General features: G+C 45.5%; 3 protein-coding genes across 7 annotated transcripts in view; 2 read left to right on the top strand and 1 right to left on the bottom strand.

Moving 5' to 3' along the window:
* Nucleotides 1–1,414, top strand: part of Cpa5 (carboxypeptidase A5) — a 20,140-nt gene extending 18,726 nt beyond the window's left edge. For 2 of the 4 annotated variants that reach the window (XM_050141591.1, XM_050141589.1), the window contains 3 exons: nucleotides 158–357; nucleotides 655–739; nucleotides 1,086–1,414. In XM_050141591.1, coding sequence (XP_049997548.1) covers nucleotides 158–357; nucleotides 655–739; nucleotides 1,086–1,273 — 473 coding nt within the window. In that variant the 3' untranslated portion in view covers nucleotides 1,274–1,414. The remainder of the gene's footprint in view (nucleotides 1–157; nucleotides 358–654; nucleotides 740–1,085) is intronic. The other 2 variants (XM_050141590.1, XM_050141592.1) reach the window with 2 other exon arrangements.
* Nucleotides 1,415–9,404: 7,990 nt separating this feature from the next.
* Nucleotides 9,405–15,351, top strand: Cpa1 (carboxypeptidase A1). Its single transcript, XM_050141594.1, has 10 exons — nucleotides 9,405–9,538; nucleotides 9,944–10,025; nucleotides 10,443–10,676; nucleotides 10,905–11,006; nucleotides 11,538–11,639; nucleotides 11,801–11,911; nucleotides 12,333–12,423; nucleotides 12,899–13,098; nucleotides 13,548–13,632; nucleotides 15,087–15,351. The coding sequence occupies exons 1-10, from the start codon at nucleotides 9,474–9,476 to the stop codon at nucleotides 15,272–15,274; spliced, it is 1,260 nt and encodes a 419-aa protein (XP_049997551.1). The 5' UTR covers nucleotides 9,405–9,473; the 3' UTR covers nucleotides 15,275–15,351.
* A 3,849-nt stretch (nucleotides 15,352–19,200) lies between these two features.
* Cep41 (centrosomal protein 41) lies at nucleotides 19,201–63,212 on the bottom strand. Of its 2 annotated transcripts, XM_050141698.1 has the most exons (12): nucleotides 63,097–63,187; nucleotides 57,979–58,246; nucleotides 50,079–50,142; nucleotides 40,377–40,424; nucleotides 36,187–36,248; nucleotides 35,096–35,165; nucleotides 29,957–30,101; nucleotides 27,778–27,929; nucleotides 27,334–27,401; nucleotides 26,420–26,534; nucleotides 25,397–25,612; nucleotides 19,201–24,743 (listed from the first exon to the last, which is right to left on the bottom strand). In XM_050141698.1, the coding sequence occupies exons 2-12, from the start codon at nucleotides 58,126–58,128 to the stop codon at nucleotides 24,595–24,597; spliced, it is 1,239 nt and encodes a 412-aa protein (XP_049997655.1). In that variant the 5' UTR covers nucleotides 58,129–58,246; nucleotides 63,097–63,187; the 3' UTR covers nucleotides 19,201–24,594. The 2 variants fall into 2 exon arrangements, with proteins under 2 accessions (XP_049997655.1, XP_049997656.1); XM_050141699.1 differs by lacking the exon at nucleotides 57,979–58,246 and having other exon boundaries at nucleotides 63,097–63,212.
* Between the last annotated feature and the right edge of the window lie 7,830 nt (nucleotides 63,213–71,042).

Genomic DNA, 71,042 nt, shown 5'->3' with positions numbered 1-71,042 from the left:
AAACAACGGACACATCATTTCTACTCATATTTTCATTGGCCAGAAGCTGTCACATGACCTCAACCAAATTGCAAGAGGCACTTGCAAGCCATAATGGTGTTTGGTGAACACTGTTTTGCCACATCTGACCATTGGGGTGGCTTTACTTTACTTTCAGGAAATGGTTCTAACAAAAATCCCTGCTCAGAGACGTACCGAGGGCCGGCACCTCAGTCGGAGCCAGAGGTATCTGCAATTGTGGAGTTCATCACAGGCCACGGGAACTTCAAAGCGCTGGTCTCCATTCACAGCTACTCTCAGATGGTCATGTATCCTTATGGCCACTCTCTGGAGCCTGTGCCAAACCACGAGGAGCTGGTAAGACTGGCTGTTTAGAGCGTGGGAAAGCAGAAAGCCTCTCTCTAGGAAAGTCCATCCCTGGTGCATGCCCAGGGGATTGAGATTTTGACTCCCAGTATGAAGGACCAGTGATAGGGAGACCCCATAATAGAACGAATCGGTAGAGTTGTTCTCATGTGTGATAAAACTCAAAGATGGAGGTATGGCACTGTCTACATGGTCAACTTCCAGGGCTCCCATTTCTCACCAGCTGCCGAGCACGCAGGGGTTGGGTTGGGGAGCCCCGGCCTCTTACCCTCTGTCTGTCATTTGCAGTTCAATCTTGCCAAGGATACAGTGAAAGCTCTGCATAAGGTGCACGGGACGGAGTACACTTTCGGTAGTATCAGTACCACCCTCTGTGAGTGAATCCATATGTACCTGGGGCAGGGCAGGTGCAGCAGCACCCCTGACCTAGCCGGGCTGGGTGGATGCTGGTATCCAGGCAGTCCTTTATCTACCCTGGTAGCTGGCCTATTTCAAAGTCCCCCAAGGGGAAAGGTTCTCAGTCTGTTGGCCTATTTCTGCAAGGGGGAAGATTGGTTGTGGGTGGGTGGGGTAGGGCCCAGGATGAGGTCTGAGTCAGGAAGTCTGATGTGATCAGGTCCAGGTAGGCGGCAGCACCCCACTTTCAACTCAGGATTCCCCTGTATCCTGTGGTCACACCTTCGTCTTCCCCGGGCACATTTTTGCCCTTTTCCTTTTAGATACAGCCAGTGGGATCACGGTGGACTGGGCCTATGACAGCGGCATCAAGTATGCCTTCAGCTTCGAGCTCCGGGACACTGGACAATACGGTTTCCTGCTGCCGGCCTCACAGATCGTTCCCACAGCCCAGGAGACATGGATGGCCATTCGGACCATCATGAAACATGTCCTGAGACACCCCTATTAGCCACCTTACTCAGACCAGAGCAGGTCTGGGATGCCTCCTGAACCCCAAGTTAAGCATCTCTTCCACACCCTTGTTGGATCCTTAGAAAATAGAAGTAAGTTTGAAACAGCCTGTTGCCTCTAGTGTTGGCTGCCACCTCTTTGTGCTCAGTGTCCAGAAGGGACAGTCTGCTTAGACATCCCTCAGGGCAATTTGACGTGTCCGGGACATTCCTACACACACACACACACACACACACACACACACACACACACACACACACACACACACTGTCTTCAGGAAAATATGGGGCCTGAGCTCTGCTGTTTCTTCTCTTTGCTCCCCAACACTAGGGATAATCAAAATATACATTTGTCCCAGCAGTTTTTGACATTTTAATGAAATCCAGAGGGGGACCAGGCTTGATTTAAACAGGAAGAAGAAGGTCCTTGTCCTTTCTCCCACCTTCCTCTTACACCGGGGATGGGGTGGGGGACATTTGAGGTGCTTCCCCAAAGGGTTGCACTGGCCCCGTGTCTGAACGTGAACAAGTTCTTGGTTTGTGGCTATCAAGCAGTTACTGCAGGTTAGGGGTGTGCTGAGCAGGACTTTCTCAGGGAGAGGAGGAGGTGGGGTCCCATCACCTACTATTGGGCAGCAAGGAAGAGAGCCTCCTGGTATGTTCTAGAAGCAAGAAATCAAATGGAGGCTGGCAATATTTGTGGAAGTCTGAGGCGGAAACGTTAGTTTGAGAGCAAGACTTTTGGTTGCAAAAGTCAGGCCCCATGCAAGTGTGTGTGTGTGTGTGTGTGTGTGTGTTTATGTTAAAGATTCTAGATGCCCCATAAGCTAGTTCCTGAGTGACACAGAAAAGGATGAAAGCAGAAATATATAGGAAGAAGCCCCTCTACAGCCTGCAAAAAGAGAAACCATTCATGAAAGGAGGTGATTTTAGACGATCAAACTACAGTCACTATTTTGAACCTAGACAAGGCCCATATTCACTGTGATGCCTAAGCAGCAAATTACTAAGGGGACTGGGCTGGTATTAGAGGCAGCTATATGAGCTGTGGCTATTAAGAATTCTGACCAAAAGGGAAAAAAGTTCGTGTGTGTGCATGTGTGTGTGTGTGTGTGTGTGTGTGTGTGTGTGTGTGTGTGTGTAGATTCTGCAGGTGAGAGACAAGGCCAAGGCCAATGACTGGCCAGCCTGTAACACGATGGCATATTGTCATTAGATGGACATGCAGAGGACCAGCTGGAACGTCCCAGGGAAGTCAGGGCATTTAACTCCTCAAGAAGCTGGATTACCTAAAGGGGAAGAACCAGCAGTGGAGGAGGACAGAACATTCTAGCTAAAATTTTCACAAGAAACTGAGGTGTTTTTAAAGCCGGAAGTGATTTAATCAAGTTGGAATTTCCAACCCAAAGTTTTCTGTTAGTGGAAATACAGGGTAACAGGCTACATTCATATGAGCTGGAGATAAATAAAACGGGTTCTACTTCTGCACACTCAAGTGTGGTTATACCCCTACACAAATATTTTCATTTTATCTTCATGGGAGGGTACATTACTGGTATTAATAAACTCATTTTTAAATTACAAAATTATTTTTGAAGCAGAATCTCACACTGTAGTTCAAGCTGGTCCTGGAACTCATGACAATCCTCCTGTCTCAGCACCTTGTGAACTATTTATCCCTGACTCAATAAGCTCATTTTTAAGATAAGGGAAGCTGTTTCAGAGCATTTAAAAAGCATTACAAAGTCATCCAGAACCTGGTTTGTGTAAATCTGAAACTTCTGTCATTATTTGTCCAATCGTGGAGGCTTGCACATCCTGAAGGTATTAGGATTTCATCTTGACAGGTAACCTGCGTTTCCGGGGTGGGGCAGGAGGAGCTGGAGCAGGGTTGTCCTGGAGGCAGGAGCTCTGGCTGGTAGGTTTTTAGTAATGTGGTGTTAAGTTCTTTCCGAGCACCTACTATCGGCCAAGCACAGCTCCAGGGCATTATGGGATTCAATGCACGGCTTCCTCTTAGCTGTCTTAGGTGGAACTGCTAAGGACCTCATTCTTGGGAGAAGGTTCAGACTCAGAGATAACAGCAGTTAAAGGGCACACACTACAGCGAAGCAGGGTGCAGCTGGCCCTGAAGATGTCTCACTCTCAAGCTCCCTGAAGATGCTAGGAGCCTGTTGTCAAGACATCCTGTGTGATGTTAATGGCTAGAGGTGATCTTTTATTATGTTTTGTTTGTTTGTTTGTTTTTTGAGACATTATGTAGACCAGGTTGGTCTAGAACTTACAGAGATCCTCCTGCTTCTGTCTCTGGGCTTGTATGGATGTGGCCTATAATGGCCTCATTCTCAAAACCAAACCAAACCAATCAACCAAAACAACAATGACAACAACAACCAAACCAAACCACAACAACCAAAAATGATGATTTCAAAACCCCACCCAGGTCAGACAACCGGTTTTTATCCATCTCAGCCCCTTCCGGGTCTCCCACTAGAGATCCTTCCGTGTGCTGCTTCTCCTCTCTGGAACGTTCTTTTGCCCACTCTTCCCCTTTAACATTTCCTTATAAACCTTAGCCCTAGGACCATCCATTGCCCATAGATCATTGTCTCCCATAATCTTCCTTTCCAAGGCCTCATTTATCTCCTTTGAAGCACTGATCGTTAGCAACTAATTGATTTTGTTTCCCTGTTCATCTTGGCTGGTCTCTGAGACCGTAAGGCAGGCCCTGCATCTGGGTTGTTTGCTCTCCCTTAGCTCTTGGCAGCACCAGGCGTATGAAAGGCTCTGAGATTTGTGGAGGCGTCTCTCCTCCTCAGCTTCACCTCCATCCACGTTGCTATATGTGACCGTGTGGCAGAATTTACCTCACTATGGCTGAAACAGGTGGGGTTCATCCAACAGAGGCAGTCCAGGGCTGTCTCAGGGACTGTTTTTGTTTGTTTGAGACAGGGTTTCTCTCTATGTAACTATATATAACTGTCCTGAAACTCCCTTTGTAGACCAGGCTGGCCTTGAACTCACAGAGATCCACCTGCCTCTGAGTGCTTGGATTAAAGGTGTGTGGATTAAACCACCTGATCAGTGATTTATTTTGATGCACTGGAAACCCAAACCCTTCTAATCTGTCTTGTTATTGGAGACACAGTAACGTAACAGTGGGGACATAGCCACCAGCGGTTTCATCATTGAGCAAGCATCATAGTGTGTTTACATAGCTGTAGATGCTTTAGCCCACTGCACACCCAGGTTTCATGGTATGTGCATACGGCAGGGCCTATCCTCTCTATCCACAATGGAGAAAAAATGAGATTAAGTACATCATCAAGAGACGTGGCAAGCAAGAGATGTTAACTTAGAATGTTGGTTCAGTGATGGAGTTTGCTTGGTGTGTTTAAGGCCCCAGGTTCGATCTCCAGCGCTTTCAGAAATAATATCCCCCAAACCACAAGGCTGTCTCTGGAGTAACCTGTCTGCTATACTCTAGTTTTTTTTTTTTTTTTTTTTTTTGATTAAGAAACAGGACTGTATGAGCTCCCTTTGTTGCCGGGATAAAATATCACGACTAAAGCCAATTTACAGAAGAGTATCTGAGCTCATGGTTCCAGAGGGAGAGTCCAGAATGGAGGGAAGGCCTGGCAGCAGGAGGCTGGAGCAGGAAGCTGACCGCTCATATTGTCAACTGCAACACAAACCAGAGAGAAAGAACCGGAAGTGGGGAGAGGTTCTTCAAGTCCACCCCCAGCAATGTAGGTCCCCCAGCAAGGCTCCATCTCCCAAAGACCCCACAGCCTTCCTAAACTGCCACCAACGAGGTGACCACATGTTCACATATATGAGCCTGTGGAGGACATTTCTCGTTCAACCCACCACAAGTACATTCTAAAACGACAATAAAAACCATAGGTGGGTACACATAGAACCCAGGACACAGGTGTTTCCTCAAGGGACATGTGGCATGTGTAGCAGTCTGCATGACATTTTGGTACGCCTGGAAGCAGAAGAGGCTTGAGTATGCCGCCGTCCCCACAAACGCCAGAGCGACATGCTTGCATTCCAGTCTTTATGGTGGCTACAGTGATATTAGATGACTGGAAATTTTCAGCCCCATTAGCGTTTTGTGAGACCACTGTCAGTGGTTTTACGGGGAGCATGGTTGGATTTTGATGTCTGTTTTCTAGACGGTGCTATTTACCCCTAACCTAGATCTGAATTTCAGGCCGGAAGAGCAGGGGGTAAAAGTGTGAGCTACTGCATCGGCTTGTCTGTGGGCTCAAATTCCTATCTCACGACTTGGAGCAGCGCCATGTGGCGCCGCCCAGCTTACAACGGAGGCTGGGAACTTGCTCCGCAGCTGGTCACATCACTGCTTCAAATAAAAGCAGAGTTCCGATAAGGAGGAAGGAAGGACAGATATTGGAAAGACACCCAATAGAATCTGTGACAGCATCTATGGGGGAAGAGAGCGTGGGAAGGGCCTCAGAACCAACTTCTTGTTCTAGTTAACTGAAAAGCCCTACAAGTTCCCAGATGTTCTAACCCATCCCCTTCATCCTGGGGCTTCATAAAGACTTCATGAAGACGGAAGCTTCTGCATCATGAGGTTTGCACAAGGGTCGCATGACCCTCACGGCTGAGAGACTACTAACTCCAGGAGGTGGTGTGGTCTCAGCTGGTGGTTGCTTTGCCTAGGACTGAGGTCCCACCAGGTCCCAGCAAGATCAGGGAGGTAATGGCCAGGGCTTCAGTGCGTTGACCAAGAGCTTAAGACTCAGACGCTATGGGGCTAGAAAAATTCTCTTAAGATTTCTCTTAAACCTGAAATGTTCCCCTCCCGTTTTCTTGACTATGTAAAGCTAAACAGAACCTTGGGTTTTCTACATCTTTCCCTCCCTTTCTTCCTTTTTCCAACAAGCTGTTCCTTTTAGGTATGTTTTTTCGTCCTTTTCACCCATAAAATTTATGAGCATTTATTTGAAAGTGAAAAAAAAATTGAAAAAACTGAAGGAGAAAGAGCGATTATATTTATGGAAAACCATAAGAACCACAGTGAATGTGCACAGTTATTGCTTTCTTAAGAAAACAAACCCGCCCTCCAGTTTGGAATGTGCGCGGCTCGTGTGAGGCCGGCCAGCGGCAGAGGCCCAGGGTGAAGGGCCAATGCCCCTATTCAGGAGGACTGCCAGGTGCTGTTTCCATTCCCAGCCTCTTCCTCTCCCCTCTGACCATTCCAGAGAGACAGGAATGCAGAGAAACCGACTACAGAAAAAAAAAAAAAAAGCTAAGATTTCAAATACTCCTTTAGAAAAGCAGGAAGACTGGGGCCATCAGAAGGGGCAGGCGTGAGAGAGTCCAGGGAACACTGGGCCTTGAAGTGCATCTGAGCCGGCCTGGAGGGGCCATCGAGAAAAACCAGGGGCTCTGTGCAGAATAGGAAGAGAGGCACGCCACAGGCAGGCCAGACCGCATGGAGCCATGAAACATGTTACCATTGTCTGAAAACTGTCCCAAAGACTCTGAGTCTGAGAACCAGAGAGACAGACAACTGTATAGATCTGTACACCACTGTCCGTTCCCCATTTTCCCAGTAGAACTTTCTCTGCCGTCTGATCCCAGCGTGGTCCCAGGACTGTTGGAACAAGGGTTGAGGTGGTGCCTATAAAATGTTCCCAGGCGACATCCTTTTCCTAGGCGACCGCCATGATGAGTTCTGCCACCGACTGTCCCGTTTCCCAAGGGTCCCTGGTTAGTGCTACACTGCCAGCCTCTTTTTTCCTTGCCTTCCCACACCCATAAACTGACTGAATTGGGCCAGGCCTGTCCCATCTTCAGCACGAGAGACAGGCTAATAGTGAACAACGCAAACCTACTTAGCCTTCCAAAGTGAGTATTAGCCACAGCCCTTAGAAATAATGGCATAGCCTCAAAACCCTTGGGCTGGGCCAGCATCTTGCTAGCTTTTTGCCCTGGTCTGCAATTGGCCTTCTGTTTTACCAAGCATAGCTAGGCTCTGTGGTTCTCATCCTTTTCCCCATCTCCTAGCCCACCTCCCTCGACTTCCTGAAGCAGAGGGAAGACCACAGGGGAAATGTTCATAAAACTGGACTTGGGATGCAAACGGGAAATACACTATAGAAAACAGGAAAGCCGGATGTGGTGTTGACGTTCGAGTCCTTCACGAGGAAACAGATCACATCTGCTCTCTCTGAGCTTTTGATGCTGGGGACAAGAGTCCCTGACCCTCCTTTAGGCTCAGTAGACGCACTCTGTCGCCCCAACTTTTCATGGGAGTGCATCCCTACCTATTTCTTTGTCACAAGCAAAAATTTGGGCTTTGATGTGACATTCCCTAAAGACCCTAGACACTGGAATGTCTCTCTTCAGAGGGCCCTTACTCCAGACGTAAGGTCTGTCCTCACTTATGGAAATACATGCCACTAGCCATTGTACAGGGACAGCTTGGTAACACGTGGGCTTCACAGAGCAGTTTAAGGCAAAACTGAAGCAGGGTGTGGATGGGACCTTATCCCAAACTCCCACACAAGCTCAAGCCACACCAAAGCCTTAGGAAAATGTGTGGCCCCAACCTACACTGCCCTGGCCACCCTTAGTGACTTCTGACCGCCCCATGGTCCTGATAGAGTTCTCTTCACCATTCCTAAGCATGTTTCCATGGCTTGATTTTAAAGTGAAAAGGAAATCCAAGAGTCCTGTTTTTACCTGTCCCATCTGGAGAGCCCACAGAGGTCATCATGGTCACCCACTCAGTGGGCACACCCTCCCACGTCATTTTTTTTCTCTTCTGAAGTTAGAGAACTTCTTTGAAGTATCTTTTATTTTGGTCACAGGTAGCAGAAAAGGAACTTAAATCTCGAATGGGGGAAAAAATGGAATTAGTTGGCCCTCCTTGGAACTAGGCCCAGCTGAGCTGCAACTTTTGAGGGAGGAAAAAGAATATAAACAGATTAAAAATAACGAGCAAAGGTGTGCACCTGAGATGATACTTGGGCCTCCGCAGGCACAAACATACAACCAACACAAACCCAGCAAGGTGCCATTATGAGTGCGGGGGTTGAGGCAGGATGCGTTTGCATTTTGTTCGTGTCTGTACGTGACATTCACCTGTCTGTCACAAGCCATAAGACACGGGCTGAAAAAATAACTTATTTACACAAAATATTACCACCTAGAAACTTTACCAACTTAAATCAGGAACAGCTGGCCTCATGGGTATTTCAAAGCTATCAGAAAAAAAAAAACAACCCAAAAACAAACCAACAAAAACGGGATTATTAACTTATCAAACACAACAATGAACGACACAACCCCTTCACCTGGGTCATACATAAAGACGGACACCAAATACTGGGTGGGGTGTGGTGGTACTCACGGCCATCACCTGATCATCATGGACATGCGTTGTGGTAGGGGCAGGAAACAAACTATTGAGTCTCTTTCTGGACTTCCTGTTCAACATGATCTCCGTGCTTGACATGGCCAACCTCCCTTTCATTATTTGGACTCCGAAAGCTTAGAGCTAGCTCAGGACCTTGATGCGGCTCAGCGCTTGGCAGCCCTTTGCCTGAACAGCTCTGTAACAGTGTTAGCGACATCAATATCTAATCTCACCACCTGCATCCGATCCTGCCTTTACTAAGGCCCCTCTGGACGCAGAAGCCCTTTAACTCTTTGGGGGCATCTCCCTAGTATCGTGTGAAATGTAATGTGTGGTCACAGAGCTAATATCAGCAACCAGGAAGACTCTGTGTTTGCCAATGGCCATGAATATCAAGTGAAATCCATAGTTGGTGAATTGAAGCCAATGATGCAACCTGGGCATTTATTGCTATCCAATAAATCCTGTGGAAAAATGCAAATATGTCTGTTCTTGGTTTAGATGGAGTGTGCTAACAATAAGGTACCTGGGGCTGTGGGAAGCCCGACGAGTAGTCCCAGCTGGGAGACTTCAGGCCCAGCTGACCCTCGCGGTCAAGGGTGAAAGGCGAGCTTATCACTCCACCTGCCTCGTTCCCTGCCACGTTATCAGGAAGAGCGAGTGGGCGGCACGGTTTGGAACTCCCACTTCTCCCTCCCCGTGGGACTGGGTCCAGGTGTGAGGGACAGTCTGCAGGGACCTCTGTCAGCATTTAAAAGGCCTCTGACCTCAGGCTGGGCCTCAGCCCGCCCGACCTTCTCAACATGCGGAGGCTACTGATTTTGAGTGTGCTGCTGGAGGCAGTTTTTGGCACTGAGATCTTTGTGGGGTAGGGATGTGGGGAGGAAGGCGGTGTCCTGGAGGGTGATGAAAGGGCTCCCCAAGTCGGTGTCTGGAAGGGGCAGACAGACACACAGCCAGAGAAGACAGTCTGACAGCACCCTGAGTCTGAGACCTGATGGGGAGGGCAGGGCTCGGAAGAGCCCAACTTCTTCTGGGTCCTGAAAGAAGTTGAGCCCTGAGAAGGAATTTTTAGGTGGAAGAGGTCTGGTTGGGAAGCCAGTCTAAATCATGATGGGGCCAGCACAGACGTCTAGCAGCTTTCAAAGACAGGGAGAAAAGACGTGAAGAAGTTCAGGTCTCCCATTGCTCAGACCCCCCTTTGTCTCTACGAGCGCAGCCTGGGAAGTGTTGGGGTACCTTCAGTTTTCAGGGCCCCTTCTGCTCTACCCAGGCACCAGGTTCTCCGGATCTCTGCTGCTGATGAAGCCCAGGTGCAGAAAGTGAAGGAGCTGGAGAGCTTGGAGCATTTGCAGGTTAGAGATACAGTGCGGGGCTCCCTGGGGACCTACAGGAGCACCTCGGGTCCCCACTGCTTCCCATGTCCGTCTAGCCTCCCAGTAAAGAGCCATGAGACAGGTCTGTTGAGAAATGACTTCAGAGCCCAGATCCGGATCTTGGTGCCCTTGAGAATCTGATGACATTCCAAGACCCCTTTCCCACTTCCTCTGTCTGCCTTGTTCCCTCAGAGCCTCTCCCTTCTGACCATTTCCTGACCACAAGCTTGTCCACTTCCCAAGCTTCCCCATTCTTTTTCTGCTCCCAATGCCCATGCGTCACCCCCAGCTACGTGGAGCTCCTAGTGACAACGTTCCTTCTCCAGCTCTCCCGCTCTAAGGCCCTGGTTGGTGCCTCTAGCCCACTCTAACAGTGCTGGCTCCTGTCCTTCCTAGTTGGACTTCTGGCGGGACCCTGTCCGGCCTGGACTCCCCATCGATGTCCGAGTGCCCTTCCCCAGCGTCCAGTCTGTCAAAGTCTTCTTGGAGTCTCATGATATTAGCTATGAAATCATGATTGAAGATGTTCAGTCACTGCTGGATGAGGAACAGGAGCAGATGTCTGCCTTCCGGGCCAGGGCCCTGACTACCGATACCTTCAACTACGCCACCTACCACACACTGGATGAGGTGAAGAGGGCCTGGACGATTCTATCCATAGCTCCACACTTTTCTTCATGGTTGGCAGAACGCAGGCCAGGGTCAAGGCTGATCTGCTGTGGGTAACCCCTAGTGTTTCTGTGTGGCCACTGTGGTCAGTTGTGACGACACAGCGTGACGGGGCTGCGGAGGGAGGCGTCTGGATTCCCAGAAGCCATTAAGTCTCTCCGTCTCTCCTTTTCTCCTTTCCCATCTCAGATCTATGAATTCATAGACCAGCTGGTGACAGAGAACCCACAGCTTGTAAGCAAGATCCAGATTGGCAACACTTATGAGGGCCGCCCCATTTATGTCCTGAAGGTAAGAGAAGCCCCCATGTAGACAAGGGCACACATGTAAAAATGACCCCCACCCCACCCCGTGAACCTCCATATAAGGGTGTAGATCAAGTCTCCTAGACGCGTAATGGAATGTTGCTCTACACGATCCCTGTGCAGACACTTGGGAAGGTCTGAGCGTCCATGCCGGCCTAGGTGGTCATGCACATAGACAAAGTTTGAGGTCACCCGAGTGTTACCAATCAAGTGTTGCCATATGAGAAGTATTGTGGCATCTGGGCTGATAAAGTGTTTCCCTGGTGACCTTCCACAGTGGACTGTCGGAGCATCGGGATAGGGTCAGGGCTTGGAAGTCAGGAACCCAAGCTCTGTAGGGTCGCTGTCTGGCCCCTGACCCCATAAATCCGTAACGGATGGTCCCCAAGACAGCCTCCCTCAACGTTAGGTATACAGAGAGCTGGTGGCTTCGGGGCCAGGCGAGTTCCTTTGCAGGGGATGAACTGAGGCCTGGATGGAAAGTTGCCCTTTGCCCATTTCCTTGCCTCCTCTCCAGTTCAGCACTGGAGGAACCGGTCGCCCAGCCGCCTGGATCGACACCGGCATCCACTCCCGGGAATGGGTCACCCAGGCTAGTGGGGTCTGGTTCGCCAAAAAGGTAAGTCTGGGGGGGGGGGGATGAGGCTCTTGCTTGCTGGGGAACTGGTGTTCACAGACCATAGGAGACTGCACTTCAGAAGCAATGACCACAAAGGGAGGCCAGGGAATGTGTCCATTGTACCAACATGGCCGACCTCTACCTTCTCCTCCTCCCACCAGATCACTACAGACTATGAAAAGGACGCAACCCTCAAGGCCATTCTTGACAAAATGGACATCTTCCTGGAGATTGTCACCAACCCTGATGGTTTTGTATATACCCACAAAACGGTACAGACTACCGCTTGTTCCCTAGGACAGTAGGATGTACCTTTGAACCCCATGAGTAGACACCCCCCACCCCCAGTGGAGGAAGGGCAATCAGGCTTGCCCTCATGGAACTGGAACTGTCAGTCTAGGGCACGATTGTCATCTTAGATTGAAGATTCTTTGTTGTTGGGACTATGTGTGTGGCAGGTATTGAATAGCCTCTTCACTTACCCAATAGATTTCACTACAACTCTCCTTCATTCGTAACAACACAGTACACCTCTCGACACTGTAGAATGTATGTGGAAGCCAATGCTGTCCTCGGTTGAGACCCTTGCCCCAGCCCTGATCCCGATTTCCACAGCAGCTTTTATTCTGTGGCAGATGTCACAGCTAGCGTCGAAACAGTGCTGACCCCGGCTCATCCTCTTTCCTTCCTCAGAACCGCATGTGGCGCAAGACTCGATCACGCACACAGGGCTCCCTCTGCGTTGGGGCGGACCCCAACAGGAACTGGGATGCTGGCTTTGGGTGTAAGATTTCTGTGGGGCAGGGGATGGGACGGACATGCCTTCTTGCTCTTCTTTTTCTGGTTGGTTCCCTACCTCTTCCTTGACCCAGCAGTGAAGAAGCGTGTGGGTTCTTAGCTCTGCTGAGGGTTCTCCGGGTTGGAGGTGGCACTCAGGGACTTGGGCCCTTGTTTGTAGGAAGAAAGTTCCTTCTAGATGGAATTTGGGTCTGAGAGCTTCTCTTGGAGAAAAGAACTTAGTATCAACTCTTGCTCTCCTTGGCCATGCCCCTGTATAAACTGGTTTCTGCTTTACCCAAACCTGGGTAGTAAAGGAGGTGGGGCCCCAGATGACATGAAGGAAGGCTGGTCGTTCCTCAAGCCAGGGGGGCCTCCCTGCACCCCACTTGAACATAACTCCATGAAATGTACCGGAAGCCATGGATGTAGCAGAAGCCTCGCCACTTGGTTCTGAAGCTGTGTCCTCTGCCTTCCCACAGTGTCCGGAGCTAGTAGCAACCCCTGCTCAGACACTTACCACGGCAAGTCCGCCAACTCTGAAGTAGAGGTCAAGTCCATCGTGGACTTTGTGAAAAGCCATGGAAAAATCAAGGCCTTCATCTCCATCCACAGCTACTCCCAGCTCCTTCTCTATCCTTATGGCTACAAATCGGAAGCAGTACCTAACAAGGACGAGCTGGTGGGTGATAACCCCGATTGCCTTTTGTCCGGGCTCCTTCTGTGCCCCCACTTTTAGGAACCTGGGTTTCACCCCTCAGAGTGATGAAGGGATAAGGGCCTACCAAGGTACCCGGTGCTCCCCTTTCCCCAGTCTCCTGATGATTTGGGACGTCTGGATGATTTGTGTTGACGGGCAAGGTAGATCTGCTCTATTTGCTGGGAAACAGAAGCACGGTGTGGTTGTCACTTCTGTCACATGACAGAGCAAGAGGCAAAGCTAGGCCCTGAATCTGTGGACTCCACTGGAGTGGAGACAGAGGGAACACGCGGCTGTCATAGTCTAGGGCTGACCTGAAGGGCAGGCTCCATGTCCTCCGTCAGGGGCCCGATTATGCTGGTGCCCTGGGTCACCCTGACAGTACTTGGGCTAGCCCGGCCCTGACTGGCACTGCTGGATCTGTTTTCCAGGATGAGCTAGCTAAGTCTGCTGTGACGGCCTTGACATCTCTGTATGGGACCAAGTACAAGTACGGCAGCATCATTGATACAATCTGTAAGTCACTGGTGGCCCAGGAACCAACAGGAGCTGGCTCCTCTTGCCTAGGGTGCTCAGATCTCGGAGTTGCTGGCTGAACCCTTCCGGAGGGTGGGCAGTGCTGTCTCTTGCTATGAACCCCGTCTTTCCTGACACTGTTTAGGAGGCTCCTCTGAGCACATTGTCCTCTTATCTCGAGGCTACATCTGGATCCCTGCACGGATGAGGTGGAACTCTGATGGGCTTTATAGGCCACCATAAAAGTCTGTTTAAGAAACGCCTTTCCACCCCTTCCTTCCATGATACATGAGATGCCCCTGGGAGGGTTTTTGCTACACGCACTGGGAATACAGTTAGTGTGTTTACTCGGCACCTGCTCTGCCCCAGGCCTTGTCTGCGTGCTTGGAGTATGGCTTCGAATAAGAGGAGCAAACACGTTCTAGGCAGGGAGACTGGCCCTGTGCTTAGAAGCCACAGTGGATTTGGTGAGAGAAGCAGGAAGACGGTGCGAGCAGCCCTGAGGCATCAGGGGTACTAGGGTGGAGGCCGAATACCAGGGTAGGAGGCAGACTTGTAGACAGAGAGGAATTTGGGCTGGTGGTGAAGGAAACGAAGAGGAGCCAGGACAGGCCATCTGTCTAGGTAATAGGCCTTCAGGCAGAAGAACTTTCTAGAGTAAAGGCTGTGCTGTGTGATGTGGTGTGGGGTGTTTGGGGAATTTTGTGCATCAAAATTTTTGCCTGGCAAGCAAAGCGGGACCCAGGTGCCAAGGTGAGAGAGCTGCGCACCGGCTCCACCCGCTGAGCATGCGCTCTTGCCAGGGGGCGCAGGTCTTAGGTGGGGAGTGGGCTGCAATCTTACCCAAAGCAGAACTTGTTTGGGATCTCAGGCTTTCTTTGGAGATGGTTTCTAGTCTGCATCCAACGATTTTGCTGCATTTAGTGTTCTGCGGTGAAATTCTGATTTGCAGCCCGCCTCCCTTTCCCACAGCCCAGTTCAACAAAAGCAGTTTTGTCAGCCAGTGTGTACTGGAAACCTGGGAGATTGCGCTTGCAGAAGACAGACAGACAGGAGGCTTTGCCTTGCCGAAGACTCTTTGCACTTTCCTCTGCAGGCCAGAGTCCCTGGAGATCAATTCCTGGTTACCCCACGCATGGGGCTCTGGCATATTTAGAGGTGTCACTGAGGTGACTGTTGGGTGAAGACAGTTTTCAGATAGGTTTTTGCAATTACAGACTTTTGGCAGCCCCCTCAGTGAACAGGACAATTACTGCCGGATGTCGGTCTCTTGGGTTTAGACCCAGCAAGGGTTTCCTGGAAGCCTCACTGTGTGTCAGTTACAGCCCCCAGAAGACACAGACGCTATTTGGCATCACAGAAGGCCTGGACTTTGGGTGCTAACCCAGTCCACGTAGATACCTGTAAGGCTGATCAGCCCTTACACTCGCCTCTTGTCTTTGTTCCTGCCCCAGATCAAGCCAGTGGCAACACTATCGACTGGACCTACAGCCAGGGCATCAAGTATTCTTTCACCTTTGAGCTGCGGGACACTGGGCTCAGAGGCTTCTTGCTGCCTGCCTCCCAGATCATCCCCACAGCTGAGGAGACATGGCTGGCCCTTCTGACCATCATAGACCACGCCTCAAAAAACCTCAATTAAAGCAACCCTTTACCCCCAGCCTCTCCTCTCTCCTTAGCCCCACCCGGGCAACCCAATAAAGTTGGATTGTACAAGAAAAAGAACCTTGTAGTGTGGATGCACATGGAGGGCTCGCCTTTTTTAGCTGAGACAAAAGTGATTTAGTTCCTGCCAGTCTCGAGGGAAATGTTGTGGGTGGATGACCCCTAAATTCCCTTGCATTCCAGGGTCTCATGAAGTTGCATTCAAGAGCAGTGGGGTGGTCTGTTCCTAGCATAGTACAGGCAACGACCCCAGCTTGCTAACCGAATGCCTAGCACCCCATGGTGAAGAGGAATTTAGCATGTGCAACAGTCTAGCTGGTGGTAGCCATTCATCTTCAAAAGCAGTAGCCCAGAGTATGGACTAGAATAGTCCTGGTGGCCACAGCTGTCCAAAGGTGATGTTGCAGGTTAGTCAAAGAGATTACTAGAAGCAAAGTGTAGACCTCCCACTACGGAATTACATTGGAAGAAAACATTGAGGAGAAAGGAAATAATTTACTGACGATAAAGATTGAATGCCCAGCCAAGGACACTTATCAGCTGCCGTGTATCGGGGACACTGCCTGGAAGGATAGAAGGCAGCTGATATTTTGTTTGCCAAATCCTCCATGAGGTCCCCAGTGTGCCACCTCTGCTGCCTCTTGTTTCTGTCCCCCACCTGCCCATTTTCCTGTCCTACCCCTCTCCAAAAAGCTGACCTCCCTCGGCATGGAGACCCTCAGGCCTGCGGTGGCACATTTACTGGCTGGCGTCACAATACAGGGACTTACCCACCTTCTGTAAAGCAAGACTTGACCTTGGTTTCCTCTGTGTACCTGAGTGTGAATGTGGGCTGGGGACACTGATACCAAAGGATGCAGGTAGACAGGCTGGGGCGAGATTGGGGTCTTGTCCCTCTTCCTGTCACTTAGATTCCAAGATGCTTCTAGCACCCGAGTCAAGTCTTGCCTTTTCCACAGAAAATGGCTTGAAGGTCAAAAAGCCTTTTATCTTAAGAGTTCTATTTCAATACTGTTTTTTTTTTCCTACCAAATATTCTAAAAATTAGAACAAAGCTGATTACACATAAATGTCTGTGTACTAAGAGACTGGGAGACAAGGTGACAAGGTCATCCCAGCCAGGCACAGTGGCACAGTCCTGCAGTTCCAGCACAAGGGAGGCAGAGGCAGAGGGATTTGAGTTTGGACCCAGCCTCAGGCTACTTAGAAAGACCCTGTCTCAAACAACAACAAAAAGGTATTTTAGACTGAAGATTTGGTAAGACTCCTTTATCTTTTGAAAAGTATTTCGCTTTCAGCCATGTGACAAGACTGTAGAAGAGCCAAGGCTGTACTGTAATGGAGAGTTTGGTCACCAGCTTAATAAAGACTAGTTAAAAATAATATTAGGTTAGGATGATGACTTATCTTACAAATAACTCCTTAATTTAAAATAAACCGTGCCCTCCCTGCTAGTAAGGGGCTTTCCATCTCCAACATCACAGAGTTTAGAATACAGGTTCCTAGTAATTGTTCAGAGAGCTCTTACTTTTATTGAGGGAGGGAGGGAGAGAAAAAGAGAGAGAGAGAGAGAACAAAGGAGAGAGAGAAGAAGAGGAGGAGAAGGGACAGACAGACAAATACTGACTCTCTGTGTAGCCCTGGCTGTCCTAGAACTTGCTTTGCATACCAGGGTGGCCTCGAACTCACAGAGATGCGCCTGTCTCTGCTTCCTGAGTGCTTGGACTAAAGGCGTGCACCACCATCTCCCAGCAAGCTATGGCACTTATTAACACTTAAAGATATTCAGATGTGAGAAGAACTTTATGCTATTCACTGAGTTACAAATCCATAGGTACAAATTATATAACCTTATAAAACTATAACAAATTTAGAAACTAGTACTGCTTAAATGAAGATAAGTGTTAATAACCTCGAGAGCATAAAAGTAAACAAAAAAGACTGAAAGAAAAGAACTAACATTTCAAAAGACAAGCAGCCATCTCCTCAAAGAAGAGATTAAAAAAAAAAAGCCAATAAAACATGAAAGATACTGATCCTCAGTGAATTCTTGTATATTAAAGGAAAACATATTTCTTTCATCAGATAGCTGGACAACAAAAGACTGGCCAGGCAGTGCTATCAAGGGCATGAGGAAATAAACAAAGCCCGTGCTGCTGAGGGGAAGAGAACTGTCTGTGCATTTGGCAATTTGACTTTTAGGATTAAATATAGTACCTCTTTGACGGGGCAAATCCATTTGAAGGAATTTATGAAAATATTTGGACTGTATTGCAAGACTGGAACAGCAAAGGAGCCAAGTGCGTCAAAAGGAGCCTTCATAAGGCTCGGTGTTGGTACTGGTGTGCCACAGCCACACGGCAGGGTGTCATGAGACCACACAGGTCTGTGTTCACCTGGAGACACTGTTCACCGCGCACTAAGGGGAAGAGGTTGGCTACAAGGTGGAAATGTTTAAAACTGGATCGTGTTGACGGTTGAACAGTTCTGTAAATTTACTAAAATGGTTGCATTCTTCAAAGAGCTGAGTTGCAGGGTATATGATTTATATACCAATAGTTGTTTCTATACAAAGTTAGCTACAAAATAGTCTGTTAGAAATATCATTTTGTCTAAAACACACACACACACAGGACACACCCCCAGTAACAACTGTGGTGCCTTGGGTAGAGGTGGTGGTTCTACAGTCAGGGGCGGCGAGGGCCAGCTGAAGCACACCAGGTGAGAAACCTCTGTGTGAAGTTACTTAACGCCAGCTTACCAACATCAAACATCGGAATGGCCACCTTAGTCTTTGCTCAGTTCCTTTTAGATAATTTGTCTAAACTCCGACCTTCTGGTCCAGCAGTGTCACATTTCACTAACTTTCCCTGGTTTAGATTTAGATTTATGTTCCGGATACCTGTGTTACAAACAAGGCTGAGACTAGAGAGGTTCCCAGTTGGGACATATTTTAAGTCCTCCGCTGTAGCTCTGGCGGAGACTCCCAAGAGCCCTTTCTGCTCACATTCAGTTCCCATTGCAATCTGGGGATTGTATTATGTTAATGTCAAGTCTCCAGGGCCCCTCTTAGGGCTTTATTTCAAGTGACCTCATTTCACGTCTCGCTTAGGCCATTACAGGTGGTTCTCAGTGAAGCCCAGGGGCCATTGCTTCTTCACGAGAACTCTTCAGGTAGTCTCTTGAATTAACACTTAGATAGGGGTATTTAGTTTTCTGGCTTCGGCCCGAAGCTAAAGTGTTATTGACTACAGTCCAGAAATGACTTCACCTATCCCTCCCCAGGGCAGTTATTCATCACCTGGCAACCGTTCTGCAGGGGCAAGAGGGACTGGGTGGATTGGAAGGTACTCAGGGGCTCCCGCTTGGAGGGCTGGGGAAACATCATTTTGTGGACATGCTAAGCCCCAGATGTTGCCTGGAGGAACTTGAGATGAACAGCCACAGTGTTTGCAGTGTCCGGGCCAAGAAGAGCTCTGGGAAAAGCACGGAGCATCATCAAACCTGAGAACCCGTCAAAGAGTAATGAATTCTTCCCCGAAGCTTTCAGGATCCGCATTCATTTGGCAACTCAAACTGTGAGCATCATCTAAAAACCCCAGAGATGGAGACAGCCAAGTGTTTATTGCCAAAGTAAAAGGAGAAAATTAAAAGTCCCCTCTTAAGCACAGCCACGGTGCCAGCTGCAGCTTGAGAAGAACACGGTGAAGTCAGGCTTCTGCTGACTCGGGCTGCAGCAAGGAGCTGTGCCTCTGTTTCCCCATGAAACACAGGCCTGGGGCCACTGGCCAGTTCTTGAGACCTGTGTCAGCCTAAACCAGAAATATTATCAAAGAAGGAGAGATCAGACGCCGATCATATCAGCAGGCTTTATTATGGGAACAGTTCAGTCTGTGAGGGGCATAGCCTACGTTCCCCTTCTACAGTTGGTTCAAGTTTTGTAACTCTCATTCCATAAGTGAAAGCTCATGACATGTCTGTGAACAAACAAACAAACCAACCAACCAACCCCAAAGACGCTGTTATCGGAGACAGGACTCCTGACACGGGCAGTGGAGATGAGAAACTGCTCCCGGGAGCCGCTATTACAAGAGCTCCGTTGAGTCTTGCACAGGTAGAAGGCAGTTTTCAGAGCAAGGGCATACTGATGAAGGGGAAGGGCAGCCAAAAGCCAAGTAGAAGTTACATTTCCGTGGGTAAACCGAGGAATCACCCAGGAAGAAAGAGCACGGCTGAGTCTGTCCTGAGAAGCCAAAGCAAGAACCCACGGGTTTTGCTTGGGAGCTGCGACTCTTGCGTCGGGTCCCAGCTTCTCATCCAGTCAGTATTACAGTGTTAGCGGTCTAACCACCGTCTCCTCTTCTGACAGTGGGGGTGCCACCGCACTGAACTGCTGGGAACACAGAACACGTCAAAACATACTGGAGAGACCCGTGTATGCTGCCTAACAGAACAGCTGGCATTATCTGGGGTTTCCCAGTTTTGAAACACAAACAAGCCTTAGATGGAGGCAGTGCGGGTTACCTGTAATCAATTGTGAAGGCTACTAAAAGAACAGCGACAACAGGCAAAACAGCTCACAGGCCGGCTCTCTGGGTACCGTGGCTGCGAATGCCCGGAGAAGAGGAAGCTGCACAGGAGACGAGAGATAATGAGCTCTCTGGGTCTCCAGAGGAGCAGAGTGGCCACCACGCCCCAACCAGGCACAGTCCTGAGAGTTGATTTACTTAAGGACCACTGCCACAGAGTCAGTGAACCAGACCCTGGGACAGCTTCTTGTCTAAATTTCAAAGGGAAGTCATTCTTGTAAGAATGTGGTCCAGCCATCAATGGCCCCTAAGTAAGTGACCTCTGTTTATGATACAATTTACCAGGAATCAGGACATTGTACAGGTGAAGGAACTTGGGCTTCACATCAGCACCAGAATGAGGCCATGAGGGGACCAGTGGAACCCGTGAAGAGGTTTGTGAACTCACATAAACTGTGTGTTGAATCCCGTTCTTTCAGAATTCAGGCTGGGTGGCAAATGGATGGATCTAGAAAACGTATTGAGTGAGGTAGCCCAGACCCAGAAAGACAAATAGCAGATGTACTCACTCATAAGTGTCTTTAGACATAAAGCAACGAAAAACCAGCCTACAATTCACAACCCCAGAGAACCTAGACAACAATGAGGACTCTAAGAGAGACAATCATAGATCTAATCTACATGGGAAGTAGAAAAAGACAAGATCTCCCGAGTAAATTGGGAGTGTGGGGACCATGGGAGGGGGTAGAAAGGGAGGGAGGAGGAAGGGATGGGAGTGGAGGAAAATATATAGCTCAGAAAAAAAAAATAAAACAAACAAAAGAATTCAGGCTAGATAAACTTCTACTGGTACATTTTTAAAATGCTATATCTGACTTGGGGTCCAACTTAGGGACGCTATAATAATGTCAGTAATTTTTGTTTGTGGTATATGCATGTAAACATGTCTTGCGGATGTGTTCATGTGTGTGCATGCAGGCTAGAGATCTTCCTTAGTTGTTCTCACCCTCACTTTAGGAGATGGGGTCTCCCACCAAACCTGGACCTCAGTGACTTGGCAAGTTCCTGGGATCCTTCTGTTTTTGCCTCGCCAGCACTGGAATTACAGGTATGGACCACCATGCCTGGCCTTTTATGTAGGTACTAGTGATCTCAGCTCAGATTCTCATGTTTGCACAGTGAGCACTTTCCCCAGTGAACCATCCCCAGCCCCTGATCTCAATAATTACTACGAGTTTAGGAAAATTCAACCACCTAAATTTATTTTGAACACTGGGAAGCACATTGGGCCTTGTTCATTGCTTTTTCCATGAGAAATATCCTTGTTTATAAAAAATAATTGAATTACGTCTAAGTACTCAACATATTCACATAATTTAATTGATGAATTATAATCCACATGGTTCTGGGTTTGTTTTGGAGAGAGAAGTTACGGGACTTGGATATTTGAAAGAATCTTGAAGACCATACAGGCACACTAAAGACATTCAACAGTTTGTCAAATGTTCTTAATGGCTGCTTATCTTCAGGCTCGAGCTGGAAGAGGTCGTCATGGATTTACGTCCAGGTGGACTGAAATTAGTTATTCCCTTAAACATGTCAGACAACAGAAAAGACAGATTCTCAGCCAGTAAACAACCTGGCAGGAATGAAAAATCACTGACATACTTCTTCCAACCCCGGATTCTGACAACTTATACCCCACAAGGGAATCGGAGAAGAGGGGGGTTTTGTTTTGTTCTGTTAGCTTTTGAGTAGCTTAATGTCTTAAGTTCTGTATAATTTAAACAGCACCACAGGAAAAACTCCCTGAGCAACTAACGGACATTATTTATTCTAATTCCTGTTTATATCAAGTCCAATATGACTGCCGGCTCTGGCTTTCCACCACAGAGAGAGAGAGAGAAAAAGAAAATTACTTTTAGGCTATTTACTCAAGCCACAGATTTCAACAGACCCAGCCTGATGTTACAGCCCAGGATGTTCCCGCTTTTGAATGAACAGTGTAGCTTTTTCCTTCCTCGCTCTCAGGCCACTTCCTGCCTCTTTTCTATCTTCCCTCCTTTGTTTCCTGGCTTCCTTCCTGCCTGGCCTCTTAAATAAGTACCCCTAAATGGCCTCTCTTTCTTAAACCCATATCCCCTCTGAGATACTGGGCAGAGGGAAGGCCATCATACATTATCAAGGAGCTTCCTCGTGGAGTGCACAGACCTCCAGCCAGGGGAACAAGCCAGCCCCCAACACGCCGGGCACGAAAGCTGTAAGACAGTCGTCCAAGGTAGCAATCTGTCCCTGCCCGAGTTCCAGGAAAAACACAGGCTCCTGACTAGAGAGCTATGCTCTCTTGCTCTAAACTGGAATGATTTCCAGATTCATTGATGCAAAGAGCATACGCCTTTCTGGGAAATGCAGTAAAAAGAGGTACGCTTTCAAATCACTCTAGTCTCCTGGGGCTCCCCCAAATCATTCTGACAGAGAGGAAGAGAGAAGTTGGCAGGTTTCAGCACATTAATAGCAAACGACAAATTAGTAACTACGTTCTTTAATCTTCAACATTCATAATTGCACAGAGTATCAGTGATCATTTAAATAATACATGTCAAATAATCTAATGAAGAAACTGGTAAAGCGGAATGTCAGGAAGCAACAGCGTCGGAGAGTAACACTGAGTGCAGATTCAGATCGGTCTCTGCCAACGGGGCAAAGTGCTGTGGAGAGGCACATGGACCACGCCAGCGAATGCAGCGAGGCTGACTAAGCCAGCTAAGCCAGCTTTGCACGGCCATACACTTCCCAACACTACTGTCCATTGGTGGGAATGCAGGAGGGAACGAGAGGAAACTGCCCTTTACTTTCAAATCAGAATTGGGTCAGGAGGTCTGCCCTCCTGACTAGCCCGTGTTAAAGCGGCAAACCAGAACTTTGCTGCCGAGGAAAATACTTTCCTTAGGAATGTCAAAGATGACTGAAAATCTTGTCCATGCTAGGGGAAAGCCGAATGTGGAAAAAATTGCATTTTTCTATCTATTCTGCAAAGAAAATACAAAGCCAGTGCATTTTGGCATTAGCAAAAGGCTGAACTAAGTTCTCAGGCAATGAATTTATGGGGAAACATGACAGGCTTCTCATTAAAGCTATGTGTACGTTGGCTGAGTTTTGTACAAGATTCTCGAATCTTGTGGAAAATTGGGCACAGCTTGACATCTGAACAATATCCCTGGTTTGTTTGATTTCTAAAGCATTGGAAAACGTTGCACTTTGGAAATCAAGTAGAGAAGAATAAACACATTCTGAAACAGAGCTGGGTTGACTGAGTTATTTTTCCATATGTCTCCATGAGATATTTATTACGTTTACTTCTCTTACAAACACAGCCCTCATGCTAGAAATACTGTGGGCGGGCTTTTTTTCTCTTTTCCTTTTTCCTTTTTTTTTCTTTAGTGGTTAGAAAATAGTACTGTTAAGGCAAATCTTACCAGCAGCAGTAACCACCTAAGCACAGGCAATTTTCAGTTGGCTTTTCAGAAGCTGGTTGCCATGACAAAGAGCACAATTTATTCCTTAGTCCCTTATCACAGCTCCGATCACAGACCATAAAAATTAACAGGGCTCTTCTCCCGTGACTTCATGCACCTCATCCTTACCTGAGGTCTTTTGTTCGCGCAATTAAAGAGAATGGATGTCAGTCAGCTAGCAATTCAATTAATGCCAATTCAAAATTCCGGCCAGAACCAGAATCTATAATCACAGCCTCCTAATCACAGCTCAGTCGTGAGAATGAAAAGCAAGCAGGAAATTGCACTAATTACTCAATTAGACTAATACTGTATTTTTAAGCAAGGCCTTGAGGGGTTGTCAGCTCTGACAAAGGACTCCTGCGTCCTCCTCACCTGTGTGTTCCCCTTGTCTGAGAGGAGCTGATGCTCTCACATGACTGTGATTGCTATCCATCTAACACAGCTGGACTCAAATTAGACAATGGGAAATTTAATTGAAATAAGGCTCACAATGGAGGGGACCGCTGTGGTGGCCTTCCAGGGCTCTTAGCACAGCCCTGTAGGATGCTGGGACCTCCGTATACTCGGGCCTCCTTCTGGTGTGAGGACAACTGAGCTTTCCTGGCCTCAGAAACCATTTAACAAGGGGATCATTTTGACAGAGCCTCTCTGATAAACCAGTAAGATGGAACTTAGCTCACAGACCCCTCAGCCTCAAATTCCCAGCAGAGCCTGCAGCACACACAGAGCCTGCAGGGCACAGAGCCTGCAGCAAGTGACTCAGCCAGCCACCTGGCCCAGTGTGGGCTGCAGGCGCCGAAACTCATCTGCACCCCCTGGGGACAGGCGCCAAGGGCAGGCCCACCTGGAGAATCTTTCATGAAATCAACAGAGAATGAAAACGCTGGCCTGGAAGAACACACCAGCAGATGTGACTAAATTATTTACAAAACAACACTGCTTACAGACCAAACAGGCAGGGCCTTAGTTAACAGACAGTATCTTTCTTTTTTCCTATTCAATTTCAAAAGACATGAATATCCTGTAAACAATGGGGAGTGCACTAGAGCCGGTCAAGCCTCTGGTTTTTGTGGTCATCTGTCAAAATCCTTCCTGAGTGAAGGAAGGGGAAGCTGCAGACAGGAAGAGGTGGGCCTGGTCTGGCCCAGGTAGTGTGGCTTTTCTCTATAGCAGTTCTGAAATGACCAAGTTGGGAGTGCTGGGGGTTCCAAAAGGAGGGGACATTTATTTGACTAAAAGGCACAAGGTCTTCACTTCCAGGGTTTGCCTTGCAGGTGACCACTGTTGAGTGTGCGGGGGTTTGAGTGGCTAGCAGGACCCCCGGTAGGCAGGTTCTGGCCACTGCGGCCAGCAGGCACCTTCAAGTCTCTTCCGGCAGAGTTATTCTGGTTCATTCGGCCTGATGGGAGCAAAAAAAGAGGGACAGAGATGCAAGAAGGGTTCCAGGGACAATGGGCCAAGAACACTTTTAAGCTAATGATGCTTAGTCTATGACCACTTTTATGCTAATGAAGCCTCCACAGAATCTACTGTGGGCCAGTGGTGATCTATTTCTCATCCCTCAGATCAACTTGATGTTGGGGAAGGGGGAGGGGTGGAGAGAAGCCACACAGTCTACTTTTTTCCCCTTCACTGTCCTCGACAAATCTGGACTGTCTCTCACTCCTTCCTTGGTAAAGAAAGATGGGTACACAGGGTGAGGGGAATTGTGGAGAGGGAAGAGAAAGCAGCAGGCAAAGGTGGAAGACAGAGCAGGCATCTTTGGGTAGGCCTTTAAGCAAACCCAGAAGCAGAGCAGGAAGGGCAGACCTCCCAAGAAAGAATCTCGACGCCCATACTATGCCTCAGATACATGTTCTGCGGCTGACTCTCCACATTTGTTCTCAATGCCTAATGTTTGCCATCACCGGTGACCCCTACTAGTACCTGTATCACACACAGAACCTCAAGTACTTTAAAAACAGGGATATAATGGTGCTTTTTCTGTGATGAGGGGACAGTCAAAGGTGCACAGGTCAAGCTCCACCAAAAACAAAGGTCAGAATCTCTTACTGTGATTGCCTGTCAGCCCCTGGTCCGCTTCCAGATAACATTCTATCTTTTTTAAGTCTTCTGGGGTAAATCTCCACTTGTTCTCAGCTGGCAGGGGTGGCATTTTGGGGCTGGATCGCTTCCGGGCAGAACCGAGAGGGAGGGCCTGCTGGCAAGAAGCTGGCAGGGAACCAGTGACCAGTCCTTCTGGGAATTTCTGAGCTAAGACTTTCAGACCTAAGATGCAGGAGAGCATAAGAAAAAGCAGGATTAACAAAGTGAGGCCCCAGCAATGCTAGAGAGGCCTGTGTGTCTTCCCGCCCTTCATCACCGAGTCCTTCACTGCTGGGTCAACACATAAACTAGAAATGTCAGCTGAGAATTCCATAGGAAATCTTCTGCTCGGGTTTAGCATTCTTACAGAACCCTGCAATAATGCTGTTATCTCAGGAATTAAAACCATGTGCTAGCTAGGCCTGGAGGCCATGCCTGCAATCCTAGCAGTCAGGATGCTGATGCAGGAAGATTAAGAGTTTGAGGCCTGCCTGGTCTATGGAGCAAGATCCTGTCTCAAAAACCATCAAAGCGGGCTGGAGAGATGGCTCAGTGGTTAAGGGCACTGACTGCTCTTCCAGAGGTCCTGAGTTCAATTCCCAGCAACCACATGGTGGCTCACAACCATCTGTAATGAGATCTGGCGCCCTCCTCTGGCGTGTGGGCATACATGGAGGCAGAATGTTGTATACATAATAAATAAATAAATCTTTAAAAAAAATTAAAAAAAAAACATCAAAGCTTCAAATCAACAAAACCTACAGTGAAGAAAATGAAACCCCCATCCCCCACCCCCGAAACAAACCCACACAGACGTGCTGACAGAAGCAGAGGACTTTTCGCATGACCCCTGGTTCCTTCAGACAGCACGGCGCTCTCTCTGCCCAAGCTAAGGTCCCTCTCGTCACTGAGCACTGGAAGGTAACAGTGTGGGCCCAAGGGCTGCTGAGAGCAGGGCGGGATGTGTGAGGAGACTGAAGCTTTGCTCACCCCCAGAGAGCATGAAGAGGTTTTCAAAGCCGCGTTCACACATGGTGGTGGCCGCCTGGCTCGCCAGCCTCTCGTCGTCGTCGTACATAATGATGATCTTGCCGTGAGCATTTTTCCGTGAGGTGAGTTAAGGTTTTGGAACTAGCATGCCCTAAGTCCTGACAGCACGGGCTACACACTCTACACCTTACAGTGCTGGAGAGGAAAGACGACAGCTTCCATTTGAGACTTCTGTGTCCACACATCCACCCAAGGCTTCCTTACCATGATACAATAGAACCACCCGAAAGCCCACAATAAAGGGGCAGTTTAGGAAGTAGATCTGACAAGGAGATAATACATACTGTCAAAAATGGAGCTTACCAACAGCTTCCATTAGCATTGGAAATTACAGATGTGAATGACATCTGGTACAATCTGACTTCAATTTTGTAAAGACAAATTTCACATACACATATAGAAAATAGAACAAAATATACCAGCATTGTGACAAGAGTTGTTACTCAATTATTTGATAATAGAATATTTTCTTTCTTTTTTTTTAACATTTTCAGTATTTTCTACTTGTATGATTTTTATGACTGAAAAAAATTAAAAATTTTAAAAGAAAAACAGAAATATAAAAATATTTACTCTTAAGTTCAATGTGGACAAGCTTTCTAGAAGAGGCAGAGTCTTAGGACACACCCTGAACCTAGTGGTTTCTGGCACAGGGAGGCATAATTGAAAAGAATCTGTCTTAACAGTTCTTTAGCAGACACTTAGCAGCGGCTAGGAATCTGAAATCTAAAACATGCTAACCTGGTGAGTGTCAAGGGTCCTTTGCAGTTTTCACACTAAGAACATGGTTCATGATAAGTTTGAGTCTTAAAATCCCGATAACATCCAACTCCTTAAAATGCAACAAAGGATACATACTCAAGTATGTCGTTTGAATAGGGGTTCATTGTCCTGGACAGAGTTGCAATTGGGTAACTGTAAGCTACAAGAGAAGAACAAGATTAGGAAGCCTAGAGCTCTCTTACAATCTGGCCCCACTTCCCAGCTGACGTACAGTCTAAGAGGTGAATATATATTTCAAAGTCCGTGAGCCATAACCCTAAATACACCTAGATGCTCCACGAAAGACATGAAGAGAGAAAGGGCGCCATGAACAAAGGAGGACCGGCTTCCCTGCTCAGTGTACTGTGCGCTGGGCCTGTGAGCCCCAGAGAACACGGTCAGCCTCTCTCAGAGGGCATGTGGTGCTCACTCCACGGGTGTCCCTGACGGTTGACCTGTGCTAGTGTCCCATTTCCGCTGGAACGAGACTGGGCCCTGCTCCTGGGACTGAGAGGCTCCACTACCCCTCTTCTTACCCCCGACAATGTGGCACTGCTGATAAGAGTCTCTGTCACGCACGTCTAGCAGCAGGAAGGGGCAGTCCGGATAAGGCTTGTCTTTACCACTGGGCTCTTCTTTTTTTACTAGCCCTTTGTCTACATCCAGTTCCCCAACGCCACTGATGACGCTGTAAGCAGAAAACAATAGGTCATCAGAAACTAGTCAGGGGTCAGAGGTTGAAAAGTCAAATGTCTCTTCAGAATGGGGAGATGAGGGTTCCTTGTCTTCTCAACGGGGACCCCCAGGAAAAGCCAAATGGGCAGAGTGCCTCAGTTCTTTCCAGAAGGCAGCAGGGCTGTGCGGATGCTACTCTACAACACTGAGCCCCAAGAAGGGGCTGGCGTGGATTACCCACAGGGTATGCTAGAGGCAGGGGGTAGAAAGTGCAGGGCACATGCTGCCTTCAGCTGCAAAGGTGACCCTCACAAAGAAAGAGGCAACAGTTATCTGATAGGATTAGAGTAAGGAGTAAGAAAACAGAATACATGGACAGAGAAAATGGCTTGCAGGACAACAGAAATGCAAAATATTTTTATGTATATTAAGCACAATATAAAGTACCAATATTGTTTTATGTACTTCACATACGGTCTGGGACCATGTGAAGATATTCCAGTCAAACGTGGGCAGAATATAATGGCAGCCCCATAAGATGACTCTGCAGAGTGATGGGGAGCCATTTCAGTTTGTTAAAGTACACTCCTGATGCTCCATCATGGAAAAATCACCTAATGGCACATTTCTCGGAACGTCCTATCATTAAGTGATGCGTGGATGTACTTACACATCGGCCTACCCAATGTGGACACTGAACCCTATTTTCAATAGTTATCTGCACTCACTTCCAATTTGTACAGGATGATGATGAGCCTGAAGAGGCTTTTAGAGCTAGTGGCATTCATATAATGAGACAAGGGAAGAGACGGGATTGAAATAAGGGGTTCATCCCTGGCAGTGCTGCTTCCACTCATTAAGCATGAGCTGCGCTGCCACCTTAATGTCAGAAAGAAAGCATGGCAGGACAGCAGAGGACTAAGAAGACCGGGGACCACGAACAAAACGGCCAAGGATCTGTAAGGACATGGTAAGGAGCCGCTCAGTCAGAGATGAGCGTGTTGACTAGCTCCTCTGCCATCGCAGGACTTCACTATCTGCATTTATATCCAGTAAACACTATGGCTCCACAGTGCATACTTCAATGAGGCAAAGGAGAAGAAAACCTATTTGATACAAACCTGCATGCTCTGAGGAAGCACCGGTGGCCCACATCTCTTCTTTTTCAATCTCTGTGTGTGCACGTGCATGTGCACCTGGGTATGTATGTGTGTGTTTGCGTGTGTGCACACCTCATGTTTGCAGGCACTCTCAGAGGTCAGAATTTGGTTTTGAGCTGCAATATGGAGACTGGGAACTGAACCCAGGTCCTCTTCAAGAGCAACAAGTGCTCTTAACTGCTGAGCCATCTTTCCAGCCCCACCTATATCTTCTTTCTATATCTATAAAAACGAATGCATTTTTATATAGCCCTTTCACAAACACAGCTATGAAAATGACAACCAACGACGGCACTTCTCTAGCTAGAGATTTCCCTGGCAGAAGTGTTTTGTGAGGAGATGGGATGGATACATGCTGAAAACCAGCACCAATCTCAAAACCCACAGCTAATATTTGTGAGAAGTAATGCATGGAGTAAGGTCCTTGGAAACAAAAACCATGAGCCAGGGCAGTTTCAGAATAAACTCCAGTGGCTTATTGCCATTCTCCATGCTTGTTCCATGCCGGGGCATTTTGTGGCACTGAGTCTTTCTTATTCTATATAGGACAATATAAGCTTCAGTAGACAGGGCAAAATTCATACTCAGAATAGAAACATAGTACCTGAAAAATTTTGCTAGACCCTAACTAGCCCATATGTAGAAGGGCTGAGAAGAATGAAACCAAGAAGTGGAAAAGAATACACGCCTATTAATCCACTCTCACATTAGTTCAGTAAGAAGTGAAAAGAGCTCAGGTAACATTTAGATAAAAAGGAAGAACGTAAAGGGCTGGGATTAAAATGTAGGACGTCACTGCTGCCAGTTCTGTTTCAGGTACGTCAATCACTGAAATGGGCCAGAAGAACACAGAGTAAATGCTCGGATCCAACACAGGTACCTCTGGAGAGTGGAGCGACTGGAGTCCCCTGCTCCAGTGCTGTTGATGAACTGGACAGGACTGGGTGACTGCTCCCCAGGGCTCCCTTTTCCATTGGTCTTGGCAGCAATTTCAGCATCAGCCTCTGAAGTTGTAGAATCATTGTCTAAAATTTGCAACAAAGAAATACAGGGCGGGTTAAACGACTCAGTGGGTGTAGACGCTTGCCATCAAGTCTGATGACATGAGTTTGATCCCTGGAAACCACACAGTGAAAAGAGAGACTCAATTACCTCCACATGTGCACTGCTGCACGCATGTGCCCACTCACGCACACCCACAAATAAATGCAGATCTTTAAAAAAATTTAACAAGTAACCAAATGCAATCTCAGGATTGGAATTTACCTATTAGGTATCTCCACTGATACAAAGCAAAAAACAATTGTATCGCTATTGATGAGTTATTATTCTAAAAGTTGTAACACAGGGAGCTCTCAAAATGCAGCGAAATAAACCCCTGGAGTTCCTCAAGACCCTTTCATATTGAATACCAAGTGAAAGCTATTTCCTAAGATGTCAACTGTCCCCACCCCCACCTCAGCTGAGGACAGAACCCAGTGCCCTGAACTTGGTAGGCAAGTGTTTTACCAGCTGAGCTAAGCTCAAAGCCCCTATCACTTTTTGGCTGTATTTATATTTGCTCTGCTGGTACAAAGGGGACAGTGAAAACTCTAGCACTCGGGAAACATCAGGAAGCGGCTCCACACTTATTAGCGGGCACAGTTTTCCCTGTTGCACATGCTCTCACAGTAAATACTAAAGAGTGTCCTCATAAAACAATGATTAATCATTCCCATCACCTCTCACCTTGAACCGGTGTGGTGACTCACGGCTGCAATCTTAGCACTTGGGAGGCTGGGGTGAGAAGACTGAACTGTTTGAGCCAGTGAGTCCCAGGCCAGCCAGAGCTACAGGGTAAGACCCTAGCTCAGAAAGAAGAGTGAACTGATTCTCTAGGTGTTTGCCTTTGAGTAGTCTGTGTGATGCCAGAGTGGTTTTCTAGATACCCATGTATGAGGAAATGTCAGGGGTAAGGATTAGAATGCTTGCTAGGCTGTGGCCGAGCCAGACATTTTTGCCGCAGGCATCTTTTCTTTGCAAGAAAATCTGGGTCCTTACTTGCGTATTTGGAGATGTTGTCTCAATGATGAATTGAGGGAGAATTCTTTTAAAGAAAACAGTTGATGGTATTTCTTGTCAGTGGCTAAATTTTGAAGAAAACCCAGACTTTTGGAATCTGTGTTTGGCACCTAGAGGTGAAGCATGAAGAGCCCTCCCAACACGCATTGGACACATCTGAGTTCCATGTCAGTCAAATGACATTGGACAAACAAGCAGTGCACGGCGTGAGGCTGCGCACAGGCAGGAGAGGCACTGAAAGCATGAGGCCGACCAAAGGGCTTTGACACAACAGAGCGTAACAGTCCACTGAAGTGGGTCAGAAGCCAGACGCAGCAAACCCTTAAGAAACAACTGGCCAAGCAGGCTGGCCTTGCCTGTGATCAGCAGGAGGACTGGGAGTTTGAAGCTAGGCTAGAAAGAAAGGAAAGGATGGAGAACAAGGAAGGAAAGAAGGAAGGGGAGGGGGAGCAAAGAGAAGGAAGGGAAAGAGGGAGAGAGGATGAACCAGCTGATGGGTTTTATGTAGTATCAAAAGAAGTAGAAACAGCTGACTGAAAGGGTTAGTGAAGTACCCCTCCCTCTCCCAACTAACTACAGGTCCATGTGAGTCAGATTTGCTTCACAGACTTCAACCCAAACAGCACATTGCACTGACTGAAAGCAAAAAGCAGATATCAGAATCAGCTGTTGTCTATTAAAACAGACATGAAAGACACTTACAAAATACTCAGAGCCACTTGGTAAAATTCTGGGTTGGAAAGTTAATGATTTTTTTTAAATATAAAAGTATGTTTTTATGGGTTGGGGATAAAATTCAGTGGAAGAGCTTGTGTTTAGTATGCACACAGTCCTGGGTGTGAGCCCCAGTAACCCCCCCCCCCCATGCTCTGTTTTTGTTTGTGATGGGATTACGATTGATATTTTTATATTTGGCAATAAATATTGCTTAAATTCTCAGGTTAAAATTTAAACATACCTGGCTGGGTAGTGGCAGTGCATGCTTTTAATCCCAGCACTCAGGAGGTAGAGGCAGGCGGAACTATGTGAGTTCGAGGTCAGCCTGATCTACAGAGAGAGTTCCGGGACAGCCATGGCGACACAGAGAAACCCTTTCTTGAAAAACAAACAAAACTGGTTTTTAATATACTAAATTTGAATAAATACAGTTCACATATGCCAAAGCTCTCTGGGTCTTCAATAATCTCTAAGAATATAGAATGGGAACGAGACAATGACATTAGGGGATTTTCTGTTCTAACAAATACAGTGAAAGAAGAAATAGAGGAGGCTTAACTACTAAAAAAGACTAAAATTTAATTTGTATATGATATAATATGCCTAAAACTTCAAACAAATACTAGGATGACATGGACAAACAAACCCGAGGTTATGATTTAAATGCTAATAACCACATAGAACATCTTTCTTATACACTGATTAGAAAACATTGAAAAGATCTCATTTACTATAACTGCAGTGATTGAACATTCCCTAGAAATATAACTACAACTATAAAGATCTATTCAAACCCTTTAGGCCCCTTAGTCTCATGCAAAATTTTATTCTGGGTCTCAATGAAGCCCTCAACGAAGAGGTACCACTTCTGGCATGTTCCTGATTGACTGCCCCCCAGCCAAACATGTCAGTCCTTAATTCTGGTCTCATTAATTAATTATAAATAAGCAAAGAGTTCTTTCTCGTCATTTTCAGTATTATATTTGTTACTGTTGTATAAAGATATAAATTATCCATAGTGCCCACAAAATCAATAAGAAAAAAAGATGGGCATTGTTTTAGAAAAACAAAATAGGAAACAACATACAAAAATATTTTTAAAGGCAGAGGCCCAGTAAATGAATGTATATGAGGACATGCACATGCCTATATATACACAGCTCAATTTCATTATCAGAGGAATTAAAAAATAAAATGATTAGATACAATTTTTTTATCCATCGCACGAGGTGTTCCTGACAGGAATGCATGTAGGTCACAGCCACACCGCGATGGTGTGGGAGTGGTTTCACCTTCGACTATCTGTAGCGACTCGACTGCAAGGAACAATGAGACTCACATGCCTGTTTACATGTACAATGTGGTGTCATTTCATCACAGTGACACAGCACATAAAAACTGCCATGCTCAACAGTAGGATAGTTAAGATATGTCCCAAAGATAGATATATACAAGAACACAATTTTTAAAGTCATGTTTTTGAAGTCTGTTTAATGACATTGGAAAATATGCATGAAAAAAAGTTAATTTAGAGCTGCACAGAGCAAAGCTGCACACAGAGAGCATGCATTGTAAGGAGGAAGATGAAGAAAAATGGACCCAAATATTGACACTCATTATTATCATCTTCTTCTTTAGATATTTTTACCATCCTGAAACATTTTTAAGTCAGGAAAAAGCATTAACATTGTAAAAGGAGGGTTTTGCATTCTTCAAAGGTAACCAACAAATATTCAGACACAGCTTGTTCTGAAGGCACTCCTGACTGAGCTATTATCCGTGTAGAGCCCTAGAAAAACACTAATGTTACTCACACATTATGGCGTCCTATTTTACAAGAGCCTATTTTGCTGTGCAAATTTATTTCAGAGGAGAAAATTGCATGTGCGCATATGTTCTGGTGCAGCAATCTTAACAATGAATTAAAGGCCAAATCTAGGTGCTCCTATAACCCGGTTAAAATTGGGAGCGCTTGTATGAGGAGACTCAATTACCTCTATTACAATGAACCCTTATTTCTCTGCTGGGTGAGAGGCATCTGTCAAAGATAAATTCCTGTCGTTTTCAGATTCTCTTTATCCTCCCTAACAAAAACCAGCGCAGTAAAATGACAGCTGAGTTGCACAAAACCAGTGTGCTCAGACTTCCTGAGAACCTTGTCTTGAAATCAGAAGTTAAATTCCTGGCCTGCATCAACCTTAACAAACACATTCCTCTTTAGTAAACAGGCACGCATTGATTGCAGGGTACTTCAGGATAAAATCAAGACCCGAAGTCTGTGTATTCCTTTCATGAGTGTACAACTAAACGGGTTTTGTTTTGCAGTTGGTATTTAAGCAAGGAAATCTGGAGCCTGCTTATCTTTCTGGCCTTATCTTCCACCCAGTGTCTACTCGTCCCTGAAGACCAAAACCAGCCTGGATTACCAGATTCCTGGCATACACACTGTCCTTTCATGTCCATGCCTTGCTTAGGCTCCTCTCCCCCATAACTGTGCCTGCCCCTTTGAGGCCTACCTAGTTCAGATACCTTCAGGAAGCCTGGTTTGGTCTAACTGGAAAACATCCTTCCTTCCTGAGAACTCCCGTGGCATCTCACGTATCTTCAAAGGAACTCTGCAGAGTCCCTTGGTGATACAATGAGAAGAATGCTACTGGAGATTTAGAGTGGAATCCCAAGTCCACTCTTTACTAGATATGCCAATGGGGGCTTCTCCTGATGCTCGGGCTTCTCATCTCTGAAATGTATGTTCCTTCCTTCCCATTTTTGAGAATATTAAACAATAAAATTCGTAACAAATGATTGCTGCCTTCCAGCAATGACTCCTATCACATGTAACTTTCAGCACTGTAGCAATCTCCCACCACACACACACACACACACACACACACACACACAGCTACAAACCCTATGGGAGCAGAGGTGTTTTCTCAGCTTTCTAGTCTCTTACCACTGACTTCTGTAACCTGTGCAAATGCACAAGACATTAGAAATATTTTCTGGAAAAAAAGGAAGTCGTATATTCAAACATCTAAAACATTGAAATTGTGTGTCAGAAAATACTTTTTTTTTAAAGAAATGAGAATAATTAGGGTACCAGATAGCATTTCTCTGTGAATAACTGACTGCAAACAGCTGTATCAATGGCCCAGTTCCCTGTAAACACACTAATACATGTACAGGGTGAGGACTTTCACCACTGGCCAACCTGCTAGTTTCCGACATCCTCAATTCTTCTTACCTTCAAGCCTTTGAATCTCCTCAGCTGTCACTTCCAGTGTTTGATCTGACAGGGAAGCAACCTGAATGACCTGATAGAGAAGAACGAAACGTGTTGATGTGCACATAGTTTCGCTTTAAACACAGGTGGTTCTGTCTTTTAAAAAAGACTGGGCAACTCCAAACATCAAAGCCATCTTGTTTGAAGCAGCTGTAGTGTCCTGACTGGCAAATCTTACTGATTTCAGGCCTCTTAATCATTAGGGTGCTAATTACACCATGAATGATTATTCCAGAAAAAAAAAACCCAGAAACTCACTCAAAACTTTACACACAAACGCACAAGAAACAAACAAGTAAAGACGTGTCATAGTATCAATACAGAAACCCCAAGGATCAGTTCAGATGGGAGACATGATAAGAGTTTACATGCATAGAGACGGAGTCAGGACAGCATAGTGTTACTTGAAAACATGGTACTGACTTATAATAACACAGGATGGTGTGGACAGATCTCCACACGATTGGGAAATAAAGGGAATTATGAATATGGTGATTACAGATTGTCTGTCTTAACACAGTGATGATTTTTAAAGCATTGTCCATAGAGCCCGAAATCTAACTTGCGTCAACGAACCTCTTGTTTGGGGGTCACAGAAACACCTTGTCCATTATTTTTTAGTGAAGGGAGAAAATGCCTTGCTTGAAGTAAAGAAATAGCTCACAGCAGAGCAGTTCAGAAAGTTCAGAGACACAAAAAGGAGTCAATTGTTTAAAAAAATTCAAACAATCAAGAATTGAAAATGTTAGATTCTAAATGTTAAGTGTACAAAGTATAATAAAAATCTAAATCACAACTCTGAACATTAAAAATAGAATGCAGATGTATTTATTTCATGGAACCCTTATTAAAGAGAAACCTTTCATGCCATCCTTTTGTGAACATCACCCCCATAGACACCAATTCATCCCCTTATGGTGAAATAGGAATGGCCAGAAGCTTCTCCTTGCAAGAAGACCCCGAGATGCCCAGAATGCTCACGCAGAGCAGTACAGACTCACGTAGAGCAGTACAGACTCGCCTTTAGTCCAATAAAAGATCAGCAAACTTACCAGCTGGGCAAAGGTGGTAACTTTCAGTCTCTTGAAGAGTTCGTCTTTTTTGTATCTGTAATCTGAAAAAGCAGAATACGACACGCACTTGTGAGGGTTCACTGTGGGCTCTGGGCTATTCATTCTAGTTATCAAGTTCTATGGTGTGCTTTCATACAAGATCTGATCTTCGAAGGGTGCTCAAGGAGGCAAGGTGGGGTTTTCAGCGCACCCCTGTGCTTGGCCACCTGGAGAGCTCTCCTTCTACTAAGTTGTCTCCACTACGGCCACACGTGTGGCGTGCATTCGTGGGAGCTGCCTCAAGTCCTTTTTAGAACAAAGGAAGGGATAACTGTCTACATTTAACAGAGGATGATAGAGACTCGGAGTTGCCTTGGGCCACACAGCTGGTGAGGCGTCTCTACCCTGTTCTTCTGACTCTGACTTCAATGACAGGGATTGTTTTCCCTGTGGTTGTAAACTGTGCCAGAGACAGGAGACGTCGTGTGTGTGTGTGTGTGTGTGTGTGTGTGTGTGTGTGTGTGTGTGTGGTGGTGGTGGTGGTGGTGGTGGTGGTGGTGGTGGTGACTGGGCCGCAGGTCAGCCAGCTTTCCACGAGGACGGCTCTGGAAGCTGCTGCACAACAGGACACCCCGCACAACTGCAGAAACTGCGCACTTAAAAACGGCTTGGTGGTAAATTATGTTTTTACCAAAATGAAAATAAAATCAAATAAGAACCAGACTAAATAATCTGTATTCACTCAGCATCATCTTTATAGTTTTGAAATATAACTCAAATGTGTGTGTGGGGGGGGGGTGCTTCTACAGTTATAGCAATGGCTCTTTGCTGGTTTTGGTTTGCTGTTGTTGTTTTGGTTTTTGATTTTTGAGACAGGGTTTCTCTGTGTAGCCCTGGCTGTCCTGGATCTCATTCTGTAGACCAGGCTGGCCTCGAACTCAGAGATCTGCCTGCTTTTGCCTTGTGAGTGCTGGTACTGAAGATGTGCACCACCACTGACCATCAATAGCTCTTTGTATGAGTCAGGCATGCTAGAATATTCTGTAATCCCAGCAACTGGGAGGCAGAGACAGGAGTTCCCAAGTTCAAGACCAGCCTGAAAGAATAGCAAGATCTTGTCTTCACACAAAGAAAAAGATATCTTCAGAACACATCGGACAAACATTAAAAACCAGACAATCTCACTTTCCAATATCTGCTCTGAAGATTCTCCCCAGAAGCTAGCTCACTTCCTGAAAATTTTCTAACAATGATGCTAATTTTAAAGCTTGCATTGTTGAACTCTGCCCGCCTTTATCCTTCCTTCCTGTTCATGGTTTTTACACTGGTGCCCAGGGCTCCTTAAAGACTGCCTCATTATTTAAGAATTACTAAAGGTTAGCTGGATAATTGCCACGGCCTTCACAGAATGTCTCATACATCGCGATCCTAGCAACAAAGGAAAGGATTAAGGTGTCTGAGATTATTTACTTGTGTTACTAATCAGTTCCATGAATTCCCCAAAAAACTCAGCACAAACTGGATGGTTACTTTGGAGGTTAATCTAAGCTTGATTTACCAAATATTTTAATAATTAGAGTCAGGAAATAATAATACCTTCAAAACTAACCATCTGTTAAATATATTACAGCTCTTTCTTGCAGGGAATTAAAACTCTGTTTTAAAATGTCTTGAAGAGAGCAATTTGGCAAGTAAACTATTATTTCTAGAAAGTTCTTAGAGTAGCTTCTCCTGAATAAAGTAAGTTAATAAATGTGCCTGGCTGCACACCCGGCAGGCTTAGTAGAGTCCTCCCAAGAACAAGGGAGCTGCTATAGTAGTGCCCTCAACACCAGCCTGCCCACCTAAAGAAATTTTTTGTCAACTAAAATAGCGATAAATTAGACAATAAAAAAGCCAATAGCTTTCAAAGAGCTTGTATTTTGACATCTACCCATTGGTATTTCTTTGGTATTGTTACATAGCTTGAAATACCTGTAAGTTAAACATGTGCACACTAAAATCCCCTGTGGCTAAACAGAGATGGTACCACACAAATAGCAAGCTTTGCTGTAGCATGTAGAATATCTTTTGGACAAGCCCTCGGAACCCACCACATATTGCAGTCTGGGCACGACCTACCTGGTTCTGGTTTAGGAGGGGAGCCATCCGTAGGACTTTCTGACATTATTGCTCAGAGATAAAAGATCAAGCCAAAGTCTTATGTGGAGTTTTAAGTTGTATAAAAAAAGACGACTTGGACAACTCTGTCCGTCTGTCCTCGCAAGAGCGAACACAGCTTTAAGAATGGAGCTTCTACTACTTGGGCTCCTCTCAGACTCTGCAGGAGACAGACTATCCCAGCTCAGACACACTATCAAGCTTGGCTTCTCCAGTGAGTCCAGGGGCTGAGTTGGCCTCTCTTGAGTTACTGGAAGGACAGAGACCTAACTATCTAGGATGTCTCACACTAGGTCCAACTAGTGTCATCTAACCACCAGGTTCCGAAGAACAGGCTTTGTCAATGGTCAATAGCAGAGAGCATCGCTTTCCCCAGGTACAGTGCAAACAATGTTCAGGTTACAAAGGACTTCTGCATTTCCAGGGCTCTGTTAAAATGTGCTATTAGCAAAGAAAAGGAGGTTGAACTCACAGAGGAAGACAAATAAAAGAAAGTAACAGAACAAGGTTTGTGACTTCACAGACAGACGTGGCATCTGAGGTGAGGCCGGCAGAGAGCTGGGTCTAGGATGACAAGAGACAAAGCAGCGTTCTCCTCCACGCAGACCGAGAGAACACTTGCAACAGAAAGTGGGGTGGGGCAGCTTCTGAAATGCAGGCGCCAAACCAGAGTCTAAAGTGTTTCTTTGGGGATGAGCACAAAGCATCAGATGGAGGTGAGAGGAAGCCCACGACTTCTAAGGAAGGAAGGAAGGAAGGAATATGTTCAAGGATTCAGTTCCAAGAACGGTTCTATGCGGGAGATAGTCTCTATTAAAGTTTAGAGGCTCTGGAAGCCACATTGTACTCTTAATAAATGTTTAAAGCAAGGTTTAGATGATCTGAACAGACTAGATCCTGGTATGGACATGTGAGCTGACACCTCGCTTCAAATGGAAGGGAGCAGAAAGAGGCCACAGACCCAAACTGAAGCAGGCCGTGTGCTGAGAACGACCGCAGTATGGGTGAGTGAACAAGATTTCGGTCATAGTTCAGAAATTTAGCATGCATATATTAAGATAGATAACTGACATCATGCAAAATGAAAAAGAATGATCTGGTGACATTGTATTTATTATTTAATATTGAATATATAATCTAGGATGTCTATAGACCTGGGTCTTCTAGTCGGCTGCAGCAAATAAAGAGGGTAGAAAGCTGCCCCAAGGCCGCATCTACTGTGGGTTTCCCTATACGGCACAATTCAAATGGGACACCATCTTTTTAACTTAAAAAGGTCTGTTGTGTCAAAAAAAAAAAAAAGTTCTGATGTATTTCAGAATTGTAATTTCTCTCCTAAGAAGATGCATGTTCGCAGAGTCAAATCCTGAGCTGGGTAAGAGAGTCTCTTCCTATCAGCCAAATACCCTGGCCCCTACTTCTCTAGAAAACATCTTCTTTAATTCTGGCCTCAGCATGTACATTTCCTATAGACTGGTTTTGGATACAGATTAAAAAAAAAAAAAAAAAAAAAAAAAAAAACAACGATTCTCTGTGAGGGCAATGCATTCAGTTACCAGCCAGATAGCTCTGCAGAAGATTAGCTTCTAAAGGGATCTGCATGAAATATGGTTTTTCATTAAAAGAAAACAGACTGCAATGAATGGCTAATGTGGAGCACTGAGAACAAGTCGGCTTCCCCAGACCTCCTAGTCCTTCACGAACATTTGCCAATGAATACTTATAAGACCATTATAAACAGAGCTATTATTACCCTATCTCAGGTATGGACCAAATAAGAGGACCGAGCACTAGAATAAAAGACCAGAACCACTGCAGTATGACGGAACCAGAAGCCTGGGTTCTAACATGAAAATTTCCTACAGGATGGACTTTGAACAGACATGGGGGTACCTGGTGTCTCCAAGCACCAGCAGGCTCACCTGACCCCCACAGCCCTCCATGCATGGCAGCTGTAGAGTGTGGCAGCCAGCTGACAGATGACTACAGAGTTCCATCATTTCTCCCAAACCATCAAGAGTGGTACTCACTTTTTTTAATCTCTTCTAGCTTCTCAATGTATTTGGTCATACTGTTACCTAGAAAGAGAAGACACATCTTAGATATGCTTTACTATGAAATCAGGCTGAGAGTGAGCACCCCCCAGTTCCTCTGTCCTGTCACCAGAGAACATGGGACAACAGGCAAATGAGCCACGCGTGGTAAACAGCCTTGTAGATTATGTGGCATCAGCTAAAGAAACGAACCAGGGAAATGCTCTGGTCCAGGTGTACTGCCCCAACCAGTGCCCAGTCTCAGGCAACACAGATGAGCGTTTACAGCCTTCATTCCCTTGTATTACTCTTTAGAGTCAGAGGTTTCTTCCTCCTCATATCCCCCAAAGCCTTTTGTGGTTAGACATACAGGGGAAAACGAAGAAAGAAGCAATCATCGAGTGTCTAAAATCTGCCTCTGTGGCTGCCCAAGCAACTCTTTCCACTCCACTTTGTCTCTGTGGCTTCCCCTCCCTGCACCGTGTATTCCACTATTCATGCTGATGCTGCAGCCTGAACCAGACCACACAATCTGGGCACCAGTATCCACCACGGCCTTGGTGTGCTGGTGTGCGCCACGGAGCACGCCTGCCTGGCCCTCGTGTTTTATGGTCTGGTTCTACAGTACTCAGCCCTAGCCAAGGTGGTTTGGAGCATTTTCATGCTTCAAAACCAGTCCATGATCATTTGGTTTCCAAATGAATTAAATTCTAGCTTTCAAGCCAGGGCTATTATTATTTTTTTAAACTGAGTGTGCTGCAATTTGATTTGATTCAACATGGCAAGTTCTATCTTACACCTAAACATGGTAAAAGAAAAACATTAAAAATAATTTCTCATTTCTACAGTTTTGCTCCTCTTTAGACCTTGAGATTCAGCCTGACTTCAGATCAAAGTAATGCTTTTAATGAATGACAGTAATTCTGAACTTTTTCATGTTTGGGTCAGAGACTGAGAGAAAAAAAAAGTCCCATTTTAAACCCCCAAATGTATTTTCAAAATAACACCATACTTAATTTGTTATTAAAAATTTACCATGAATTCAGTATAGAATAAACACTCACTATTTTAGGTTTATTTTTAGTTATTATTGTTACTTTTGTCTGTTTTTATCTTAGGACATACACTATCAGGATAGGAAGGGTGCAGTGCACCCCTAAACTCAGATGGTATCCTTCCAGAATCTCAGAGAGAAATCGGGGCTGTTAAGGAGGCTTGAAGCCAGCTCAAGGGGCCCTGCCTATGTTTCAGAAGACCCTCCCAAGTCCCCAAGAAGCAGACAAGAGCCAAATACAATGTGTTTTAAGAGCTTTGGGTTTTTCTTTCTTGGGTCAAAGCTTTCTTCCTCCTTTTGTGGGGAGGATATACAGAGGGAGAGAAAGAAAGAGCCAATACTCCTTAAATATCTAAAACAAGCCTCTGACCTGCAAACTGACCCAGGAATTCCACAGCAGAGACCACAGCAGAGACCATCAATTCTTCTGATCCCCACCCTCTTCCCTACTGCAGCTCTGAGCCCAAGTGTGGACTTGCCAGTCAACACACCGAGGTTTTGAAGAAAACACCAATTAGTTTGCTGTTCAGCATCTTATAGACTTATCCTTAAAACACTCGACACAAGAGCCCCAGTGACAGGTCCCTTCCTGTGTCTCCTACACTGTGTGTGGCTGGAGCAGCAGTTTCTTTAGGTTTCTTTAGGTTTAGGGGGAGCTTCAGGCGACTTAGTCAGAAGACTGGGAGGAAAAAAAAGAACCCTCATCAATTTGCCCAGCAATGCAGCAACTCACCAATTATTCGAGGATTAGCATTCCCACCCTCCCAGTTTCTAGTACGGTTCACAGAACCACCTGGCTTTTCCACTGCTGTTTTATTGTGACTGGTAGTGGAGATTGAGCCCCAGGCTTCCTGCATGCTAGGCAAGGAGTCTACCTTAAGTGACAATCAAGTCCTCCTGTGGTTTGAAATGCATGTAACTTGTGTTCCTTCTTTGAGCACAGGATCATTTTGATGCTACAAATTTCCTGAGGAATGGAAAACAACAGCCAGCTCCACTGATTTAATCTCTTATTAAAATATTGTAGTCACAACTAATACTGTTTATATTAACAAAGTATCTAAAATTTATATATGAATATATGTATTTTTTTTAATTTCTGCAGTGCTGGGGATTGAATCTACGGCCACAGATGTACTAAGTAAGTGCTCTACCACTAAGCGATAGCCCGCCCTGAAAATTAATCTCTGCACTACCCACACTTCCTGCGGGTTTGCACAGCACCTCATCTTACAGCAGCAGGCCTCAGGCAGAGCAAGGACTTCGCCACCTTTGCTTTTCATACTGAAGGCAGAAAACCAAAAACCTCTTGCGTTTGTTTCTACAAATACTTGGCAAAATTGTAACCAAATCTAAGAGGACAAGTAACAAAAGGCTGTTTTCTTTATAGACATTCACTCTTCCCTGGTATGGAGGAGAAAGAGCAGAGGGTGTCTACTCTGCTTCAGCTGCAGACAGAGACAGTAGGAAGGACTCCCCCGGCCCCTTGTAAAAGGTTTGAATAAGTATGAAAAGTGGCATTTTATCATGCATTTTATAGCGGTGTGTCAAATAGGGACTTTGTCTTAATACATCTAATTGCAACAAAATGACTGGAAATGGACAAACTTCATTGGCCATTTATATATAAGCATGTCTTTTTATACCAAAGGAGCCTGAAAAGCTATCAGAGAGCTAATCTTTTAAGACTTTTTGAAATCCAGTATTATTGCCAAATTTTCCTAAATCAGACTAATTAAAAAACCAAATGAAGCAAAATAAAAGCTGAGCGGCTGTCCACTGCCCAATACTGGATTTGAGTTCCCAGCTCTAGGAGGAAGATGCCAGCAGCTTGCTGACTTTCAGCGCGGTCTTCATGGCTAACCTTGTGCTCTGCCAGCCTTCATTTTCTAGTCCCTGCACTGGCTTCCTCGCAGGAAGTGTGGCCTTTCCCTCCCCTCACTCCTGTAGCAAGCAGCCTGCCTCTAACAAAGCATATATCACTGACTAGACTGCCTTATCTACCGTCTTCTACAGAAAGCCCAGGGCTATTTATCTGTGCACATCCACACATAAAATCTTTATTCCTCTGTTCTAGTGTAGGAGACACTAAAAAGACATTAGTTGGATAAACATACTATAAAACTCTACCATTTGAAAAGTCCTTAGAGAAAGTTATTTTGTAATGTAAATCATCACATGCTGATTTGCCTTGCCTTTCATATATATCCGATCTCCTGATTTCCTTTAGATGACGTGCAACTTTAATGATACACAATTACGCAACAGAGTACACATAGGAGCCATCGACTCAGGCAGCCTAAAAGATGCCTAAGGTGATATTTAGTTTCTACCTTGTTTACCACTGAAGTTGCAATGAAAGATATCTAACAAGAGTTCTACAATTTGAATCAAGAGAAAGAAACAACCCAATTCTATCAGTAGCCCTGTGCAAAGACAGAGTACAATCGATTCACGGAGTGACTCACTGCTTTGATTTTTTCCCCCATTGTGTTCCTATAATTTAATAACGTTATTTGTACTGAGAATGTAACAAAAGCAAATGATTCTGAGCAGCAGTAATCTAGAGAGGGCAAGATTTATAAGGCAGGAATTCAGTTGCTAAGAGACAGCTCCACGGCTTTATTTTTTTCTTCAATATTTTCCTCCTCTATGGAGAAGTTCTTTTGGCTCAGAAGGAGCAGGAAGCGTGAAAAGAGGCACAGTGGTCCTTTGTTAACCCAGATCAGTTATACGTGGGTCTACAGCTTTCTGGTTTGTAAAAGCCTTTCACATACATTCCTTCCTTTGACGTAAGAGACAAATCAAATACCAAATGAAAATGAAGCGCACGTAGCCTGTAATGAGCTTGAGTGCTTAAGATCAAAACTATTAGTGAATCATCAGCGAAAAGAGTGACTAAGAGAGAGAAAAGGAAGTGATGAGTTGTGCAGATGCAACAAAAGGAAGGTGACATTCACAAAAATAAAGAAATCATGCTAGAAAAGACCAAGTGGAGGAGGGAAGCTAAAGAAACGAGAGTTAGACTGAAAATAGAAGGGAGACAACAATGCAGCGACCATGAGAGATGAGACTAGCCCAGGGAGAGCCGGGCGGTTTAGAGTGGCCCTAAGGAAGCAGAGCTGAAACAGAAACCCAGAGAGGGTGCTTGCAACACACAGGGTCCTGCTGCTGGGACTGAGCAAAGTAACTCAAAGCCAGCCCACTCCAGGCATATTCTGGCAATGGAAGGGGCTGAAGAGATATACCTAGGTACCTCTGAAACAAAGGAAATACTGAAAGTTCAGCATAGCCCTGCTGTCAGCCACAGCTGTACTGCAGGGCGCAGGTCTCCTCGAGAACTGGAGTCAGGAGCAGAGACCCAACAGCCTCCTTCAGGAGGAAGAGGTCAGACTCCAGAAGATAAGAATAAAGGCTCACCTAGTTATGCTGGACATGGGAGCTGCCCACTCAGTCTGCCCATTTCCACAGCTGTGGCTACAGAGCTTAAGCACACATCTGTGCTCAGTGAGCCCTTCTCGCTGTGCTCAGTGAGCCCTTCTCCCTGCAGCTTGGGCTCTAAGGTTTCCTCTAGTGTTTTTTTTTTTTTTTTTTTTTTTTTTTTTTTTTAAGCAGGACTCCTCAACGTTTTCACCTATGGCAATGCTAACCTTTGGGCAAAATGATGCGTTTAGGGCTCCCATAGACCTTGATAGCCCCCAAAGGCTGACAGGCTGTACATCTTAGCCTGTAACCCACAGGGTTTGAACACCAGGGAGCTAAGTCACAAAAATACATGGAAATGTAAACATTAAAGATCTCTCCCTGAAGCTGATTGATGGCTAAATGTGAAACACACACACAAACCAAATGCTAGAAGAGGATTTTTCTCCCACACTGACTATAAAGTACTTGGGAGTTTGAAGCAATAAGGCACGCTTGGTTCTTCCAAAAGCTATTACAAAACTAGTTTGAGAGACTTTTGCTTCTAGGAAAGATGGGTAGATGTAATTTATTCCTCCAGCTAAGTCCCACAAAAACCCCAGACAAACCACAGCATAGGAACATACATCTGAAAATCATATTTCTGTTAAGAGTCTAGTATCCAGAATAAACAAAAGAACTTAAAATGTGGAAAAATAACCAGTTTTAAAATGAACAAATGATCCGAATAGACATTTTTCCATAGAAAATAAACAAGTGCCAATAAGCGCACAAAAAAAAGGCGTTCAGCATCATCATTAGTCATTAGAAACACACAAATTAAAATCACAAGAAGATACTTCATGCCCATGATGGTGGACAAAGCAATGGTGAAGATGTGGAGGGGACACAGCCCTCTTGCACTGCTGATGGCAAGGTAAACTGGTGTGGTTTGGTTAGAAAAGTTTGGCATGTTCTCAGAAGAAAAAAAAAAGTATCGTATAACCAGTAATTCAAGTCCTCAATATCCAAGAGAACTAGAAACATATGTACAGAAAAACTTGCATATGTAATGTTCTTAGACATACCATGCCCAAAGACTATAAGTAATCTAAATGTTCATCAACTGCTGAGCAGAGAAGCAAACAGAATACTTGTACAATAGACCATTCCTTGGCAATAAGAAGGAACAAAGTACTGACATTTGCTGTGGCATGGATAAACCTTGATAGATTACACTATGTCAAAGGGAATAGACACAACAGGCCACATACAACTCCACGTATATGAATGGTCAGAATAGGCATATCACAGAAACAGAAAAAGACCAGTAGTTCTCACCATAGTCAAGATGTTCTCTACAAATTGATAAATAGTTGCTATTAAAAACCAGCCTTTTTGCAGTGTGGTGGTGCATGCCTTTAATCCCAGCACTTGGCAGGCAGAGGCAGGTGGATCTCTGTATTCGAGGACAGCCTGGTCTACAAAATGTTGCAGAACAGCTAGAGTTGTTACACAGAGAAACTCTGTCTCAAAAAACCCAAAACAAAACAAAATAAAAATCAGCCCTTTTACAAATGTAAAGAAAATTATTCTAAAATTTATATGGGAAAGCAAAGAAATTAGACTAGTTAATATAATTTTGTAAAGAAAAACAGAATGGGAATAATGAGGCTAATCAATTCTAGGTATCCAGTTTACTATGCAGCCACATTAATCAAGACTGTGGTATTGGCAAAAGGCTACACAGACAGATCACGGGGACAAAACACGGACCTGTAAATAAACCCGTATAAATATTCTCCTGACTGTTGACACTGATGAAGATGCCAGAGCAGTCAGAGACCCTAAATTAGAAAGCTAATCTTCATCTCAGTCAGCCCTCCCTACATGAAAGCAGTTCAAAATGTATCATGGACTTAAATGTAAAACCTAAAAACTTTAAGGAAAAAAAATTGTGACAGAAAGCATCTCTGGGATATAGTTTAGGTCAGGAGTTCTTTTTTTTTTTTTTTTTTTTGGTTTTTCGAGACAGGGTTTCTCTGTGGTTTTGGAGCCTGTCCTGGAACTAGCTCTTGTAGACCAGGCTGGTCTCGAACTCACAGAGATCTGCCTGCCTCTGCCTCCCGAGTGCTGGGATTAAAGGCGTGCGCCACCACCGCCCGGCAGGTCAGGAGTTCTTAAAGTGGATGATTGGAAATATGATTACTAAAAGGAAACAGATAAAAGCGAACCTCGTCAAGATAAAAAGGTTTTTTTCTTCAAAGATTGCCAGGAGGAGGAAAAGACAAGCTACAGATGAAGAAAGGATACTTATAAACTATGCCTCTCGCAAAGGGTGAGCATCTAGAATCCAGAAGAAACTGGAAATTCAATGGCAAAAATGCAAGTAACCTGGTCAGCATAGGTATTTCAGCCAAGCAGACAGACAGAAAAGAATCACATGGAAACAAAGAGCCCTCATTCGCTAGCCGGTGAGTGTAACTGTAATGCTATACTACCACTACAAACCTTATCAGTACAGGAAAAGTAAAAGATGGCGCCGCCGCCACATACAGGTGAAGATGTGGAGAAAATGGTCATGCATCTCCTACTGGTGGGAACGTTAAATGGTACAGCCACTTTGGAATATAGTTTGACAGTTTCTTACAACCAGGAGGCAAAGGCAGGAAAATCAGGAGTTCAAGGCCCGTCTTGGTTATAAAAGGAGTCTGTGGCTAGTCTGGGCCACATGAGACTCTGTCTCAAAAAGAGACAAAACAAACCGACTCAAACCAAACTATAAACTATGACCTAGCAATTGCCTCTAGGCAAAAAAAAAAAATCACTAAGACTTGCTCATACACAAAAATAATCTGTAAACTAATGCCTACAACACTTTATTTTTTATTTTTGTTTTGTAACTATCCCCCAAATGGAAACAGTGCTAATTTCCTTCAACTAGCAAGTGATTAAGCCAAGTACAGCCATACCAGGGAATACTAGGCAATAACACAAAGAACACACTGCTGCTACCCACAACAAACTTGAAGCTCCAGAAAATTCTGCCCAGTGAAAAATACCCACCCAGGCTGGACAGCATGGCTCTGTGGTAGAGCCACAGTCTAGCAAGTGTAAGGCCCCGTGTTGACTCTCCCCTCCCCCGTCCGGGATCCACACGGATAAAAGCAAGGAGAAGAAACAGAAGACTAGCAGAGCACAGTCCGCAATGCTGCATGCGGTACAGCTCCACAGATGTAGCGCTCAGAAAAGACAATGACAGGATGACAGACTGGAAAAATTAGCAGTTGTGAAGATTAGAGAGGGATGGGAGTGGAAAGGAGGCAGGGCTCCTAAAGCACCACATGGGAATCTTTGTGAGGACGGCAGTAGCCCATAGCCTGGCTGCACATGTCGATGCTGTTATCACCATAGCAATAGTGCAGGCGGGGAGAAACTAGCAAAGAGTATGCAGAATTTCCATCTTGTTTCTTACAAATGCATCTGCATCCACAATTAGTTCAAAATAAAAAGCTTAATTAACAAAAAGCAATTTAAAACTCGTGGGATATAAAAGGATTCTGGCATTTAGTATGCACAACAAAATCAGATGCTATGTATTACATTAAAAATTAAAATTAATTTCAGATGCCATTATTAAGTCAAATTTTTGTTATGGATTAAACTGAAGAGATATACAGGGGTGGTACAAATTCCTACTTATTTCCATGAGAAAAACTTTATGTAGGTATAGATAAATCTAGATATCCGAAATAAACCTGGGCTCTTAAATTTTGCTTGTTTATTGTGGCACAAGAAATAGAACCCAAGGCCTAGCAAATGCTAGACCTGTACTCTACCACTGAGCTATACTCCCATTCCTTTAAAAGACAAAATTTTAATTTCTAGTAATGGGTAGACCGCTGTGAGTTCAAGGCTCGTCTGATCTATATGGCCTGTTCCAAGACACTTAGGGATCCGTAGCACAAAAACGTACAGAGGTAAAAAGATTTTGACTGAAATTCATTTATTTACAGTGGTTTTTAACAAAAGAGACGAGCCCCTTACAACACTATAGCACTGTGAGTCTTCCAGAAAGATGGATGACTTGCTATTGAGGGGAAGCTGGAGTTGTTGAGGATACTGTGGCAGAAGAAACACTGGGGGTGGGGGGTGGGGGTGATACACAGGACAAGAAGTCTAAGAGCCAGACCATCAGGCTTGGGACCCACTCTCCAGTGTTGACTTCCTCACCCTGTCAAAGACCCTAGCTTTTATCTCCTTCACTGAAATCTGAGTAAATTACAAAATCTCCAGGTCATGATTTTCTCCTTTGGAACAGTAATAATATTTTCATTTGCCTATCACACAAAATATTTGCAATAATAAATATCCGTGTAGCATGGAGATGCTTCAAAGAAATAGTACGTGCAAATCTGGTACTGAAAACATTTGTATCTATGCTAGTTAGGAAATGCAGAATGGAAGAGCGACTGGAGCAAGGGAAGAAGATTTAGACGGAGGGGACCCTCCCCTTCACTCTCCTCAGGTGGCTTCAGACACCTCAGAGAAATTCTGAACTGCGAGGGAAAGGCTGAAGAGAACAGAAACAAGCAACTCAAACCTCACAAGACTGCAGAGCCACTGAGATCTGGGCATCAGCATCAGCAGAACTCGGCAGAGATTCGGACAGTATGGAAATTAGCAAGGTTCTCTTGCAACTACTTTCACCTAGGGGCAGCTCTAATCACTCTCGGCTGGCATTTTAGTTTCTCTCAAGCCAGTCAGCCTTCACTTGAGTCTCGGTGCTCTAATTGCAAAAGCCACAACCCACAGCCATCCTCCTATCTAGCGGAGTCCACACTTTTACATGCAGTCAGCACTGTGCAAACACTGGACTGAACAAACACGCACATGTATAATCTATTGCTGTCAGTTTGATGGAGTACACTTAAGGTGCTCCAAAATGGACTGTGACCTCCTGGTATTTACTCAGCGTCAGGCCTGTAACTTATTCAACAATGGCTTCAATTCCGATGATTTCCTTTTCTTGATTTAGATTATTTTAATGGGGTAAGCAACAATAACTGAAATTACGTGAGTGTGAAATTTTACTGGTAACAAAAAAAAAAAAAACAGCTTTCAAAGACATCAGGCAAGACAATAAGAAACTTCCAGCTATGGTTGACCCCAGTTTGATGGGCTCTCTCCTGTCTATCAATAGCTATTAGATTTTTACAATTCTGCTTCTGATTGTGACTTACCAGTATCCAGTCTTGACTTGATATGTTGATACCTTGGGTTCTGTGGTATCCGCCTGGTCAGGTACTACAACAGAAGACAATTCACAAGGAAGGGGTTACCATGAGAATTGTGGTGGGAAGAGGAACACACGCTGAAATTTCAGGTTCTAGTGACAAATGAGGTTCAGAGGGTCAGAGCCTTTATAGAAAGGGCTCACAGTACATTTCCTCCAGTGGAGGTAGTTTACCTTGTTCCTATGAAAACATTTCCACATTTTATCAAAATAATCTCAGAGTGCTGTGTGCTAAGGAAAAAATACCTTAGGAAGGTTATCTTCCAATGAAGTACTATGCTGGTTCCCTTTTAATGTCATTCTTTTTATGACGGCTTCAGGGCCATCTCCTCTGGACACTCCTAGGTCTTATCCACAGCTCCCTACAGTGTGGCGGGCTGGATCCAGATGCTCCAGATGCTGGCTGGCTCTCTGGGGTTCCACAGATGTCACTGCCATGGCATCTGCTCTGTGGCAGCTGAGGCTCATGTGGGCTCAGGGTGAACTTACGGTCGGCAGAGATGTCTGTGTCAGATTTGCCGTGTGTTGTGCTATGTTCTGGTAGTTAACCCTTGGAATCCAAGTGCAGACAATCCCCCATGGTAAATCCCTGAGGTGAACGCAGAAGCCAGTAAGGAAGGGCAAGCTCAGAATAAAGAGTGTCTGCGCTGACCTGTTTCTAGTCTACGGATATGAAAAGCATGTGTTATGGACAAGGGACCCCCCGACCTTCATCTCCTGCACACGATCCCATGTTGCATCGGTGGGGACTGTCCCTCCTAACGTCACCAGCTCAGGCAGATAACTGCCAAGAGTGCTTTTCCTCAACTTCTCTTTGGCAAAACTTTTGTCCACCGTGAAGCTGCCTGAGGCAGAAAGAGACACTCTCCTCCTGGCCTGTAGAATATGGAACCCCATCCCATCCTCCACATTTAGATCTTCTCCTCTAGTTTGGGATTTTCTTGAAGACAGGGACAATGCGTTGCTCATGTTTGTGGGACCCAGTACATGCTAAGTCGCTGATTATGTGTCTGAGGACTGAACTATACTACCTAGCTCCTAAGGGAGAATGTCAAACTTAGAAAGACTGGATCACTTGCCTTAGCTAACAGCGAGTGACAAGCATGCTGTTGGGGGGGGACTGTGAAATAAATCACACCTTTCAGAATGGCCTACAAAGCACAGAAACAGCCTAGCATTTCTATGATTTATGCAATCAGAGCCCAAGAAAAATTTTTAAAAACTGAGGGCAGTATGACCAAAGCGATGACTTGGTGGGTAAAGGTGCTTTCTACCAACCCCGATAACCTGCATTCATCCCTAAGACCCACATGGCGGAAGGAGAGGACCAACTCCGGAAGGTTGTCCTATGGCCTTAACACTACATACACGCATCTGTGCACATACACAGTGAAATTTAAAAAAAAAAACAACAAAACAAAACTGGGGGTACCTATGGAGAATTATCCATTTTTAATTTTTTAAAATTTTGCCAAGTAAGTACACAAAATCCTCACAACTTCCACTTGCCATTTTATTTTTTAGGTAAGTATATTTGTTTTTTAATTAAATTAATTTTTAAATGGTATAACACATAATCTATCTGCTATTTTTTTTTTAACACTGAGGATCAAACCCAGGGCCTCTCATATGCTAGGCAACCAAACTATACCACTATACGCCAGCCCCACCATCTGCTATTTCAATTACCTAAAAGGTTAAAAAAAAAAAAGCCCGCAGGGTAAAAGGTCAGTTCCTTCATGTTATTAAAAAGCCAATGACGTTGTCTGTGTTTTTCATTTCACACCAGGCAAGTAAAACCTTTATTATGAACACTGAGCACGGATCCGCTGCTAGTGTTTGCAATCACTGAGCTGACTGAGCCTCAGAAATATGGTGGAAAACTGGCTTCCTGTTGTGAGCAGTGATGGCTGTCTAGAAGAGCAAGGAACAAGGCCAGCTCCAACACCTTCCCTAGATGAAGATGGAGACAGTTCTTAAGAGAAAGAACAGCGCGCAGACACAGAGAGAAACTGGAGGCCAAGTTCTCAGAGGCAGACAATACCAAGAAAAATTAAACAGGGAAGCAAGTCCAGCGCACACACACACACACACACACACACACACACACACACACACGTCTCACTTATCTTCAGCTTCAGCTGAGGGACTTTTCCCCCAAGTCTATATTTTTATCATTTCTATACCCTAGTTCCTGTTTTTACTTTTGTTTTGTTTCCTAGCAAAGCTTCTTTTGAAAAATTCCAGGCTAGTCTCTGCCGAACCATGGATATTTGTCCATCCCTCGGCCACATAGCTGAGCCGTGAGGGCGCCTCAGGGGACCAGGTGTGGTGGCAGCAGAATGATGAGGGAGGGAGTGTGGACAGCTGCAGCTGCGGAGGCCTCCCCACCCCCGGTTTTCCCTTACATGGACTAATGAGAAATCCATATGCCGCTGGAGAAAAATGTCAGATTTCTTTCCCAAGCTCTCATTTCTGTTCCATTTCTTAGTCCTTTCTAGGACCTGCATGGACAGTAAGCTCTGTGTGCTACATTGCCAGCAGAGTGTCTTAGGATCTGAGGAAGAGCCACACTTTCTTCCTGAAAACTCCTGCTTTGGGGATGGCTGCCTCTTGACCTACTGACCAACTGGCTTTGTTTCCATGATATACACAGGCTGGAATGGTGGGAAGTGGAAGGCCTGTGACCAGAAGCCGGTTCAAGAGAGACTGTTCATTCCTTCTACAAACACTTAGTGAGTGCCTTTCATTCCAGGGACATTTATTACTGAGGGCCTGGCAGATGCAGGTCCCTCTGAGGAATGCAGAGGTAAAAACAGGCCTGGCCATCACCCCTTGCTCTCTGCAGCTATTTGGTGTCAATGTGACAAGGAGAGGGAACGGAGGGGGATGGGGACACGTGAGACTAGTACCTTAACAAGGCCAAGAGTCAAGAAGTGCTGCCGAGAGAGTGCTGAGTTCTGAGGGTCATGGTGGGTAGTGAAAACAGTGGTGTGTGGGCACTATGAGGCCCCAATAATAGAGAAGCCCAGGGGAACCGTGAGGACAGAGTGTAGGTGACATCTCAAGAAAGCTAGTCAACACTGGAAGGCATGGAGTACTGGGGACTCTGAGAGGACAAATGGCACTGGAGAGGCAGGGCGGGGGCAGATCACAGAGGACCTTCTATCGAGAAAACCTAAGGCACTTTGCCTTCTGTCCTGTCAATCAGTGGTTTCCAATAGGTGTGATTTTGCCAGCTCTGTACCCAGGGACATTTATCAAGGTCTGGAGACATCTGGGTTGTTACAACTGAGTCGTGGTGGTGGTGGTGGTGGGGGGGGTGGGGGTGGGGGTGGTGGTGGTGGTGGGGGTGTGTTGCTGGTGTTTCCTAGGAAAAGGCATGAGAGACTGGGGAACATCCTATGACAAGAGCCAGCCCAGATGTCGACAGTATGGAGCTTGAGAAGCCCAAGAGGAGAGGACTGGGAGCCACTGAAGGTTTAGGGAGGCGTGGTGAGAGCTCATTTACATTTTGGGATGATCTATCTGCACAATATTGAGAATATGATCATAGTCAAGAGAAGAGGCACAAAAATCAGCGGAGAAGCTCATGCTAAGAGGACAAGGAAGCCTTATAAAAGTAGCAGCACAGAGATGAAGAAGGTTTTGAGAAATCTTTGCAGTGTGAAGCTGGGGTTGTAGCTCTGCCTAGTGCCTGCCCCTCCATCTTTAACATGTAAAATCAACATGGCTACTCATGGACCACCATAAAAAGAGGGCAGTAGCACCATAACCGTCAGAAAAAGTAGTGAAAAGAGAAGCATATATGGAAAAAACATTATGTAGGAAGTTTGGGGACATTAAGCAGGGATGTTTGTAGGTTATCAAAAATAGAAGTGTCCAGCTGACTATATGGACATCGAGATCAGGAGAAAACTAGGTTAAAAAACAATTTGGGAATTATTCATATATAGGCTATGAAGCCAGGGGGACTGTCTAAAATCATTCTAGAAACAGTGTGCACTAGGAAGACATTTCCCAACCTTGACAGTCAGGTGGGGAAGAGCCCTGGCTGGGATGCAGGAGAGGCCAAAGGAAAGGAATTACAAAAACTAGGAGAAAAGATTTACAGGAAGAAGGAAGGAGTCAACACGGAACAAAGCTGTCAAATCCAAGAACAAGAGGCCAAGCAAGAACAGACAAACAAGAATCCAGGTCAATTAACAGAACAGAAAAGTAAATTTGGATTTACAAATCAGGACATTGTTGATGGGGCTAGACGGAAGCAATTAAAGGAGAGTAAGAAGGGCAGAAGCAAAAACAATAGGTAAATTATGGGGGTGGGGAAGGAGACTTGTCAAGGTGAACTCTCTTTCCTCTCCCTTTTCCTCTCCCTGCCTCTCTCCTCTCTGTGGTGCGGTTTTTATGTTTTTTTTTGGGGGGGGGGTGAGGGAGGTGTTAAAGGAGAGATTTAAGGATGTGTACAGACAAATGGGCAGAGGCCCAGAGTTCAGGTGGAAGGGGCAGCTTTTGGTACATATTTAAAATAAATATTAAAAAAAAATCCATGGTTATAATAAAGCTCATCATGAGCGGGCAGGAAATTGAGAAAGTTGGTGTTTGTAAATTACTACAGGCTTTTTGGAAATAAGCAGCTGTGTCCAAGACACTTTAAGGTGCACTATCTTAGTCACTTTCCTGTGGCTCTGACGAACACCATGACCACAGAGCCACCCCACGAGGGAAGGCTTCATTTGGCTCCATGTCCTTAATAGTCCATCTTGGGAAAGGGGCTCTGCCCTGAACACCATCAGGACCTGTCAGAGAACCTTGTGCTAACAAAACAGCAGGAAGTGTTTGCCAGATACACTGAAACTGGGCACAGTGGCAGACACCTGCAACCCAGCTCCTTTGGAGGGTTGGGGGAAAGGTGTGAGTTCTAGGACAACTTGTAAGAACCCAACTCAATACACACATGCTAACACACATACAAAAACAAAAACCAAACAAACAAACATGAAGGTCCATGCACACTCTGTAAGAACCCAACTCAATACACACATGCTAACACACATACAAAAAACAAAACAAAACAAAAAACCCACAAACAAACAAACATGAAGGCCCAAGCACACTCTGGTACCATAAGAGTAGTTCAACATTCAAGACTCTTAGAAGTCTGAAAAAAAGATAGCCCAGACACTGGGTTGAAAAGGCAGACTTCCTGGAAGAATGAGTACTAGATAACAGGGATGGAAAAAGTATTCCAAGTGGAAATAAATTCTACTAGCAAAGCCATTTTAAGGGACTGTTTGAAAAGCAAACTGTTCCTATTTGCTGAAGAAAGCGGAAACTCAGCAGAATGACAATTGCTCCCCTCCTTTAGTGAGCATGTCCTATGGTGTTTGACATCTGACTAAGCATTTTATGTACTTCGTCTCATTTAACCATCAGCCACTGTGACTCTGAACTCCTGCCAGGGTCTTCACATGAGCTCACTGGTAAGTTTCCATGAATCCAGGAAGCTCTGTGAAACATTCTGTGTGTGTGCATTGTCTCTGCCAGGGTCCTGGGCAACCACCAAATTTCCAAAGGAGTATGTAATCCCCAAGACCTCAATAACCATCAGGATGTGGGATCCTGGGCCATAGACAACGCTGGACCTGGAGAGTGAGGCTTCAAATGGAGAAGCCTGACTATAGATTAGGAGTGAGGACTAGTCCTTTCAACAATGGGTCACAGTGAAGATACCGAGGTGTGAGGCATACAATCACGACAGAATTTTAGCAGTGTTCTTCTTTGCATACCGACATACAGATTTGTGAGGATATGAATGTGGGAGAAGAAAGACTAACGAGACGTCCGAAATGGCATCTTTCTGAAGGAACACTACAACAGAACAAAACACACCAGCAGCAGCAAGCTGTCTGGACCACAGGTGCTTTTCTGACTTCCCATCTCTCAAACCAGGTCTCACATGCTGTTTGGCGCCCTTCATTCTTTTTTAAAGACACTGTACATTTTGTTCAGATCCATCCTACTTTTATATTCACAAATGGAGGGGGGGTGAATACTGGTCTTGAGCTAATCACATATTAAAGTAGGTTTTTCAAAGAGGAACTTTTAAAATAGGTGTTTTAATTGGACCAGTTATGTTAATATCAAACAATCATCTTGGCCCAAGACTCCATGTACAACAATACCTACTTTATCAGTAGCTACTACCTATGGCAAACTGTATTTTTCAAGATGGAGTCAAAATCTCCCATCCCATTAGACTGTGGTTTTACTGTCTGCTGTCTGAGGGATGGGGCCTAGGCCTTCCCTCATCTCTAGACTCGGGTGAGCCTGGGGTATGACATCTAAGCTGCGATGGTAAAAGTGGTTCTCTTGGCCACTTGCTCTTAGGACTCAGCCACCAAGTATGGGAAAGTCCAGTCCATATGGAAAAGGACATTGGTAGGAGAGTATTAGCTCCAGTCAACAGACAGCACTGATGGACGCACATGGAAGTGGAGTGTTTGAAAACTTCAGGCTGTCTGCAAAATCACATGTGCTTTCATGAGATAAGCATGTAGCAGAGCTAAGAGCCAGAAGAGATAATGGCAGAAGGGCTCCTGTCAAGTCACTAAATGAGGGCACTATTCATAACAAACCAACATATACCAGGAGTAGTGCCCTACCCTCACGTCTTCTGCCAAGTCTCTTAGGGCTAACAATGGCCAAAGTCCACACTGTCTGAACTTTACTGGCATGCACTACATGACTGTAGTTCTCATGCCCGCTACCAAACATCAAAAATCTACTTGCCAAATATAATGGATATTTTTCCTTGAACTTTCTCAATCCTTTTATACCACATGATAGAATATAATGAAACACAGCACACTTGTTCCTACGGAAATTGGCTTCAGTAATCTCTCTCCCCTGACGTTCCATTGATACATGACTCATTCCTCTGTCAGCTCCCTAATTACTGTGTTTTTCAGGATTCCACCTCCTCAATCAATAGACTCCCTGTGACTCAAAGACTTAGACTTACTTCCTTTTATAGGCTTCTAATCTCCAAATAGTGGAATTTTACCCTTAGCTTCTCCTTTCAGCTTTAGACATATGCTCATTTATTCAAAAGTATCTGTGAACCACCATGCCTGACAAGAGCAGTGCAGGTGACTTAAGGTCCCTATGCTCTCACAAGCATGTCAGAAAAACATGTCCATAAAATCACTGTAGATGATGATAAACTGGAACAGAGAACAGACTGGATGGATGCACTAACTTCACTCCCTCCCAAAACCTCAGTAAGACTTCATTAAAAACTATCTTAAGGATTTAAACAATGCCGAGTCCAGAGAGTGGGAGAAATGGCAGCAATCAAACCCCAGAGTTCTCAAACCCACAGAGAGGCTAGTGACGGAGAAGGCGGAACCCTAGGGAATGAGTAATTAAGTGGCTGGCGGAGGAATAAGCCATATATCACTAGAGATCAACAGGTGAAAATGACTTGATAGACTTAGGACAGCTGAAGAATAAGGGCCAGGGAAAGCCAAGAACAATCTTGAAAAGGCCAAAGAATGGGCCGCCTCCGGCATCCCCACAATGGACTAAAGGAGTGGCTGCTTAAGGGCTGGTGAAAGCTCTCTGGAGCTGGCTCTCCAAACCACACCCCCACACAGACACACCACTGCGAGAGCAAGGCAATTATTTCTTGCCCATCTTGGTAAATGTCACCATCTGTAGCTCCCCATCAGCGGGCCTCTTAATGAAAAACAAAAAACCTCAATATCTCAATCACCTTTTAAAATCGCCTACTCAGAAACATAAATCGAAAACTGATGGCTAAAAGAAATCTGAAAACATCTTACCTCGTCTAAGATGTTTTTTATAAGTGTCCTTATAAAAAGAGAGTACCAGTGGCTGGAGAGATGGCTCGGTTGGTAAAGTGCTTGCCATGCAAGCCAGAGACTTGAACTCCAATTCCCAGCATTCACGTAAAAGGCTGGACAGGATGGCATGTATCTGTGGCCCCAGCAGTGGGAGACTTGGGCAACAGGATGGGGACAGGCAGATTCCCGGAGCTCACTGACCAGCCAACAGAGCTTATCCCAGGAACTCCAGGTTCAGTGAGAGACCCTGTCTCATAAAATAAGCAGCAGAGGAAGACACTAAATGTCGAGTTTTGACCACACACACACACAGGAATGAACATGTACACATGCACATACCACACCTACACCCATAAATAATTTTTTTTTTTTAAAAGACAGAGTCTCATTATGTAGCCCTGAGTGCCCGGAACTCCCTATGTGGACCCGGCTGGCCTCGAACTCACAGAGATCTGCTTGCCTGTGCCTCCTGAGTGCTGGGATTAAAGGTGTGCGCCACTATGCCCAACTTCACAAGTAAACTTTTAAAAAACACAAGACAACTTTTTAAAAAGAGATACCAGGGAACTGCCTCTTTCCTCACATACACCGTGAGGACATCATAAGAAGGTAGCTATCTACAAGCGAAGGCAGTCCTCACCAGAAATGGAGTCAGCTGGCACCCAGAGCTTCAAGACATATTGTTAAGTGGGGGGAAAAAGCAAGTCAAAACACCATATGTACAATACAACATTTATGTAAAATAAAATTACAATATAAATCTCTCCTTGCCACCCGACATAAAATGTGTAGAGAGAAAGTTTTGGAAATGATAATTATGAAAAACATTCTAGTGATAGTGGCGTAGGAAATTTTCCTAAATATAAAGTAGAATAAAAATAAAATTTGATAGTAACAATTACAAGCAGTGATAATGATTTGTAGACACATTATTCATAAGAAGTGTAGACTCAAAGTAAAGGCAGACAGAAACTCCAGGAAAAACAAAAAGCAGGAAGGAATTTAAATTCTAATTATTATCAGCTGTCTACAAAACAGTATCTATGAAGTCAGCAACAATGGCAAGAAAAGGGAACACAGGGCTCAAGTGTTAAAGCAGGAAGCCCCATGGAGAGGCCCAGGCCTGTACTCCTAGCACTCATGACACTGAGGCTGAAGTAAGGTGAGTTCAAGGTTTGTCCAGCTCCAGTGGGAGACCCGATCTTTTTTTGTTTTGTTTTTCGAGACAGGGTTTCTCTGTGTAACAGTCCTGGCTGTCCTGGAACTCACTTTGTAGACCAGGCTGGCCTGGAATTCACTGACATCTGCCTGCCTCTGCCTCCCTGATGCTGGGATTAAAGGTGTGTGCAACCACTGCCTGGATGTGAGACCCTATCTTAAAATTAAAAGGAAAAAGAAAGAAAAGGGAAAGACACGAAGATATTTTGCTGAAGAAGTTGTCTAGATGACAGGTGATAACATAACCGCATGAAAAGACTGCCAGTTTGTGTCCACTCAGGAGACACAGACTAAAACCACAATGAGGGCTGGTGAGATGACTCAACAGGTAAAGGCACTCAGTGCCAAGCCTGCCAACCACACGGTGTAAGGAAGAGCCAGTCCTCCAGGTTGTCCCCTGCCCTCCACACACATACCATAGCACACAAGCACTCCACACACAAATGGTTTTCTTTTAATCCCACAATGAGATAACACTGTGTACCTACTGAGAGCAGCTGTAACAACAATGACAATAACAGATGTTAACAAGGTTTTTGCAGAACCTAAGACTCTCATTCACTAGTGACAGGAATGGAAAACAGTATGGTGTTTTCTATTGAAACTAAACATATGCTTACCATACAACCCAGCGACTGGGTTCCCACTTATCTCACAGAAATGAAAATTAATGCCCACACAAAAAGCTGTACCCAAAGACAGGTATCTTTATTTCTAATAGTCCCAAACTGGAAGCAAGCACAACGTCTTATGTTGACTGAACGAGTTAATGAGTGAGCAAACTGAATATCCAAACTACAGGAACTGGTCATCACTAAGGCATCGACTGCACGCACGCTTACCCCGTGTGTCTCAAGGACATCATCCTAAGTAGAAAAAGCCATCTGGAAATTGGCTTTTCTATTGGCGATTCGATTCAAATAGCACTCTCAAGATGGCAGAAGTACAGCAATGGACAACCGCTTTGTGGCTGCCAGGGATGAGGGCAGGACTGGGAGGGGCAGAGGTGCTGAGTTCTCCCCTGTGACTGCGGCTCTACACGGACACAAAGTAGACTATATGGAGCCTCCACCTACGCACAGATCGGGCAGACTTTACTACTCTAGCTCTCGCGCACTTGCGGAGCACAGCGAAAGGCACAGACCTCTCTCGCGATGTTAGCACCTTTCTGCAAAGCTTTGAAAAGGGACATCACAGTGAAAACCGGCTCTTACAAGTGATGCGGGTCTGAGACATAGACATCTCGGTCAGTAAAAGGATGGCTGGCCAAGCATGAGGGCCTGGCTTCCATTCCCTGGGATGTGCTGCCCAGCTAGCCTAGCTCAGTGCTGAGTCCCAAGTCAAGGAGAGACTGTCTCAAACCAAAACAACAACAGCAAGAAACCCAAGGTGAACAGCATCTCAGGGGAGTACCTGAGGTTGCTGACCTATACACACACCCCCATACACATACAGGGCCCCCCACATACCCACACACATGAACTCACATACACACACACACAGTGATTCTCTCTCTCACACACAGACACACATAGATACCTCCCACACACACCACAGCAGACATTACAACCAATATAAGAATTAGAAAATAAAGTTAAATTTCTTAAAGCATAAAGACAAAAATAGACAGGAGATAAAAGTGAAAAAATCAGAACCATGGGTCTAATCTCAAAACAACAAATACAAGAAAGAACACGTAGAAAATAAAGTCGACAATAAAATCACTCAAGAAAAAAAACAACAGACTAGAAAGATACCAGTTTCTGGTGTTTACCAAAGAGAGTGAAAACAGACCATAGCGAGGATCTTTTCGGGAAATGTCCTAACATCAGGAATAAAGGGAGGCTGCCTGAAAGAAGCAGGTCACAAAGCAACAAGACGGCTTTGGAGGTTCCTACAGAAACGCTGGCTGCTGGGCCACTGAGCAGTGTTTCCAAGATGTTGACGTTTCCAATCAAGAATTCTATCCTCAGCCACACTCTCAAGTGAGAAAAAGAAAAATCAAAAGGTGAATGTAGAATATAAACAGTTTTAGACATGCCTTACATTTTAGCTCCAAAAGTAATTATGCATTCTTTCTCATGATTCCTGGAAACTTGCCCTCTACCCAAGGAAGGCCATAAACCCAGCAACTGTTTGTACCCTCGCCCCAACATTCTCTTCCTTCTGGATCCCTGACTTCATTAACGAGAACCAACGAGTGGTCCCAGCTGGGAACCCAAGTTACCCATCTCAGTGCCCTCTCTCGAGGGTGATCGTGCCTGCTGGAGGGGTTCACCCTCCTATGTCTCCCTAACTCTGTCCCTACTTCCTAGACCCTGTTTCGACACACATCAACAGAGCCACCTCCTCAGTCTCTCTGCTTCTTGCCTTGGCCTTCTCAACTCCATCCTCCATGGTGTGGCTGCAATTGTGCCTAACATGCAAATCTGACCACACTACCAAAACTTCTTCCAAGTTTCTTGAGTTCTGACCAACAGGCAGAAGGATGCTGTCACCCTACAGCCGCCTCTCCCACCCCATCACATGCATCTCATTAAGCGTTTAAATTTATTTACAGGACACAGTACAGATGTGCACACACTACGGAATTATCAAATCAAGTTAGTAAAGACAGTCATCACCCCATCCTGCTGTATAACAGACCTCAGAATTTTTAGTTCTAACTAACTTGCTATCCTGTGACCAGCGTCTGTGCATCTCTTTGTACCCCATCCCCAACTTCTGGTGACCGCTATTCTACTTTCTTCTTCAACGAGTTGGATTTTATATTTTATATTCCAGAACGGAAGCGACACTGTGTAGTATTTACTATCAAGGCTGAGTGGTGGTGGTGCAAAGGCAGGCATAGATCTCTGTGAGTTCGAGGCCAGCCTGGTCTACAGAGCAAGTTCCAAGACAGCCAGCACTACATGTGAGACCCCGTCTCAAGAAACCAAAAACATAAAATAATAGATATTATTATCATGGCGCTCCAAAGCTCATGTCACAGTTTCTCTGGACACCAGGCATTCGCCAAGAAAGACCTACAACTGGTGTTTGGTCTGAAGGCACAGAAGGCCTCTCTCAACCTGCCTCCATAGACTCCTACAAAGGCTTGGTGGGAGCTCATTTCTCCGTAGCTTTGTCCGTGCTGGGCTAAGTAGCATGCTCTTCACCTGACTACTGAACAGCTTTGATGTGTCTGTCGGTCTCTTCCGACTCCAGAACCTTCCTCGTTCTCTCAACTGAGTTTTATTTTCCTCTAACATCTTCCCCAATATCATCGTACTCGATTCCAGTTTAGTTCCCATCTCTAGACTGAACTCACAAAGGGTGGAGACTTGGTTGTTTTCTTTGTAGGTCTGGAACTTGTTTGGTAAGAGTCAAATCATACTGGGTGACATTATAAATGCAGAAGGGCACGGAAGGTAAACGAGATGAATAAAGTAAAAGGTACAACAGAAAGCATCCCATTTTGCTCCCTTTGCAACGGCTTGGTCTGCTTGTATCCCGACCCTCAGAAGTGATGGGCCCCTTCACCTCCTTCCATGTTTCTGGAGTGTCTTTTATTTTTTACTTGTTTGGCAAGTGTCACTCCTAGACTATAAACTCTTTGAAGGCAGGGGCTGTGTCTTTACGTACTTGGCTCCTCCAACCCTCCAACACTGCAGTCAGGTCAGCATGGGGGGGGGGGGGAGCACGCCTGTCACCAAGGGCGCTTCCTGACGCAGAGCCTAGGCCTGCCCCGCCCCAGGCCCTGCGCTCGGCCCCCTCCTCACGCTGGCTACTTCCCGCCTTCCAGGCGGCGGAAGTGGCCGGCTGTTCGTCCCTGCCCACGTGGCGCCTTTTCCGGTGCGCCCGCCCCCTCCGGCTCTCGGGTCCGGACTTGGCCCTCACCTCAGGATTCCCAATGTGCCTCCGGGCAGACATATCTGCTCCAACCGACCACGCTCGGGGTTCTAGCCTCACGTCTTGCTACTAATCTAGCTTCCTACCCCCACAGCCCGCTCAGCCGCCTCCCTGTAACCTCTTTTCCGATTGGCCAGGCTGTCCAGGCCAGCCAATAAAAGCTCCGTTTACTGTTTCGGCTGGGCGAGGGAGAGCCGCTCAATGGTTGCCAAGGGCAACGCGGGACGCCCGCTAGCTCAGTTTGCGGTGCAGGGGCCTGCCGGCCAGCTCCTGCCTGAAAGCGGGAAGAAGGGCGCGGGGGGAGGGGAAGGCTGCGCCTGCGCAGAACTGAGGCGAGGGGCCCGACCTGAGGCCAAAATGAGAACACAAATTCAGGCCAGGGTGTCCCCCCTCCCCGCATAGCCATTTTAACCAAACTTCGGGGCTACTTCTTCTACGACAGAGGACATGATATGGGCCATGGTTGTTCAAGTGGAACGAGTACACAGTTTATTATTTGCAGGTTAAAGTTATTATGCAAATTATGCAAAATATCATGCGTAAACACAGTAATTATTGTTGCTTTAAAAGCTTTTAGTCTAGCTAAAGAACGGCAGCCTTAATTGCAAAGAGCACACACCGTTCAGTGGCTCATCATTCATTTAACAAGTATTTAATAAGCACCTTATGAGGAAAGCTACAGTACGTTTTGTGGAGGATGGGAGAGATGACTAAAACCCAATCCCGTTGCCATGGAAACCATTGTGACTCCTGCCACCAACCACCACCTGTTCTCATTTCAGATCTGAAAATTAAGTCCTAGCACCTTTACAAAACAATTACCCACACAGTTTGACTCGGCCCCTAAATGTCCCACCGAATCCATCAAAATTATTATTCCCTTTTACAGGGAGGGAACAGCACAGTAACCCTTTGTCCTTTGCTCCGAGTCTTTTTTTCCCCGGGAGTAGAGAAGGGTTACATTGGGGTGTTCATACTGACTGGCTGTGTGAATAACACCGCCCACGCGAACCGCGGCAGGGTCTGTGCAGATGACCGGTTTAACAACGTGGGCTCCCACACCCTGTCTTCTTAGGAGCTTCAGAAACCTGCTCTTGGTTCAAGTTATTCCGACAGGCAGGCCCGTGGGCTAACAGCATAGCTATCCCTTGCTTTTTGTTTACTCCTTAATGCCCGTCAAGCGTTCCCTCATCTTCCTTGGCTATCTGTAGTCCTTTAGCCCAGCTCCTAGTCCCAGCCCCTCATCATTCTAGAATAAAAGATTGGGCACAGCAACAAATTAGTAAGGATCAGGTAGGAGAATATTTATCAGATCTTTGCGTAGGAAACGGAAGCTTCTAGGCACATATTTAGAGTGTGTGCTTCCCTGTGCAGCTAAGAGTTGGAGTGGCCACAGGAATTAGGGGTAGAAAATTGAGAACGGGGCAGGTAAAGTGGATGAGGGTCCTGACTGCCCGAGTGGATGAGCCGAGGTCAATCCCTGGGACACGCATGGTAGGAGAGGACCAGCTGCTTGCAAGCTGTCTGTGACTTCCACACATATGCACACACATGCAGACTCACAAAATAAATAAGCGAATGTGGGGGAAGAGAGAGAGAGAGAGAGAGAGAGAGAGAGAGAGAGAGAGAGAGAGAGAGAGAAATAAGGAACCAAGCTATGAGGTGGGGAGAGAAAGAATAAAGGAGAAACTTCAAGACATCTACAGGAGAAGTGATGGTTACGCATGAGATGGGAGAAGCTGGGTGAGGAACAGGAATGTGTCATGGGTAGCTATAAATCTTTAAACTTGGAAATCAAGTTTTAAGAACAAACAATCAAGTATCCCAGGACAGAAAATGTAACGCCCAGCACACACTCAACCTCTATCCTTCAATGCTGGAGTTCACCTCCTTGTAAGACTGTTAACTCGTGTTCCAGTGGGCATGGAAATATCAGGTTTACCGACCATAGTGGCCACTGTGTTTATCAAATCAGAGCAGCGTATAAGGCTTAGAGCAAGGTTATGAAAGTGTGGATTCTTTGATATGGCGCGCCTTGTGACTGGGGTGGAGCCCAAAGGCCACATGTGAAGAGACTCTGCTCAGGAAGAGCCACCCTCGCCTTCATAGTGCACATCCGTGGACGTCTTTGGCAGTGTCAAGCTACAAGCCAAAAGGCTTTTTGCAGGGAGATTTCTTTCAATCCTGCTTCTGTCAAAACCGGAGCAAAAATTAAAGGGAAGTATTTATTCTCTAAATGAAAAGTGGCTAAATTATATCAAATGATATTCCATGGAAGAAAACATTCAATAAACATAGCAAGCTGTGTCTAACAAGGTCAAGAGCTAAGTCTCATTTTTCAACCAGCAGACCAAAGATATTTTTTCTTTTTTAGAATGTTAACTACATGGCATCCAGCGATTCATGAAATAAGCGTCTTCAGACACAACCAGTGTGCATAGAAAGAGGTGTGTCTGTTGAGCAATTTATAATAGCTACAGAGAAATCATCAAATCTTTTTTTTTTCTTTTTTTTTTTTTTTTGCTTTTTGTACTCACTCTGTAGATCAGGCTGGTCTCGAACTCACAGAGGCCTGCCTGCCTCTGCCTCCCGTGTTGGGATTAAAGGTGTGCACTACCACTACTTGGCTGGAAATCCTCAAATCTTAATATCCTAAGAGTTTCTCGGGAAATAATCAGGGCAATGTCAGACAATGGCGCTCGTCGATGTTAACTGGACTCTTACTTAAAACACTGAAAAAAATGGGACCAATTTAATTGATCACCAAGTAAAAAAATGATTAAAATATGTGATGGCATACTCATAAAAGGTATTTTTACAGAACCATTAAAAAGTATATTTTAAGGACTAGTTGGGGCAATGGAGAACTAGTCCTAATGAGGTAAACGAAAAGAATACCGGGGAGCTTCTTCTTTGATATGATCCTGATATGTATGGAGAAGAAAAATACAGGTATCCACAGGGAAAAGAACAGTAAAAAAAAAACATTTAATAAAAGCTATGTCTGGATTACAGAACATAGACGTTTGTTTTGTTCAGTAGACATTTTGTGAGTTTCACAGATTTTCTTCAGTGACTATGAATTCATTCCATACTTTAAAAATCTTTAAATACGGCAAAAACAGGAAAAAAAATCTTATTCTTTCCCCCAAGAAACAGAACTCGTGGTGCTCGCTGTGTCCTGAAAGCTGTCTAAGGCTTTTGTCTGAGCTGATGTAGACCAGAGCAGAATTCTGAGTAATTCCCCTGTGTGAAGTGCTGCAGTTCTTAGCGGTAAAAGGCTCTCCAGGCACTTGAGTGAGACCCTTGCAATCAGAGTGGTGATTGCTGAGAGGGTCGGGCTTTGTTTGCCAGAGAAGGAGTTCTGATTCTTTTCTTTAGAAGTTCCTACTCCCACTGATTAATCTTATTTTTCTCTGAAGTTAGAAGTGCACTTAGGAACTTCCATTTGTTTGATGTCTCCTTTTTAACCCTGTATGGGCTCCCAGAAGCTTTTAGTCCCTATTGAGCTGGAAGGGAGGGAGCCATCAGTAAGGTCAGTGTGGTTGATGGAAAGCTAGTTTGTATTGCAGGTACCCCTGGGCTCCCTCAAGTGCCCCAATTCCTGCCTCCAGAATTAAATGGGCATTTTGGTACCATTCAGGTTGGTCCCTTCCCATGCCTCAAACTCTCTGTACCTTCCTTTACCCCCAACCCCTCTGATTGCCCAGCTTTGCATCCAATTGCTCTCCCTGCCCTCCCTTGGGTGTCGTGTCTATTTTCCTGATTAAAGCCCACATTCCCCTCTCCGCCAGGCCTGTCTCATGATGTTCCTCCTAGGATATGGGCCTTGGCTCCTTTCCTTGGCTTCATTTGTTCTCATTTCCTAAAGGACACACATGTCTTGATGCTAAGGAGACAGTTCCACCCAATCTAGACCAGTCCTGGGATCCTTTCCTGGGTCCCCAGAAGTGGAACATAGCAGAAATGGTGAAACCCTACCCTGCCAAAGGTTCCTACAACAGCAGCAACAACTTGGTGCCATTATATTGGTGTGCCGTGTGGCCAAAGAAAGAGCCCACGGAATCTGTGCGGGATATGGCCCTTGCCTATACATCTCTGCAGCCAGTCCAAAGAGAGCAACTGGTACTCAAGGCTGTGGTCACATACTGCATTGCTTTCGGATGAAACAGATCAGCGGATGTAAATGGCATTCTGGCTGAATTGCTTCTGGAGTCCATGTTCTTACCTGGGCACTTTTGCAGCCAGCTCTGTGTCTTAGTCCATTTTCTGTTCTTACAACAAAATGCCAGAGGCCAGACAGGGCACCCTATTCATCCATTGATCCATGAATGATTTAGACTACTCGTGAGGACAGAACTCTTAATGACCTCATCGCCTGTTAAATCTCCCAACTATAAATATATGAATTAGGGATTAACTTTTTCAACATATGAAATTTGGAAGACACCTTCAAACCCTAGCAATGGGGTACACGGACTGACTTGATATGATGGAAAACAGAGGTGATGTTCCTTCCCAGAAGATCTTGTACCTATGATAGAGACCAGGATGTTAGGGGAATACAAGGAATATTTTGGCCTTTGACTTGGGATTTAAAAAAAAAAAAAAACTATTTTATGTACACCGACGTTTTGCCTGCATGTATGTCTGTGTGAGGGTGTCAGATCTTGTAGTTACAAACAATTACAAGCTGCCAGATGGGCGCTGGGAATTGAACTCAGGTCCTCTGGAAAAGCAGTCAGTGTTCTTAACCACTGAGCCACCTCTCCAACACCATTACTTTGGGATCTTTGTGGAGCAACGTTCTTCCACAGACCCAGTACCTAAAGCACTCTGAAGAGCTTCCCTGGATCAGAATGGAAGAAGAGTCGGAGTTGGGAGGAACTTACTGTACTCCGGGCACAAGGGACGGTCAGTGGGCCTGTGGGCCTGGAGAAGTCCAGTTAGAACAGACTGTATCCAATGATCACATTTGTCAAAAATAACACAAGAACTCAGGGTTTCATGTAAAAACTTGAGGCCATAGGGGCTGGAGAAATGGTACAGCGGTTAAGAGCACTGACTCCTCTTCTATAGAACCCAGGTTCAATTCCCAGCACCCACATGGCAGTTAATAACTGTCTGAACTCTAAAATCTGGCAGCCTCACACAGACATGCATGCAAAGGAAACACCAATATACATAAAATAAAATTAATAAAATTTTAAAAAACAAAACAAAAAAACCACCTTATGGCCATTAGCTTGTAATGCCCCCTCTCCTTGCCTTCCTTGCCTCTCTTCCTCCCCCCTGATATAATTCTTGTCCATAATTTTTTAAACAATCAAGATGATACCCACAGTAAAAGCAAAACAAAAACACATTGACAGGCGTTCTGCTTTCATTTAATATACAAAAGACTGCAAGGGAACATCGCTCCATTCTAACAAATAGAAAAGTAACTCATCTATAAAAACCTCATTTCCTTGAAGCCTTCAGAGAGATGAGCTCATGTTCCTAAGGCAGCCACATAACTAACTCCAAAGTCCTGCGGGGGCCCACTCTGCCCATTGGGCACGACTAAAAGGTCATACAAGTGGGGAAGAAGAAATGGATTCATGCCCAGAGGCTGGATTTGGGTTAGCAGACCAGTGTGGAAGAAATAATGGAGAGCCTGTAGTAGTTAATTCTCTGTGTCAACTTGGCTGGGCCAAGGCACGCAGATGTTTGGCCAAACATTAATGTGGGCGTTTTGTAAAGTGTTTTAAAAGATGCGATTAATTGGTTAACTTGGAGCAAAACAGATAACCCAGTATGCTGTGATTTGGCTTCATCCAAACAGTTGAAGACCTTGAGAGAAAAAAGACGGCGCACCCCCACGGATGTGAGGAAGTGAGAATTTGCCAACAGGCTGCCTTCCTTTGGACTCTTCCCTTTGTCTCCAGACTTTTGCAGTCTTCCTTCTGTAGGCTTTTTAGACTTGTTGACCTCTATGATGACATAAACCATTTAGTCCTTTCTTCTCCTCTTCCCGTCATACAGGAGAAATCTACTCTTGTAGATAAACGGGTAGAGACATCCACAACCCACTTCTTCTGTTTCTCTAAGAACATTGACCAGGGTACAGACCCTGATGCAAGCATACATTTGAACTCTCTTGTTCATCCCTGTCCCCTGGTTACTCACAGAAAGACTGGAGCAAGACAAGGTAGCCAAAGGAAGCTACCTCAGTGGAGTAGATGTGCAGGAAGTGATCGGTCATTACCGGGGACAGGCATAAACATTACCCATATCCTATGACTCTTATGTAAGTGATAAAACCTTAGACCGTCAGGGTAGGGGGCCCCTCGAAGGGGGGAAACATCTGGGGTCAGGAAGGAAGCTGGCCTTCCATTCCCAGGAATTCCACAGACATCTGTTGTTTTAGAGAAAGGGCAGAGGCATAAGCTGTTTGTGTTGGGGGCAGGATGGGGTGGGTCAAGAAAAAGTTCTGAATCCCAAGAATTTGCACCAACACACAGAGGGCCAAGAGGAATGACACTTTTGCCTAGGCCCTCCAACGGTGCCAGGCAGCGACTGGCCAGGTACAGGAGGAAGGAGAAGGACAGAGCCCGTCTCTAGAGATGGATTATCCTTGTGGGTGACTGAGGGGTCTTGGACCTGAGGAGTCAAGAACTACCTCCTCTTCCTTACTGCAGTAGTTGGTTGACAAGCAGGGAGCTGCTTGGATTAGGAGGCAGGGCTGGAGGGAGGGCTGTGGGGGAAAGCTTTGGAGTGCCAGTGGGCAGGTAGGCGGGAATGCCAGAGATACCCTGCATACTGAAGAAACCTTTCCAGCCCCAGGCACAGAGCTGTGGCCCCATGTGATACCCAGGGAAGTGAGGGCAAAATCCAAACATGAACCAGCTCAACTACTGACCAGTTAGCGAGGCCCCCATAAGAGCAGCCCAATAGAGGAAAGAGGCTGCCCACACCCTGGTGTAAACACAGGTTACCTCATTTCTCCTCACTTACATAATGGCTGCCACTCGGTACCAAATCATGCCGTAGAAACAAAGAAGAGAACAAAGGAGACTTCTAGTCACTCACAAAGATCCGTCAGACCCAGATTTCGCAATAACTGACTAACACACTAGAAGTTCTAGTGACAAAGGTAGAAAACATATGGTGTAACATATGGAGAATCTTAGCAAATGGGGAGAAACTATGAAAAATGAAATATGGCGAATAATCACAGTATCAAGGGTGAAAAATTTGGGGCTGGCAAGAGAGCTCAGGGGGTAAGAGGTACTTGCTTCGAAGACTGACGATCTGAATTTGATCCCTGGGACCCACACAGTAGAAGGAGCGAACTGACGCCTGCAGGTTGTCCTCTGCAGGACGCGCATGCGCTAAATAAATGCATCTTTTTGAAAGGTTGAAGAATTCTCCTAATATCAGCAGCTACCTAGACACAGCTGACGGGAGCCAATGACCTTGAAGACAGTAAGAGGATTATCCAAAATGAAAGCAGAGAAAGCTTGGGAAAGGAATTCAGGGAAAAAAAAAACCATTAAAATGGCTGGGGGCGCTGGGGACATGGGTCAGCTGAAAAGAAGCCCCACGCCTGGTACACACACCCATGCTCACACATTGGAATATACACACTCACACATAAACATCGTCCATGCACCCGCAAGAGTTAATTTATTTACTTATTTTTTAAATTTTGGCATGTCATCAAGAAGATACTCAAGCAGGAGAGATGCAGATGACAGGATACAGTGAGGAAGATTTTCTGAAATGAAGGGGGGGGGTAGCCAAAGCAGAGGTCCGAGAACTCAACGGTGTACTACAACCAAATGAAAGTAGAAAGTAAGCCCACGCCCGCAGTGTAGGCGCAGAGAAAAAGTCAAAGACAATGGGAAAGGAGAGAAGTAGCTACATACGGGAGAACAAAGATAGGGTACAAC

The sequence above is a fragment of the Alexandromys fortis genome, unplaced genomic scaffold, assembly GCF_014885135.2.
Source record: "Alexandromys fortis isolate MF-2015 unplaced genomic scaffold, M_Fortis_MF-2015_v1.1 scaffold_44, whole genome shotgun sequence".
NCBI lineage: Eukaryota > Metazoa > Chordata > Mammalia > Rodentia > Cricetidae > Alexandromys > Alexandromys fortis.
The sequence above is the reverse complement of the archived record's forward strand: the minus strand, read 5'-3'. Positions and strand labels throughout refer to the sequence as shown.

Coding starts and splice junctions, on each gene's coding strand:
- Cpa1 (XM_050141594.1), top strand. CDS start 9,474: ATGCGGAGGCTACTGATTTTGAGTGTGCTGCTGGAGGCAGTTTTTGGC. Junction 11,640..11,800: donor GGGTCTGGTTCGCCAAAAAG/GTAAGTCTGGGG, acceptor TCCTCCCACCAG/ATCACTACAGACTATGAAAA. Junction 11,912..12,332: donor TTGTATATACCCACAAAACG/GTACAGACTACC, acceptor TTCCTTCCTCAG/AACCGCATGTGGCGCAAGAC.
- Cep41 (XM_050141698.1), bottom strand. CDS start 58,128: ATGCCATCCTGTCCAGCCTTTTACGTGAATGCTGGGAATTGGAGTTCA. Junction 25,613..26,419: donor CCTCTTCATGCTCTCTGGGG/GTGAGCAAAGCT, acceptor CCTGCATCTTAG/GTCTGAAAGTCTTAGCTCAG. Junction 24,744..25,396: donor GGGGCTGACAGGCAATCACA/GTAAGAGATTCT, acceptor TGCTCCCATCAG/GCCGAATGAACCAGAATAAC.